Source organism: Amblyomma mixtum, chromosome 1 (genome assembly GCF_055824585.1).
Source record: "Amblyomma mixtum isolate Tamu chromosome 1, ASM5582458v1, whole genome shotgun sequence".
Classification (NCBI taxonomy): Eukaryota; Metazoa; Arthropoda; class Arachnida; order Ixodida; family Ixodidae; genus Amblyomma; species Amblyomma mixtum.
Genome location: NC_143012.1, coordinates 150,017,542 through 150,089,630, shown reverse-complemented (window position 1 = coordinate 150,089,630; position 72,089 = coordinate 150,017,542). Strand labels below are relative to the sequence as shown.

Here is a 72,089-nt window from a genome sequence, read left to right as displayed (position 1 = left end):
TCTCAAATACTAATAAACGCCTCAAACAAGAACTATTGAAAAAACTGACAAGTTCAGTTTTACACTCTTGTTTTTTCGGTCAACGCGCGAAGCAGTGACTTTTCTTCATTTACTTATTCTGGCAGTGTGTGTCAGATGCGAAAATAGAAATCCATTGATTGATTTCATTAAAAGAAATTGCCTCCAAGGCTTTTCTTCTTTCAACAGTTGGCACCTAAGTACCCTTAAGTAGGAAGTATTCGATGCAAACAAGCCTTGGACAGTCAGAGAAACAGTATCGTATGCACACTACTCACCATTCCTTGCCCTTTAGGTGATTCCGCGGTTAAGCGTAAGCAAATATCCGCAGTTTCAGGGATCAAACGTGTAATAGTCTGGTAGCCGTGCCTGCTTTACAGTCATCCGTTGTGGCCTCTTGATCCGGGAATTGCGTAACCCCCGAAATGGTCGCATAATCGGTTGGGCCGCCCGCCGCCTACGCGTCCGGAGCAAGGGCCGCCTACGATCTGCGCTGCGACGCTCAGGAGGCCAACCAGAATGACGAGGAGAAGCAGGAAGAGCTTCATGTTTGCGGATAACCGAAACGAGTTCTGCGCTCCCGGCAGACGGGGGGTATGACTGATCTGCGAGCAAGGGGCATCCTTATATAAGGGCACCTCTCTCTTATCTTGATACCCCGCCTTCAGTGCACGCTTGCTGCGTAGCGCAGGCGCAGTGATACAAGTAGCCTCAAATGAACCCGTAAAGGAAGACTTGCACAGCATTGCCCTTCTCTTGCAACGCGAGGTGACACATGGCAGACTTGGCTTCTCACACAACAACCTGGTTTTCCTGGTGTTACGTGCTACCGCTTGTTCTCGCTTTACCCAGTGAGTAAAAAAATGAAATTAAAGTGCAATGCGTTTGAAGCTCTATGTATGAAAATAAATTTAAGCTAGGGGGGCATAACGTCTTGAAGCAACACATGGGTTATAAGTAGCGCTGTTGTGGGGAGGCTCCTGATTAAATCACACCATCTGGAGCTCTTTAACGTGCGCTAACATCGAAGAGCTAGCGCAAGGACCCTCCTGCTTTCGTCTCCGTTGAAATACGGCAGCCACGGCCGAGATCGACCCCGCATCCGAACTCCAAAGGCACTGAGCCATTGCGTCTGGTTTTACGTATGAAAAGGAAAGTAGCGAAATGTAAAGGTAGGCGAGTCGAAAGCCGAGGTAAGCCGAGACGAAACCAGTATGTTTGTCGAAAGGTTTATATCGAAATGAACCGAGATGCACGACCTTCGCAAAACGGTCCCATGCATGCCGTAATCACCCCCCCCCCCCCACCGCCCCCCCCCCCCCAAAAAAAAAAAAAAGGCGAAATCCTGTTGTGCCGAGGGAGTGCGTTGTCGGTGGTTCTGGTCACCAAGATCAGGCCGCACCCCAGTCCTGGTTATGCAATTCCATTGACATGCGGAGTTTTTTTGTATTGTTTTGTTTTGCGCGGGACCGGGATTCCAACCGCTCTCCTCTTACACGCAACGCGGATGCTCTGCTTTACGCGATCGCTGCATCTCACAGTTATATAATGACGCACCTTTATTACAATAGCTCTGACCGCAGTTAGGTGGGTGAACGAGATTAGAGTTTACGGTCATGGTGTCGCAGCTACCACAGTCAATGGCGTCACTGGGGGCTGAGGGGAGGAGGGCGAATAGGCGTATGGGTGCAGCATAGGAGCGGGGAAAGGGGGGGGGGGACGCAATGCCTTTCTCAACTCTTAATGAGCTTAACAACTCACAGCCGTCTGTGACTTCTTGTCTCAGAGCACACGCTCCGTCGAAACCGTTGGCTATAGAGGCGCCTCGAAGCGGCATGCATTGACCTTGATGAGGCCATGCAGTGGTCAGTATCGGACTTCTTTACATTAATTCCTCAGAGGGTCAGCTTCACCTGACGCAGCTAACACACACAGATGCACCTGCTGCAGCTGACCCTAGTGACCACACTGGGCACAGGAGAAGCTTAATTGCAGAGATATGGAGAGGCCTTTGTCCTGCAGTGGGCGGCGTCAGGCTCGTGATAATTATGCAGTTCTCAGTGGCCTTTTAATACCGTAAATGACTGCGACATTGCAACTAGCGTGGAAACACAAGGACAGCGACACAAGAAACCGACGGGACAGCACGCTAGACTTCAACTGACGTTTTAATGCACACATAACAGATTTTCACACTTCTATTCGGCGCATGCTCAGGAGACTGTACCCCCGCCCCCTTCTCTTTATCACGAAGCAGGTTGTCAAGCAAACAGTAAACATTTAAACCAAATTGACGCGCAAGTTTTTTGACAGATAGATTAACTCTTTTCTCGTGAGGGCTACTGAGGGTGTGCTCACGCACTTGTCCCCTGCCTTATCAATGCAAAACGCTTCAAATATCTCCCTATTACCCTGCCTATGAAGTCGCCTCAGCACTCTCGTGTGGCTAAAGAGTGGAACGCATTCTTCTTCATTACCGCCTGTTGTTTTGACTTTGCATTTGCGGCAATGTGCGGCCAAATGGCCCCCCGCCATCAGAGCTGTGACTGTAGTCCGGTGTTTTCGTAGCCTTTCGTTCAGGCACTGGCCTGTTTGGCCAATGTAACATTTACCACAGGTCAGTGGGATAAGATACACCACACCGATGGTGCAGTTCACAAACCGCGTGGCGTGTTTTGTTGCGCAGGTTTTTGCCTGGTAAGCATTGTTGACCATACGGCACATCCTAGACAGCTTTTGTGGGGCAGTCAAAACGACAGGGATGCCGCACTTTCCCGCGGCCTTTTTGAGGCGATGGGACAAGTTGTGCATGTAGGGCACAGGCACCGGACATCGCCCCGGGCCGTCATTGCAGCAGCCTGCTGTCTTGCGTCCCTGTCGGAGCTCTTTAATAAGGCTCTCAGCGACAGACGCCAGTATGCTGTCAGGGAAGCCAGCGCTACGATTTAAGATCAAGATTTAATACCGTAGTGACATGGCTTCTCGCAACAACTGATGAAGAAAACAGCAAGATTCAAACAGCGAGATTCATTGTGCACAAGGTGTTTTGGCTAAATATGAGGCCGGGAGCGTGTGCGCCCATTTAAAACAAGGTAAACAGGGGCACCGCCGATGCAGGAAAAGGATGCGCCGTTTCTCATGCGCACGAGACCCATTTCGTGAAAAAAAAAATTGGCTGTGGCTTAGCTAAGGTTAAGCCTGGATAAGCGAAAAGCTCTCGCTGCTTTTCAGCCAACTACCAAGCTAACACTTCTGGATCGGTGTTTCTGCGCCGTCCGACTGCTGCTTCTTCTTCTCCTTCCATGGCGAGTGTCTGCGCCTGTTCTATGGGCAAGCGCGCATTTTATACCCCTCCTGTCAAATGCGCACTGCGCACGGCTGCGGCGAAAGGTCAAACGCTGAAAAGAGGGTCTTTCTCTTTGACTAAAAATGCCCTACATGACGCACACACCCTTCCCACGGTTTCACTCAACTAAACAGATGCTAAGCTCAATGTCTGCCGCATGGCATCACTTACCGGCTTAAGATCCCGCAAATGCCATAGTCTTTCACAACCCTCACACACGTAGCCGAACGGATTGTTCACAATGTCTGCCGTGAAGACCTTGGTCGCACTGGCACTTCTGCCTGTTTGTGCGCCGTCCGACTGTTGCTTCTTCATCTCCTTCCATGGCGAGTGTCTGCGCCGTGCATGACGTCACTCGGATTCGCGCATGCGCAGAAGTGTCAAATCTGTAGTGTGGCTCACGCGAAGCGCGGTATTGACTTGCCTAGAGAAGCTTTTCGCTTCAAAAAATGGGAGCGTTTACAATACTTTTCAGTGTGCGGAGAGAATCATAGGGGAGTGAAACAAGCAAGTGCATTGACGTGCAGCTAAGAGACCGAAAAGCATTTGAAGGAACCACCGTCATCAAACCATAAGGTTTCTTGTCATTAATTCTGGCGGCCGCCACATACCGCCGCCACTGTGGCAATCAGTAACGCAGCGTGGTACGCAAGCAGATCATTCAGGATTTTTCGCTCGCGGATTTTTTGCTACGCTCCACACCGACGGCACCGCTTTGTACGGAGAAAGAAAAGGTGGAATTGATAGGTAGGTTTTAAATGTCTTACACTTCAAATGCAGAAATCGGTTTTTCAGGGAAATTGTTGAGGTACACCAAATCGCCAAAGTCCTAGGACAAGTGTATCTTAGGACCTGCGGGTGTGTAATACGAAAAAGTGATAGCCTACTTCGATAAGCACTTCCTATTTCATGCTGCTTATTCATTTTGTTTTCGTTGTAGGTTTGTTCCACGCGCATTTCATCAGTTGCTACATCTGACGCAGCTCACGAATAAAATCGCTTTGTTAGTGCCCTATTTTCCTTTTTTTTGCCCGTTCCGTGGGGTATGTGGCGCTGGAAAATCACAGTGACCGACCACCAACAAGTTCAATTCTCAGTAATTTAAAAAAAAACATTTCTGCACGAAACACACTTATGAAGAGAAGCAGATGTATTGCTCAGAAGCTATTATACTGATCATCAACAATATTTATTTTATTCGTAAGGCTTACCTCAGCGGAGCAGCTCCGAATCTTTGTCGGCCTCTGCTCCTACTTTCGCCTCTTCGTTTTGAATTCCGCCTCTATCATCGCCCCTTGGACAAAGCTATTTGTCGGCATGTCCAACCTATCCGCTCTTATGCCCGCTTGCGATGGCGCGCCTTCCGCACATTGCGCCGCCTTTTGGTTTCGTCGTCCATCCGGCGCCTATTATCACTTATGATATTCCTGTCATTTATGGCTTCGGCCTGAAGCATACGGACGCGGACGCTCTTCCTCCCTCATCGGAAAGGGTCGAGGGAGGAAGACACCCCCCCACTAGTCCAAACCCTAGTTGTAAGCATGACTACCTACGGAATCCCCTGTTGAGAGATTAGAATCGTTGATAGAAATACCATTGATACCATCATAAGGGGAACGTAATTTAACAGTACTGCATATTGGGCGAGTTGGTTGACATACATCTTGCAAATTTTTAGCGCGAAAAACACGGACAGAAAGAGTAGACGACACGAGCGCTGTCGTGTCGTCTACTCTTTCGCGAGCGCTCGTGTCGTTTACACTTTCTGTCCGTGTTTTTCGCGCTAAAAATTTTGCAAAATGAGGGGAGCCTATAACACTGCCTTAAACATTCCTCTAACGACATCAACGGAACGTCTTTGGGCACTCGAAGTACACAACACCTCCGAGGAGCTCAGGAAGGTGATTTGGGGAGGGGGGGGGGGGGGGAACGCCTAACAAGAGGAGCGGGTAGGGATATCTTGTCGAGACTGGGGCTATGGTAGGCACAGCGAACTAGTGAGAGGAAGTCGCAAATTCCGATACTTGCAATAGAGAAGATGGATGTAAATCCCATACCAAGATATATGCACCACGAGTTACACAAGAGTAAAAGGAGAGCCTGAGTCAAAGCACTGGCAAAAAAAAATTATCAAAAGAACCAGAAGTGGTACACGTGGACATCTGGGCCTATGTCGAGCCAGGCAGGTTCGCGACTTCTGCTGTCGACAACTAGAACAGGCCAATCATTAGGGCTTTAATCTATGCTAGGATCCTGCCGAAGCGGAATCACTCCCAACAATACTGCACAGTCTACCTTGCTCGAAAACCTCGCGGAAGGGCGAGCACGCTATCAAGTACACTTTCACCGTCAGACGAAGGGTCTGGGAGAGCTTTTTAACCGAACTCTCAGTGATACATGAAAGCCGACCACTCCAACTGGGACCAGGTTCTTCCGTTCGCCACCAATGCAGGTAACACTGCGACGTCGTCCACTCCTAGATTCTCTATACGGGCGCGAACCAGCCTGCACGAAGGATGCTACCGCCCCGACATTTCTGAGTCAATGCCATTCTCCGAAGCCGCCACACACGTACGCCGAAGCATGCCGTCAGCTCGCTCGCTTGTTTACGGCACTCAGCCAGCAGCAGCAAAAACATCAGCGCGACACCTACGAGGCCTTTTCATCCTAGCTTCCAGACTTTCTTGTGTGGCTCTAAGTACCTCCCACAGCTCCTGCCCTTTCACGGAAGCTGCTTCTTCATTATCATAGTACCTAGCGGGTCATTAAGCAAACGTATCCTGTAAATTAAATTGTTGAGCCCATTGCGCCTCTGCGCACTACAGGAAAGCAATGAAGCCCTCGTGCGCATGGTCGCCCAACTAGAAGAATATTCGCAACTGAACTATCTGGAAATTAGAGGTGTCCCTGTGACTGAGGGCGAAGATTTCACCAAGATCGTTGAGGTTCTCGGCAGTGAGATTGACTGCCCCGTAAATTCAGAAGATATTGATACCGTGCACAGGGTTCCAACACGAAACAAGAATGAAAAAACATAATTTTGTTTCCTCTCGCGAAACAAGAAGGCGGAATTCCAGGCAAAAGCTAGGAAAACTCATCGTGCAATGACATGCCTGGGTTTCCCTCAAACGCAGGAGGATCCTGTTTATGTCGATGAGCATCTTTCACCTGACAACAAGGACCTCTTTTCGAAGGCTCACAAGCTTAAGAAGGAAAACAAATAGGCCTTCCTGTAGACATCGAACTGTGTTATTCTGGCTAGAAAGGAGCAGAACAGCACAGTCCTTCAGGTAAACAATGTAGACGACCTTGAAATTAGACGACCTTGAAATTTTCCGTGAATAGACATACTGTTGCTGACGTTCTACATCTGTCTAACCACAATAATGCCATCATTTTCACCGAAAGATGCTCGTTCAATCTTGTTCAAAGCTAAAGATCTGTCTCTCATCCACATCACTGCCCTTAGGCTACGGAAGAATTACGATAATATAACCGTTTTGCTTGCTTCCCTTCAGCATCAATTTTTCATCTCATTTCCTGAAACTTGGCAATCATTTCTTGATAAATATTTGCGTGCTTTTCCTGGCTATTGATGCGAATACGCGCACCGTGTTGGTAGCCCCAATGGCGGTTCGGCTATCTACATTTCAAAGCACACTGCTTAAAAAAGACGCCTTGATTTGTGTTGAAATGTGAATGAATGCGAATTGGTTTGGATAGAAATTGATTGCCGATCTACTGGTGACACACAGAAGGTTATATGCTGCGCTATTTATAGGTCCCCTTCAAATGATGTGTCTGAATTCTGCCTGGCTTTTGAACTAGCACTCCATAAACTATCACTCGAAAATAAAAATTTCTTCATTATGGGCGATTTTAATGTCAACATGCTAGACATGACTAATCCCATCTCCTTCGACTACACGACTTGTTTCTACAGCTATGGTTATGCAAATTTAATTAGCACCCCTACGCGTTGTACTGACAATGACTCGCATTCATTACTTGATCATATTCTCTCCAATTTTCCCACTGCTCGTCGGGTTGGTGTGATAGGGTATGATGTCACTGATTATTTTCCGGTATTTCTTTGCGCACTATCATGTCATTGTAGTAACTACACGTCTACAAAGAAGTCAGTTTTTTATAGCGGAAAATATATTGAAGTCATGTCTAATACTGATCTTTCTGACATTTTGGGTCTCTCGAACCCAGGACTGGCTATACATGAGCTGTCGAAAACAATTACATCAGCAATCAATGAATGCACATCGCTGCAATCATCCACGAGAAAATATGTTACCCCCATTTCCCCATGGATAACTACTGCCCTGTTAAACTCTCTTAGTAAAAAAGAAAACATGTATAAGAAAACTAAACACCAGTCTATCAATCTGCGTCTTAAATTGAGATATAAAAAGTATTCCAGTGTACTAACATCGCTTCTAAAGAAAGCTAAACGATGTTATTATGAAAACAAGTTATCCAGACATACTAACAATTCTAAACGAAAATGGCAGCTTCTTGACGAATTTCTGAACATTTGTAAGTCACCTAATGTTGTTAAATCTATTCTTCACTGTGGTGTTATTTTATCTGATCCCGAGTAAATGGTAAATACATTTAACAATTATTTTTTTTCAATTCATCTACTTATCCTTTCTCTTCGTTGTGCACATCTCCTCTTGAACGCTCCCCTCACTCCTTTTTTCTTACCCCCACGTGTCCAGACGAAGTTCTATCTGTAATTGCTAATTTAAAGACGACCGGCCCCGGCGTTGACAATATCCATGGAAAGCATGTGAAAAGTATCCGATCATTGCTTGCACCAGTCCTGAGCCACATCTGCAATCTCGTTTTGAAATCTATCAGTTATCCCAAGCAGCTAAAGATAGCGAAAATAATAGCGGTCTTCAAGAGCGGTGATTCAGCTCTGCCAAATAATTATCGACCGATTCCAATTCTTTCCTTTTTTGACAAAATTTTAGAAATACTAATTGTAATAAGGTTGTCAAGTTATATTGAAAAATTTAATGTACTGGCAGATGGTCAACACGGCTTCCGGCGCGGACTATCCACAGATACTGCAACAGCGTCTCTCATAGATTACGTTAGGCTGGCAATTGATGAAGGAATGTTCTCAGGAGCAGTATACATAGATTTTAGAAAAGCATTTGGTTCCATCAATCACTCCATCTTGATTCACAAACTGGAATTCTATGGTATCACTGGACCTCCCCTAATGCTCTTGAAGAGCTTTATCTGTGACCGAGAGCACATAGTCTGTATTAATAACCGCGCATCTAACGTAGCTTTAATTAAACACACTTTAACAAGTGTGTTCCACGAGGCTCGATTCTAGCCCCGTATTTTTTTACTCTTCATTAATGATTTACCGTCTTTTTTAAAGAATTGCAAAAGTATACTATACGCTGATGACATTACCATGATATCATCGCACGAAGCTATTAATCAGCTCATACGTAACCTACAAGATGACCTTAATTCTCTTGAGTGCTGGTGCCACATTAACCCCCTGTCCGTGAACGTCACTAAGACTTGTTTTCACATTTTGCATCCCCCTCAGAAGCCATTGCCCATTACACCACTACTATACCTCAATTCTGCTGCTATTTCGTCGCAAGACCGAGTTTCTTTTCGAGGTGTTAACATTGACCCTCACTTAAAATTCCATCATCAAGTAGCTGAAACGTGCAAGAAAATTTCTCATGGGTTACGCGCACTAATTGAAGCCCGAAGCCATTTCCCAGTCCAAACTTTATTATCTCTTTAGTACGCATTCACCTACAGCCACTTAAACTACGGCCTCTCGTCTTGGGGTAACGCCTATCATTTTCATCTCTGGCCTTTAATAAAACTCCAAAAGCAAGCCATGCGCATCATAACCAATACCACTCGATTGTCACTCCCACGCATTTTGTTCATAGGCTCAAACGTTCTCCCTATCTCGACTCTTTATTTTTACAACATTGGTATCCTATTCTTTAAGATTCTTCATCATCAGCTCCCGCTAAGCATATTTTCTCACGGCGCGATCATAAACAACATCGTCACACGTTTTGCGCTGCCTAATAACTTTTTACTGCCTAAGGTCAGAACTAACTACGGGAAAGAATGACTTCATTTTTCATCTATATCATTTTGGAACTCTTTGAACTTAGATATCAAACAAACTAATACGCTTTCTTTGTTCAAGGTCAAAATAAAGCTTTTCCTTCTTAATGTGTGATTTTTTTTTTATTGATCCTATGTATCGCGGCATCTGTGAGTGTTTTATTGTACATTCTCCTGCATTATATTGCTTGTATTTAAATATTTCCGTAACTCATATTACACTATGTACCTAAATTTATTCTCTGCGTCGCTAATTAATGTGTTGTGTATCTTCTATTTTGTTGCTTATTCAAATTTATTTTCATGGGAGGTCCCGCCACGGTCGTGTACCATGGGACCTCTCGCTATATACACGTGTAACTTTGTTTGAATTCCTTAATAAACTTTCAACTTCAAACAAAAATGTCAGCGAAAGCTTTAAGATAAGATCGACGGATTGTATAGATTTTCTGGAAATGTGATTATGCAGAGTGACTCCTGAGTAACCGGGAAAACAGAAGTTTCAATTACAATTGGTCGTTCAAGTACTGTGAAGTGATGAAACGGGCTGCGCGATATTGGATGGTTTCCAGTTGGGAGCTGACATATGTTTGAAATGAACTGAGAGGGGATTATGCAAATTCGAGTTTGGAGCAGGCTAATTTCTCGTGAGACAGTTTCGTTTTCTTTTCATTTTTATTCGTCACTGCGGGATGCGCTGGTTAGAGGTTGCGACGGCGATGATAAGCTAAGGTACGGGTGGCATCAGAGCTTATCGCTTGGACGCTGGTTACCCATGATAACGATGACGTCAAGTGCAATGCAATGCTTTTATACGATGATCCTGGACTTACTGAGACCGCGTTAAACCTGTGGCCAAGTTGCAAGAGAACGCCAACAGTTGGCATGTCTTGGCATATAGTTGGCATGTGTTGGCATAAGACGGCATATATCTATTGTGGAGATGAGGAAAGGAACGGTAGATGACACATTCGTCAGCAATTTATTATAGTTCAGCGTTTGTGTGAATTGGTAAGCCGTCCATATAAATAATGAATGGTAACGAGGATAAGCCCAGCCCCCTCGGACGCCTGAAGTAGCAGGCTAGATCTCTACCTTTCCGGCCGACCTCTTTGCTCTTCCTATCATTAAAATTATCTCCCTCTCTCTAAGAACGAATGATGGTTGGTTTATGGGGTTTAACGTCCCAAATCGACTAAGGCTATGAGAGACGCCGTAGTGGAGTGCTCCGGAAATTTCTACCACCTGGGGTTCTTTACCGTGCACTGACATCGCACAGTACACGGGCCTCTAGAATTTCTCCTCCAAAGAAATTCAACCGCCGCGGCCGGGATCGAACCCGCGTCTTTCGGGTCAGCAGCCGAGCACCATAACCACTGAGCTACCGCGGCGGCTCACTAAGAAGGAATGAGTGTAAGCATTGATCGAGATGGATTACACGCAGCATTGAGAAACTGGTCAATTCAGGTAATTTTATTATTATTAATAACTAGGGAGGGCAGTTGTGTGATCAGATCCGACTGTGGAACGCGGTCAAAGACCTCAGAAAAATCAAAGATGGCGTCGATTTGAACGCTGTCGTCCACGGAGTCATAGATTTCATGAGCAAATTCAGCTATTTGAGGTTCGCAGTGGTGTTTTCTTAACCCCTGTCGTTTATGGTTAAGTAAGTTACTTTAATCTACAGAGCTCATTAAATTGACCGATATACCGGGTGTTTTTTCTTAGCAAGTTCAAAATCTTCAAAATTAGGGTTTTTGAGTTGAAGAGAAGCTTTATGCGCTTGTGCATTACCAGGTTTGGCTGATGTCAAAAAACAGACGAATCAAGTTAACTTGTAAAGTGAATAAATGAATTCGAAAATTCAACTTAACTATTATCGCTGGGCACCTGATTGCAATTAGTGACTTGTAGCGGGTGATTAGTAATACCCATGTCAGTTTTTATAACTTTGAAAATGCAATTATTTGCACCATTTCTCTCGCTATTAAAAAAACCGCATGCTTTGGGAGGGCGCTAAGTGACGTCATCAAATCCTGACACTCCATGACGCACGTACCACTTCACAATCGCGGCCCCTCCCGTGCTAAAGTGTTCCCCGTTCCTCGCCACCTCACTGCTACAGTGCGGGCGGGGCAGAGAATGTTACCTTGTACGTGCGTCACGGAGCGCCGCGATTTGATTGATGTCTCTGCGGCAGCCCGCAATGCGTGCGGTTTACGCATAGCGCAAGAAATGGCCCAAATTAGTCGAGCCACACCGGCGAAGGTAGTCTCGCTTTCGGTGTTATGAAAACAGGTATGTCTATTACCAAGAGCCGGCTACAAACCTTAAATTGCAATCAGGTGCCTATCGGTAATAGTTAAAATGTTAACTATTTGATTTTAGTTAATTGCTTTTATACTTAGGACGATTCTCCTGATTTTGATGTCAGCCAACACAAAAAGCTTGTCTTTACTTCAAAATTTCTACTTTTAAAAATTTTGGACTTCCTAAAAAAACTTTGGTATAAGCTCAATTACTTTCTAAGGAAAGTTGGTCATCGAAATAGGACACAGAATCATTTATGCTATATTCGAGTCATCGGGAACCTCATCATCATCATCATCAGCCTGACCACGCCCACTGCAGGACAAAGGCCTCTCCCATGTCTCTCCAATTAACCCTGTCCTTCGCCAGTTGCGGCCACCGTATTCCCGCAAATTTCGTAATCTCATCCGCCCACCTAACTTTCTGCCGCTCCCTGCTACGCTTGCCTCCTCTTGGAATCCACTCCGTTACCCTTAAGGACCAGCGGTTATCTTGCCTTCGCATTACATGCCCTGCCCAAGCCCACTTGTTCCTTTTGATTTCAACCAGGATATCATTAACCCGCGTTTGTCCTCACACCCCCTCCGACCTCTTCCGATCTCTTAGCATTACATCTATCATTTTTCTTTCCATAGCTCGCTGCGTTGTCCTCAACTTAAGCTGAACCCTCTTTGTTAGCCTCCACGTTTCTGCCCCATAGGTGAGTACCGGTAAGATACAGCTGTTGTATACTTTTCTCTTGAGGGATTCTGGTAAACTGCCATTCATGATCTGAGATAACCTGCCATATAAGCTCCACCCCATTTTTATTCTTCTAGTTATTTCCCTCTCATGATCCGAATCAGCTGTCACTACCTGCCCTAAATAAACATATTCTCTTACTACTTCCACCACCTGGCTACCAATTGCGAAATGTTGTTCCCTTGGTAGGTTGTTGAACATTACTTTGGTTTTCTGAACGTTAATTTTTAGCCCCACCGTTCTTCTCTGCCTGTCTGATTCATTGACCATGCTTTGCAGTTCATGTCCTGAGTGACTTAGCAAAGCAATGTCATCAGCGAATCGCAGATTACTTAAGTATTCTCCATTAACTCTTATCCCCAACTGTTCCCATTTAATACCTCCTGTAAACAGGCAGTGAATAGCATAGGCGAGATCGTGTCTCCCTTCCTGACACCTTTCCTTATTGAAATTTTATTTCTGACTTTATGGAGGACTATGGTAGCTGTGCAATCGTTATAAATATCTTCCAATATTTTCACATAACACTCTTCTACGCCCTGATTCCGCAATGCCTGCATGACTGCTGAGGTTTCTACTGAGTCGAATGCTTTCTCGCAATCAATGAGCGCCATATATATAGGATGGTTATATTCTGCGCATTTCTATATCACCTGATTGATTGCTTGAATATGGTCTATTGTCGAGTATCCTTTACGAAAGCCTGCCTGGTCATTTGGTTGATTGAAGTCCAAGGTTGTCCTGACTCTATTAGCGATTACCTTGGTAAATACCTTGTAGGCAACAGACAGTAAGCTGGTCGGTCTGTAATTCTTCAAGTCCTTGACGTCTCAAAGCTATCCTGACTCTAAGGATTCGATAAATTTTAAAGTTCATATTGTAGCAATAATCTTAATAAACTTTAGCGAAAATCATCTTACCGTCCACAAGGCTTTGGTTAGAATGAATGCGCAAAATGGCTTTTTCTGAGTAAGTAAAGGGGTACATGCATAAAATTCAGAACGCAGACAAACGGCACGCTGTGTTCCATTCGCAGGCGTCGCGTGGAGCGTAATTTAATGTAAGTTTGAATGCTTCCGAGGAGCTGCTCCGCTTTTCCATCCGTATCGAGTGACGTCAAGTTGCACGTGCTCCAATGATCACCGAACCCTTTGGTTGCCCACCGGACCAGCCAGCGGTTGCCGATGACGTTGACGTCATCAGGAATGTGGTATTCCAGGTTGGCGGGTCGACCGTAACTGCAATGGGCATTCCAGCGCTGTCGCCGACCGACACGTAAAAATTGTTAACGCTGCAAACTGCCGTTTTCAGCTAATTTTGTGGTTACTAGACCTGTCCATCTCTTTCAGTAAAAATAAACGGACACCGAAAAATTTTGAGTCTGTATTACAGCATTTGATGCGGCGATAACGACTACACTTGCAGGTGTAGGGGAACCAAGTAGAGCACGCGAGTATTAAAAGTCGCGTAACTCAACTGAGCACTCAGTTTCAAAGATATGCTCTTCTCCGCATTCATATTTACATCTGAAAGCGCTGAGTAGCACTCCATTCCTACCGAATATAACAAGGAAAGGCTGGCTAGTTGGTTCGTACTTGAATGCATCTTGTAACTGCGTGAACGACAAGGGACGACCTGTCCTGCCTGTTTCCTTCTTCGCCCCCTTGTCTTTCGCGCGGCCGCAAGATGCATTGGTTCCTACCAGCCGCCGCGGTGGCTCAGTGGTTATGCTTCTCGGCTGCTGACCCGAAAGACGCGAGTTCGATCCCGGCCACGGCAGTTGAATTTCGACTGAGGCGGAATTCTAGAGGCCCGTGTGTTGTGCGATGTCGGTGCACGTTAAAGAACCCCAGGCGGTCGAAATTTCCGGAGCCCTCCACTACGGTGTCCCTCATAGCCTGAGTCGCTTTGGGACGTTAAACTCCCGTCAACCAAACCAAAGCAAGAATTCGTTCCTGCCGTTTGGCCTAAAACTGACATCCAAACTGATCGCACGTCTTCAAAACAGCGACTTGGCTCGACTACGACTTCCTTCGAATGGCCGCACCGGGCTCTCCTCGGAAATAGACCTGCGCAGTAAACTGACAACAACATATGACGCATTATTTTTGAACTGCTTTGGTATGTGCCGCCGAAGGATACTCTGATATTTCCTCAAAATAGCAGTAAATGTTTAAAAAAGTAGCGTATATAAACAACGCTCTTTGGCGGTAAAAGCGACGCAGAATCCAGTTTGAAACAATGTGCAAGTAAGGTTTGGAGACTTCGCACCAAAGGGAGTGCTTTTCTGAGTACTTTCGGAGCAATTTATTTCATATGGTGCGAAAGCTCTACTTCACGAGGTAAAGCCGACCCACCAGTTTGAGTCACGCTTGACTTTGAGGGTGGCCATGGGCAAACCGTAAAAATATAATTAAACTTAAAAATCTCGCGACTGGGATTCAAACCCGCGGCTGCATGTACAGATCAGCTTCACTGGCCACTGCACGAGATCACTAGGCCATCGACGCAGCCCATCACGACTCTCGTTAAACTGCGACAAACTCTCAAGTTGTGCACCGCGCCATCAACTATTAATGCTATGACACTATTATCCGCACTTTGATCGATGTTGCTGTAGTGACAGAGATATTTGCGCTGCTTGCTTTAGCAAGGAGATTGTTGTGCAGAAACACGGCACTGGAGGAATACGCGTTGGCATTGAAAACATTGGTACAGAAACGCGGCACCGGGGCATAGGTCGCCGGCGTACAGTTGGTAAGTTGGCATCCACGTTGAAAAAGTTGAAGATGGCATAAATAGCCCGCTGGGTCCATGGAAATCTCGATTGCGCTTTCAGGTACGTGGCGGCGGTGCCCACCTGCAGTAATGGTGCTTTCGCAAAATTTTCGTGCTTAGCAATGCTAAACCACCAAAGATGCTGGTTCAAGTCGTCATGTTTTCTTATTCACTAGGTATGGCTGTTTGAGTAAATATGCTCAAGATGTATGAACAAAAATTACATGCGATGTGTTATTAATTATCAGGCGCAAGTACTTAACACGACCGAGTAAACTTCTCTTGAGGACTTTTTTCTGTTCTGGCGCTTAAAAAAGTTATACAGTCCTTAAGAGCGGCGTAAGGATCTGTATTTTGTGTACAAATGGCGAATAAAAACCTTCCTGCAGCAAACAACACTGTTGTATAGAAAATACGGCTCTACTGCAGTTCCACTTTCAAGCGTATACTCTGCTGGAACATGACATGCCTCTGTTGCTTAGTCACTGCAGCTTTCAGAGGTTGAGCAGAATGCCGCGGGACCAATTCCTAGCCTCGGCGGTGGCATTTCGATAGAGGCGAAATGCGAAATATGCCGTATGCTTTGCAAGTGAGTGAAATGCAAGGGGGCAAAGATTAATCGGGAAGCCCTCGCCATGGTCTGCCACAGTCCACATGCAGCCTCCAAGAATTAAACACCATAAACCACAACTACCGCCAATATCGAAATAAGAGGCAAAATACACCATCATAAAACATGACAGAAGCCAACAGCCACAGAAACCAATTCCACAGAAACCAGAAACCACAGAAACATGTTCAATGTGGTTTATTCACAAGGTTCAGCGTCGTGAAGGATATTTCCATGTCCGTTTAGAATGCCGTAGTCAGAGCGTTTGTCTTTTCCGAGGTCAGTGACGAGATGCTCTGCAAGTTGAAAGAAAAAACTTAACGTCACAAGAGAGCTTCATTAGAAGTCTGAAATGTCGGGCGTGTCGTATGGTTCCACTCATTTAAATCTACTTCGTTTATAGGCATGACACTACCAGATAACTTCAGTTCAAATGTTTCGAACAAGATCCCTTTATGCCAATATGTAGAAAAATGTGTGGCGATGAGTGTCGCCGCTCTGGTCAAGACAGGTTCCACAAAGTTCGCCGTATGAAGCGCTCCACCTGAGTTATCCCATTATTTGCCAAAAACTGTACACATACCATGGTAAGGAAAAGCAGCTGACAGGATGCGCACTGCCAAATCCTAAATTTCCGGCTAGTTCTTCCCCGATATTCGTATACTCCACTGCAGCCAGCCGAAAACAAGTGCTGGAAAACAAACGTCCCACGCCTACCTTACAGGCAGCTCTCTCAGCGAAAGTTAAACATGGTATTCCTTGCTTGTACTTTCTGGAGCGCTGCAACCCAGATGGTCAGCGACAATGAGGGTGGTACCTAGCGGCCCATGTGTTGCATTTGCACCAAAACGTCAGCTAATTCTTTAGGTTTCCCAATTCCTTCGATGTTATGCTATTCCGAACAGCACACGACGAAGGACCTCATTAGACAGACATGAACTTCTGAATGAACTAATTCAGCTGCCTCCGCCAGAAGAGTGGCCACCCTTCAAATTTTCCTTTCAGCATTCAGAATATTCGCCTTTTTTACGCAGACAGAAAACAGCAGCTTTCTTTATGTCTTCTTGAGGAGAGGTAGCGTACGTGGGGCAAATCATAATGGGCAGGACTCCGAAGCTGCATCGTTGATTTCTATGCCTTAGTTACTTTACGACGCCACTCGCTAATTAGTTCCAACGTCTACGCAAAGCAGCCACAAGAAGAACGGAGAAATAGAACTTTCAACCATATTCCATTCAAAACGTGAAATTTCACCTTTTTGCTGTACAATTGAAGGCTCTGAGTCATGCGGTAATAACACAGCAGCTACGTAAACCGAGCAGCTCAGGGGTCATGGCCTGCCGCCAGGCGAAGATCCAGAGTTCATCTTTGTTTGCACACTCACCTGCGGTCACCCGTAGAATCCTCCACGACCGAAGCCGCGTCCGCGTCCGAAGCCACCTCCATAACCACGGCCGAAACCACCTCCGTACCCGCGCCCGAAACCTCCTCCTCTGTAGCCACGTCCTCCTCCGAAGCCGCGGCCAAACTGCGCCTGGACGCACAGCAGGCCCACCACAAGGATGGCGATGAGTAGGAAGAACTTCATGGTGACTGTCTTCGCCTCTGGTCCCGTTGGTCAGCGATCGGTATTCGCAGCCCAACTGTCGTCGGCCACTTTTATATGCGAGCGGCTCTTGGCCGCGTGCCCTGTCGATGGCGTCTTCCCCGTCCAAGGTCTGGCAAGGGGGGCACCTCCGTGACACACGGGTCTTTCCGTGATGAAGCAGAAGTTAAGTGTCCCTTCCTTAAGCTGTCAATGCTTGTCGTTTATTGATTTCATTTGAAGGAGTGGTGCTTCGTGTGTTGCAAAATCTTCCCCTCCTTCACAGAAGCCTCTTTTCTCCCGCTGTACATGGCATGTTGCGATTGAGGCTGACTAGCTGTGATACTACTGGTCTAAAACTGTGTGTCTTCATATATTTCTTCTTGCCTGGTGTGCGACTCAAACAATCCGCTCGAAGGCTCCTAGAATAATACAGCTGTAAGAAAGAGAGTTGGGGTTTGCTGCCTCAGCGCCTAGCGCTGCCGAAGGAGAGGAAGAAGACAGAAGACGAAGCTGACGAAGCTCGGGTGCGCGCTTGCGAACGCCGGCCTGCTAAGCAGAACCGCTGGGACAAGGACTGTGGCCGTCCACACTAACTGTGTGATTTTCCACATTACACAGCCTATAATTCTGCTAACTGTCCTAGGTGCTGTGAGAGCGCAGGCGGAATAAAAAGTCAACTTGCAGGATTTAACTCCGCCTAATATTGCTGAGGGATGACTCCGAGCTTTCGGTTTACTTCCGGCGCGTCTTAAAGCTCCCAAGAAGTACTAGAGGGCCTATCCAATGCTTTCTTCCTTCTATGCTTTCTATGCGGCATGTGGTTTTTTCTAGCAGAGGAAAAAAACAACCACATGCCGTCAGTGGGACCCGAACCCACGACCTCTGATGAACACTCTCAAAGTTAGGTTATTTATAAAAACATAAATACCCCCGAAAGCAGAAGATTTGACAGCCGTCGCCGTAGCTCAGAGGTAGAGCCCCGGACGCGAAATTCGGAGGTCATGGGTTCGGATCCCACCGGCGGCATGTGGTTGTTTTTTCTTCTGCTTTTCTAATCAATTAGCTTTAAGCGATAACATATTAAGTAATATTCTAAATTGATCAACACCACAAAATAAATAAATTAATTAAAAATCCTCTGTGGCCCTTGGTTTCTGTGGCTGTTGGCTTATTTCATATTTATAACGAGCCCCTCATGCCCCTTCCCTTGTTTATTTAATTATATATTGCCACTTACAAGCCAAGACAAAGGAGTAGAAGTGTGAACGTGGTGGAAGTTCGGTCGGTTGGACGCTATCGCGAACTGACTTGGTACGCCTGGTGCGTCTGGCGTTAACCGACCTTGAGCAAAGGTGTTGAGGCGGTAACAACTTGATGGAGGTGCTGGGTACGCTTTAACCAGCAACAGCTCCGCGTCGGGACAAAATTACAGTCAAACTGTTAGCCAACCTCCCCGACCCGGCATACCCGTCTTTATTGAATTACATTAACTCAATCTGGCTTGAGCCGCCGCGGTGGCTCAGTGGTTATGGTGCTCGGCCGCTGACCCGAAAGACGCGGGTTCGATCCCGGCCGCGGCGGTTGAATTTCTTTGGAGGAGAAATTCCAGAGGCTCGTTTATTATGCGATGTCAGTGCACGTTAAAGAACTCCAGGTGGTCGAAATTTCCGGAGCCCTCCACTACGGCGTCTCTCATAGCCTTAGTTGCTTTGGGACGTTAAACCCCATAAACCAAATCAAACCAAACCAATCTGGCTTGGGGAAGTGCCACTCCCCATCGACTGGAAGACCGCCCTGGTCACCTTCATTGCTAAAGCTGTCGAGGCCATCAACACGGACAAGCACCGCCTCATCTGTCTGACTTCCTCTGTGGGCAAACTCATGGAGACGATGGTACGCGACGATGGTACGCGATGGTACGCGATGGTACGCGATTCCGAGTTCATGGAATCCAAACACCTTTTCGCAGATACCATGTTCGGGTTTCGCTCACACAGATCTGCACAGGATGTCCTACTACAACTCAATCGGGCTGTCCTCGACCCCGTCGAATGCTCTCACAATGACAAGGTCGTACTCGCCTTGGATTTGAAGGGTGCATTCGACAACGTTACCCACCAGATCATTCTCACCATCCCTCTCAAACTAACTGCTGCAGAAGCGCCTTTCAACACATTCGGAAATCTTTAACCGACAGACAATCTTACATTCGAATCCAGGATAAAGACCATGGCCCTTTTCATTTAGGATCCAGCGGTACACCCCACGGCGCGGTGGTCTCTCCCCAGTTATTCAATTTGGCTATGATGCGCCTACCTGCCAAGCTGGGCGCTGCCGCCGATGTGCAGCATGCGCTGTACGCCGATGACATCATCCTGTGGGCCACACAGGGTTCCCTTGCAGTCATTGAGGCCACCCTGCAGGAGGCGGCGACCATAGTGGACCGTTATGCTCGCCGCTGCGGCCTCCAATGCTCCACCCAAAAGTCTGAATTTGTGCACATACGCCCCTCACCAAAGTGCACAGCCAAAATTTCATTGTCTCTTGAGACAGGTCCAATCCCTGAAAATATCGAAGTCCAGCCACTGGGGCTCTTTATACATCAAGACAGACGGTTTGAAACAACATTGCCCAAACTCCGTCAGGCGGGGGACCAGGTGGGCCGCTTGGTCCGCCGGGTTTCTAACAAGCGCGGGGGGTTACATTGCAAGGACGCTTTGCGGCTGGCGCATGCATTTGTAACCAGTCGAATTCCATATTCGACTCCATACTTCCACCTGTGGAAGCAGGCCGAGGATTCACTCGGAGTCATCCTCCGCAAAATTATTAAGCAGGCTCTGGACCTCCCCGCAAACACCTCCAACAAGCGCCTCCTGGGGCTGGGCGTATAGAACACATTTCGGGAGCTCCGGGAAGCCCACTCCTTGCCCGACCACACATCCAACACACCACTCTTATTGAAGAGCGCGCCCGTATTCCATCCCAGTGGAGATGCGCCCTCCACGTGCGCCCTCTTCCCGTGAACATGAACCGTGAGGACCATAATGGCCGCCGCCTGGCGCGGGCGGAAGCCCTGGCCCACCACTATGGATCGAAACCCGGCGTATTCTACGTGGATGCCTCCGGCCCCCACCATGGGGGATGGTACACGGCAGCAGCCGTCCACCAATCCAAAACAGCGAACGGCCTTACTTTCATAGCCCGTGACATAACACACGCGGAGGAGGTCGCCATTGCGCTCGCTGCATCTGATCCCGATTCAAAAGCAATTATTTCCGACTCGTGAGGGGCCTGTCGGAACGTCGTGCAGGGCTGGGTACCGTATCTAGCCTACCGCATTCTCCAAAACAGCGTCTACACCGGGGACCCCGCTCACTGGCGTATCGTTTGCGCTCCTGCTCACTTAGGCCTGGTTTGCGCTCCTGCTCACTTAGCTGACGCCGCCGCCCGCGCGCTCTCTCACCGGACATTCGCCTCCTACCCCGACGATCAGGAACTCGAATTCACTCCCGCTTAATCCTTCAAAAGCATTGTTTTACTTTATCAATCAGGCCACGGCCTTTATCCCCGCCCGTGTAAAGGTCTCTCAAAGGCGGAGGAGCGGCTTCTGCTTCGTCTGTATACTAATACTTTCCTTGCCCGGCAGCTCTCAAACACTTCGACCCTTCCTCGGGCAGCTGTCCGCACTGTGCGGAGAAGTTTTCGGACATCTACCACATGCTGTGGGCCTGCCCCTCCAACCCTGCTATCCCCCCTCACCCCAACCCAACCCGGGGGGACTGGGAGGCGACCCTGCTCGGCTGCTCTGACTTGCAGGCCCAACGGGCATTGGCCGCGCGAGCCCGGGCGGCGGCCGACGCCACTGGGATCCCGAACTATTTTCGGAATTTTCGGAGACTTCAGCTTGGAGAACAGGTGAGCAGGAGATGTTTTTGAAGCCGCAGTGGGCGAAGAAAACAAGCGAGTAGGAGAAAGCGGTGCCATTTTTGCATACTCGGAAACCGAAAGACGAAAGCAGACGACATCGCCGGCCGGCCTAGCTGCGAAAACCTGATACAGGAGGAGCCGAAAAAAAACCAGAAAACTAAGGCACTCTGTTTTGAAGAACATTAAAGAAAAAGCAATCTTTTTGCACAATAAAACACCATTATCATTATACTGCAATATCAACCAACATTTACTTTAATTTTGAGTTCATTACTCTTTTCACTTTCGACGCACTACATTACGATGCGGACGAGGAGCGCGAACAGGCGCCGCAGCCTTGGCTGCGTTGACAGCTATGTCTGAAACGGAGTATAGGGACCTCCACCTAGTACTTGTAAGGGCTTGCCCCCTCTGGGTCAGCTCATGGATAACCTCCTGAAGTGTATCTCTGTATAAATGTTGTCCACCACCAACTAACCAACAACAGAGCATCCGCCCAGGCCTCGCCGGTGTCGATGTCTTGCCGGCCTACCAACTCCCGCGCTCTAGATGTCCCTAGATGGAGGAGCCACCCCCAGGCCTGCACTCAGCAGCTCCTGGCCGCATTACCGTGAACCCCGTACCTTCGCGGGCGCAGCCGGTGATGGCGTGGGCCAGAGGCTCACGCATTACACACTAGTGAGTCGCTATAATAAGTTCGATACAAATGACCAGCTAACGAACGTCGTTTTCTCGCTCATGGTATGAAAATCATGAAAATCATGGTACGAAAATATATAGAGACGTCCCTCAAATTTAGGTTATGCGTAGACATAATACTGCCGCTGCTGTAGCTCAGTCGGTAGAGCACCGGACGTGTAGTTCGGAGGTCATGGGTTGGGAACCCACCGAAGACTTGTGGTTGTTTTTTCTTCTGCTTTTATTAATCTCCCACTGATGGAAACTACAAAAAATAACATCCTCCATGCTCCTTTGTTTTTTTGGCTGCTGGCTTCCTTCATTTGTGTAACTAGCTCCTCATTTACGTTCCCTTGTATGCTTAAAAGCTTAACAAGAGCATCGCTTCGGCTGCCTTGGTGCCTCAGGAAGCATAAGACGGTTCTCGCACAGCTTCAACCTTCACCGTTCGATGACGTTCCACGTCCTACCAGCGTTAATGCAGGTCGTACGACGTCCGCCGCAATGGGCGAGGGTGGCACTGGTAAACACTCCCAAGGTTGGGTTACAAGTAAATCCCCGTCTGTTGCGGCCCTTGTGAACACTGGTGAACTGGAGCTGGAGCTAGCGTCCAACAGTCTTGACGATCATTGAGTGAAACTCTGTTCAAGCAGGCGCTTTCGAGACTTCTTGGGGGCACTCTAGAAGCATAGTTTTTCAATAGCTCTAACGTTTTCGATGTTAAAAATGAAACGGCAGTCGTAGCCTATTGGTGCAGGATTCATATCTCTATAACAAGGGGTTGTCAGTAAATATAACTGCGAGATCTAAAAATTTTGGGGTACCGCCATTCAGAAGTTCTTGCTTCAGGTACAGGTTATTAAGACACCGAAAAAAAATGGACAGCGTTTTAAAAACATTATCAGAAAGAGCAGAGCTGATGATGTGCTGGACATATTAACCCCCTCCCCCCCCCCCCCCCCCCTAAGAAGTCATTTCTGCAATTTCCACCGGCACAATCCAAACTAGTCAAGATAGCCATTGTCAAATCGTCGTTCCAGAACGGCTTGAACAGATCGGGCGAACACCAACTTGACCATTTCCACTTAACAATTGTCGCCACTGTCATTTGCTTGCTACCCTAACCACCTGCAGCTATCTGCTGCGCACTGTTTGCTCAAATAGGTGCAGAAGTGGGAACGTAGCCCTAACGGCTGCTGACCCGAAAGACGCGGGTTCGATCACGGCCGCGGCTGTCGAATTGCTATGAAGATGAAATTCTGGAGGCTCGTGTACTATGCGATGTCAGTGCATGTTAAAGAACCCCAGGTGGTTGAAACTTCCGGAGACCTTCACTACGGCATCCTTCATAGCCTGAGTCGCTTTGGGACGTTAAACCACTCTAAACCCATAAACCCAAGCAGCAAAAGATAGTAACCATTCCCTAAACACAAATAATCCCACCACGTAAAAAAGGTGCTTAAACCTGTAAACGTTCGAATAGCTTTCTCCACTCTACGCACACTTTTCCAATTTTACCAACACCTGTGGTTGCACTAGTTGGTCTTGGATACTTTGAAGAACCAGCGCAAAATGATGAAACCGACGAGGCAAAGGAAGACGGCATTGACGGAAGCGCTGAACGGTCATTTTTTTCTCTAAGCTGCCGAAGTTAAGCCTTACAAGCAGTCGTACGACAAACCGCAAGGATGCCTTCAAGACGGAACACCAAAAACATATTAGTTGATGGCACTGAAAATGCCTGGCTTCTAGACTTCCGTTATGACTACAAACATATGGGGGACAAGCGGGCGTTGCCTTAGCGATAAATTAACGAAACAGAAAAATGACATACTCAGTTCCAAACACCGAAACCTAGCCCTTCATTCATTTGAATGAATAAAAAAGGGAAAACCATTGTTCCATAATTTACAATTCACACAAGAAGCGAGACCATTTCGCGTGAAAAATTTTCGAAGCCCAAGCATCATCGCACTCGGTTGTCTGCGCTTCAGCACCCCTTCCCTTTCATATCGCAGAAGGAACAAGCGTATTTGGTAGGGCATGCGAAATGCCATTAATGTCTTCTTTAGTGCGAAAAGCACTACTTCAATAGCGAAGCTTAGAAACCCGGGGTATGTTTTACCTTTGATGGAGCGCCAGGGATGGAGGCCTCGCGCAGCCGCTCTGTCAATGGTCTTCAAAGCTCTGCTGCCGAAGCAGTACCCTACAGCCAGTGTATAAATCAACACCTAGCAACAGACTTGTCTGCTTCGAGAAATGTAAATGGCCAGTAAACCAAATAAAATCAAATCAGATTTATTGGAATACACATCAAGCAAGACAAAAATACATATTGTCACAAGGAAAGGTGGCCCGTTCTTCGAGGATTATGCGAGGTGCTTAAACTTACTGATGTATATAAAAATACAGTTGCAACAACACGTCCCGCAGTTATACGAAGGAATGTTAAAACAGTTACTTTGCAACAAATGAACTAAACAACGCTGAGCAGAAAAACATAGGGAGACCTCTAGCAACAACTTGATGTATACGCCCACCGATACATGCTTGAGGCGACAAGCTACTTCTTCATCAATTATTCGCAGCTTGTAAAACTGGCTTCGTCTCCATCAACGTTGTCCTTTTCACCTGAAACCTCAACATGCGTCCCACTCCATACTCCGACAGGTGCTGCGGTATTTATTGCATATATCGGTTTCAAAAATTTTAACGAGCGCACGAGAATGAAACAAGGACAGAAAGAAGACACACACCACAAAGCGCCGTACTACAACTGATTTATTTTGCATGCGAAGCGCCCAAATTTATGCAATGCATCACTGGCACTCGTGGAAAAAGAACAAACATAAAACAAACATCACGGTTATACGTCTGGCTACTCCTTGATAGCGGTGAAGACCGTCGAGCCGAAACGGTTTTCTTGTTTATGACGTGGCCTGGTTTCGGCTCGACGGTCTTCACCGCTATCAAGGAGTAGCGAGACGTATCACCGTGATGTTTGTTTTATGTTTGTTCTTTTTCCACGAGTGCCAGTGATGCATTGCATAAATTTGGGCGCTTCGCATGCAAAATAAATCAGTTGCAGTACGGCGCTTTGTGGTGTGTGTCTTCTTTCTGTCCTTGTTTCATTCTCGTGCGCTCGTTAAAATTTTTGAGATGTGTAACCAACAAGCCCGCCAGTTCGTCCTGAGCAAATTCATATATCTGTTTGTACGACTATCTGTTCATTCGTTTGAATTTAGCAGAAAAATTCTGTATGACTTTTTATATGTTATGTTGAAACGCGCTGTCTATTCGCGGAGAGGCTCCTCAGACGGGTCTTGCCTCGACTTAGTTCAGTTTCGTTACTCAGCATCGCTTATTTGCATGCGCGCGAAGCATATCTGTTAATTCAGTATTCCCCCACTGTACAAATGCAAATTTCTAGACACATATTCGGTGGTTTCTTGGCACGAAATAGTTGAGCAAAGCCCAAAAATATCTCCACATCATAGAGCGTCTCAAACAAGCGACGTGAAGGCGCTAAACTATATAGGTTCGGAGCAGCCGCAGAGCAGGACTGCAATGCAGAGAAGCCTTAGTTTAGGTTCGGGCTCATGCCGTACATTCAGCCCGATTGGGAACGCGGAACGCGGTTTGCCCGTATAGTCTTCAAGATGCAGCCGTTACGGTGCTCTAAATAAACGTAGACTGAACCGTCTTCCACATATGCCATTTTTGCAGTATGTGAAACGATGCTTTCTGCACTTCTTACGTCCCATATATTTTTGCGCAATATTTGTGCAGCACAGTTCTACGTAAACAAATGAATCTTCTTTGAAAAAGTTCCTCTTAAGTTCCAGATACTGTCGACAATCTACGTGTAAACCACTTAAGAGCTCAGCGTGCAAGATTTTTCTGCTTCTGTACCTCAGTTAAGACGCTTTTGAGCAGCACGAACGGAACGTGCCGTAATTTCAAAAATCGTGCATCCATAAAACATGCACTTGTTTGCAGCTGCACACTTCTAGCTTTTGCACGGAAACGATGAGCAACTCTGTGGCATAAAGCTTCATCTTATCCCTAACAGCATTGGCCAATGCCGTGAATGCAAGCTTCATCAAGCTTAGCGGAACATTGGCTGCGTTTCCTGTGTCTTATCCTTTCGAGCATAAGGTTCTATCTCGAACACGTTTCCAAACAAATTTACTCCTCCTCGAGGACAGGTGGTTTAACCGGCCACAACACGTGGTATGTTCCGTCGCTTAAAAGAGAACCGGCGCCGGCGTCTACCACTATAGAACATGTGGTGCGCCACTTAATGAGAGCTGAATGGGAACGGTTCTAGCCACTCTACCGTCGCGGGGCGTCGGTGGCCTCTTTGTACAAGGCGTATTCGGACACCATGTAAACTCTCAAGTGCCTCAAATTGGCGGTCGTTCTTAAGCTCTAATTTCCATGCCATCCCCTAGCACATAACCGTAACGCAGTGCAATCCGTGCAATGTTTCGTTTCTTTCTGCAGTACGTGCATGTTACTAGTTCTCTCAGATCATGAATGGCAGTTTACCAATATCGCTTATGAGAAAAGTGCACAACAGATGTTTCTTTCCGGTACTCACCTAGGGGGGCAGAAACATGGCGGCTAACGAAAAGGGTTAAGCTTAAGTAAAGGGCAGCACCGCGAGCTATGGAAGGGAAAATGTTAGGTTTACCGTTAAGAGGCAGAAAAAGGGCAGAGTGGGTGAGAAAACAAACGCGAGTTAATAACATCCTAGTCGAAATAAAGAGGAAGAAATGGACTTGGGCATGGCTTGAAATGCGGAGGCAAGATAACTGCTGGTTTTTAAGGGTAACGGAGTGGATTCCAAGAGGAGGCAAGCGTAGCAGGGGGCGGAAGGTAGTTAGGTGGGCGGATGAGATTAAGAAGCTTGCGGGGGAGGGTGGCCGCAGATGACACTGGAAAGGATTGATTAAAAAAATATGAGAGAGGTCTTTTTCCTGCAGTGAGGGTAGTCAAGTTGATGATGGTGGCAGTTTGAATCCTGGGTCCCTTCTAGACTCGTGATTGATGGTGGTTTCCTCTACGGCGACACGTTTACATCGAATGAACTTTTCAGCAAAAGTCTTTGTAAGTTCGGCGCCTTGTTGGTGTTCTGCTCCACCTACCGGCACTTTTCTGCCGTTATCTAAGCTAAGAACTGCCGTTACACAGGTTATGCGAACTGCTAATATTTTCGCTAACACTAAAAGATAAAATTCTTGCGATCAGGACATTTTATGCGCACAACTAGAAATTTCTGGCGCAGTGCGCACTGATAGAGCAGATATCACAAGAGAAAGACGCAATGGAGGGCAGTGAAGGGCCACGTCGAGTGTTTAGCGTCGATAATTGGTCGGATTATCATGGCCGCATTAGTCGCAATAAAGCACTAATTAGAGATAATTGATTTCTGGTTACGGAAGGTTTAATGAGCCGAATCTGCGCGTGGGCAACGGAGCCACCGTAGTGAAGCACCAGATTGGGCTCTTTAACGTCCATTTACATCGCACAAAAAGGAGGGGGGCTTTTGCATTTATCCTCCATCTAAGTGCGGCAGCTCCTGCTAAGATTTGGTCCCGTGACCCTGGGTTGAGCAGCCTTTCATTGTCTTTTAATTCCCTTTATTCCAAGCAGTGTTCATAGCGCATGTTTCTGGCGATGCGATATAAAGGCCACACGTAGCAACCGGACGGTATTCAAACCTCCCGACATGCACAGCCACTGTGCCACTGCTTCGGGTCGAGGTGATTGAGGACGGCCGTTTTCCTCTAGCGAATTCAACTTGGCCGATAAAAAAATTCCCTGTTCTGGAGTATGAGCGCTTGTTACGAATGCTTCAGTAGAAGTTCAAGCTCGACGGACCGTTGGTATTTCCTCCCGTACCCTCCGTAAGCTGTTTTCCTCTTGTGTCATTATGAACTGCCAGGCATTCAAAGAACTACTACATGTGATTCGGCTCTTTCGGAAACCACAGCAGGAGCTACAGAGTTCTAGCCGGCGCCCCGAAGTTAATGTTGTCAGCACTAACTGCTCTAGTTATAATTTTACTTCCGCTAACTCCCTTAAACCAAGCCATCTTCTGCGGACTTTCTTCAATTTGGTTTTTATGACACCACTTAAATTGCTGTTGCATTTGTTTTGTTGTGTATTATGTACATTACATGTCATGCTTATAGGTGTCACAGGGAGATGGTTAAACCGGCCTTGAATCGAGAAAATCAGGTTTCACAGCAATGCGCAAAAAAGAGAAGGCACAGAGAATTCAAGAGGAGGATATGCTTATGCGTCGCGGTGAAACCTACTTGTCTCGCGTTAAGAGCCGCAGTCTATCAATATCTTGTGTCTTCTCTAACTATGACACATATTATGCAATATTTTTTTCTTTTCAGGCGTTACTTAACTGTGATCGGTTTTCTGTTGTTGAGTTACATATGTGAAACTAAATGTTCGTACTTCGGACCAAGAAGCCTCTGACTGCCAATGGCGGTTTTTTTTCCTCCACCATTCAATATACTATTTACATAGAAGCCAGTGAGCCAATACAAATCAAGAATGATGTTAAGTTACGTTTTCCATGTCATCATCATCATGAGCCTGACTACACCTACTGCAGGGCAAAAGCCTGTCCAATAAACTATGTCCTTTGGCAGCTGCGACCAGCGTATCCCCACAAACTGCTTAATCTCATACACCCACCTGACTTTCTCTTGGACTCCACTCCGTTACCCTTAAGGACCAGCGGTTATCTTTCCTTCTCATTACATGTCCTGCCGAAGCCCATTTATTCCTCTTTATTTCGACTAAGATGTCATTAACCCGCGTTTGTTCCCTGACCCACTCTACCCGCTTCCGGTCTCTTAACGTTACAGCTATCATTTTTCTATCCATAGTTCGCTGCGTTGTCCTTAACTTAAGCTGAACCCTCCTTGTTAGCCTCCATGTTTCTGTCCCCTAGGGGAGCACCGGTAAGATACAGCTGTTGTATACTTTGTATATATTGGACACACACCTCGCAGGCGCTCACTTGGCGACGAGCGTGAGGTAGAATAAGCCCTTAATCCAGCGTACAGTTATGTCCAATTGTTCTCCTGATGAATGAAAATCGTCGGAAAGCGAGTTGAATGGCACAAAGCTTCCTTGACAATCTGAATACTATGGAGCCATCAATAAATTTCTCATTGGAAGAGGAAACGAATGCTAAGATTGTTTCTAGATGGTCTTGCATCGCTTATTCTTCGTCGTCTTCCGAAAGTCAACTCGTTCTGGAAGCTATTTGAATTCGAATCCACTCACCCTATTGCCCACAAGCAATCACTGGCTGTGTCACTAGTCAACCGTGCAAGAAATATCTGCTCCGATCGTGCAAGTCTCAGTGACAAAGCAAAAGCGGCGAAAATGGATCTGGAGAGAAACGACTGCCTGAGGAATTCGTCACCAATCGTGCAAAGAGCCTCGAACGCATGCGATCCCCCCCCCCCCCCCCCACAAAAAAAAAAGCAAAAAATTTGGAGCGTGATGCGATTATCGATGCGCCAAAAACCAGCGAAGCCTTGTCCCGAATCCTCCGAAAGGACGTGATGTACGTCGCACAGGTGCCAACTAGTAAGTTCCGAGCCGAACTCGTCAAGGTGAAAGACTCCCTGCTTCGCGCCAAGTTCCCTGGTGCGATTTACAGAACTCCATGCAACGACTGCTCCATCGTCTATTTCGGACAAACCGAAAACTTTCAGTGACGCATAAAGTAACATCAGAACGACTTTAGAAATTTGAGCAATACTTGTTGTTGTTCTCCTGTCCGTCGTGTTCCGCCTTTTTCTTGTCCGTTGTGTTTTTTTGCGCTGGTTCCTTCAGAAGACTTAAGAAATGACCGTGCAACAAAAATGCAATTGAGGGTCATGTGCAAGGCAGGTCATGAGATAGCCTCGGATCAGGCGGAGATCGTGACAACAGATAGGAACGCTCTGGCAACAATATATCCAAAGTCTTCATCCAAGTAACGCCTGACACACTGAACAAAAATCAAGGCATACTTGGTCGTATCTATGGAAAACGATAATAAGGGATAAGGAAGACTACGTAAGCCGCTTTTCTTGCAGAGCAATCTTCTGGTGATCAAAGGTTCTGTATCAGATCTGACGCACAAATTTGTTTCCTTCCAACTTAGACAGTGATTCAACAGACTCTGCTGCGTCGAACGTTATACAAAGGTGAGCATTCGTTCGCAATTGCACTCGGAAAGCTTGCTTCTGCTAGAGGAGTAAGACTTGTATATTCGATCACTCAGATTATTTTAGGCGCAAACACTACCACTCGGGTCTTCTAAAATGACTAATCCGCAGCCAATTTTCCTGTTCCACGCGAGCAAGCATAGATAGCCAGATTCCGTTATGAAACCTGTGGTTCTGAGCGATCTTCAAGTAATAATGTTTAGATAAAGCGCAACGGATGTTTAAACATGGCCACTTGTGACAGTCATTGTCGTAATGAACGAAGACTTCGCGTGACCTACCTCGCTTACACTACAGTAATCTACACCTTTGCCGCCATCCATTTTCCAATTACACATCCAGTTGCTTGCACCACTGGCGATGTTGAAGAAGCATCATCCCCACGTTGAATCACCACAACCTTTCACCCTGTTCCACCGAACCACAGTCGAGCCATTCCTCAGAGCAGGCTTCGAGCTCAGCTGTGGCTTTCGTGTCCGGCCGACGGAGAGCCGTGCTTGTGACCGCACCCTTTGTTCCTCTAGACCGAAATGGCGCTCCGAATGGCTAGTTACATGCGTTCACCACTGTGGACAGGGGCGCAAGGATCGCCTCGTGTGTCTCGGGCCAATGGCGATGCCACCCACTCCTATCGACACGCATTCTCCCGGCGTGCGAGTCTCAAGGACCGAAGGAACGCCCATCGCACTGGCGGCGCTGCTTACCGCGTATACTACGCGAGCAGCTCATTTTCCTTCTGCTGCTGTTGCTGCGCTCAGCTTTTGCACGCCTGCATCCGAGGCCTGCAGATCGTTGTACGGCTCGTCTGTCCTGCCGTTACAAAGGGGCCACGGTGGCCATCCTTCAGCCGTTGATTTTCGAACACCGCACCGCACACAAATCTGGAAAATGCTGCAGCCGTTTAACACTTCTCGATACATGCAAAGCCCTCATATTTTACGTTTTGCATGTACTTCTTCGCTCCTTGCTTCTACTTTTTTATTTCTTGCATTGCAGAGGATATAAACTTTTCCGCAAAGCCATCGCTTGTATACCTATGCATATTAATGCATGCTCAGTAAAAGTAGAAGTGATGCATACATTATTAGAGTTCCAAGTTGGTTGCCACCAGCCAGTGCCCTCGTACCACTTGGGGCCCCGAGCCGCTTTTGAAGCGAAAGCTTCACTACGAGACCTCGTGCTTCGGTCTCCGGGTGCCTAGTTTTGACCTTAAGCTGAGCTGGAGGCAAAACCATGAAAAAGAGCGAAAGAAACTGAATCATTATCCATGACAGGGTGTCTAACCTGCGGCTGTGCGAAGAGATCTCCTTTAAGGGCCGCTCAGTGAGACCACTAGGCTATCGCAGCAGCCAACACGCCTCGTGTTAAACTGCGCCACACTCTCGCGCTGCGCATTGAAGAGCGTCGTCGTCGTCATCAAAATCCGTCTGCTCCGCGCCGCGGCGCTGCCTGCTCACCGTCATCTGCCACGTAGCAGCAAAATCCGTGCTTTCACTCCGATTCGAATGAAGTAAACATTCTCTGTAGTTTTTTGGGGTTTAAATGGCTCCTGCTTTATCCTGTAAGCTGCATGCTGGTGGAGTACCGCTGGGATTACGCTTCCCGGCTTGCGCATGCCTTCCGGCATTCAACATGGATCTCGAATTGGTCCACCAGTTACCTAGTCACCACCTCCGCGGAGAGTCGCCTCAAATCGGGCCCAAGCGGTCCGAGTGCGCGAGCGGGAGGCAACCTACTTCGACCTTGCTAAATTCCACCTGTAGCATACAACAACTAAACTCAACTCAACTCAACCTCTGCTAATACATGATAACTTCCCCTTCACTAAGAATGCATAAACATGTCGGTTTTCCTTCAAGGCTCGAAGGAAAGCGGCTAAGTAAAATAAACTTCAAATACCTTCTAGGTGCTCGAATAATTCGATTTTCAACTGAGCGCCGATGGTAACTATTTTGCTTTTTCGTCGTAGCACATATTCAAGCCCAGAGGAATTCCCATATTTCGCTTCTTGAACACGTAGTTTGCACAACATATTGCAGTTCTGGCTCAAAGGGCAGACTGTTCTGCCTTGGAATCGTTTTGTACGTTCTACACTCAGGTATGTAATGTTTTGTATCAGCACTTCTTTTTTTTCACACACTCACATCATCGTTGTTCTCTGTGTCAACCTTTTTTTAGTGGAATGAACTCCTGTCATTCACGTATTCTATCACCTGCAGGAAAAAATGCGAGAGTATTCGTGCGAATGTTCCTTTTCCTAACTTAATGAGACTCCGAAAACTGTAGTATCATTTTGATAGCGCCGTCTGCCTTCTCTTTTCAGTGTCTATCACATCAGTAGCGGCGGCATAAGATTTTTGCACATAGAAACAGTTGCTTGATGAATAAGGGTGCAGTGAGCCGTGCAGCTCACTCAGCCCACGCGCTGAGGACAGAACGGCGCTTAGCAGCGAACGGTGGCTGAAAAAAGCGTCGTCCTAGGGCCCTCTGGGCGGTGAAGCCTTGCAAGCGACTCGTGTGTCTGTGTGGCGGGAAGAACGTGACAGACACCTGGCGGCGAAGGAGTGGCGTCGCCGGCATGTGTGAGCCGCAGTTTCAAGAGATTGAACTACTGCGTAAAGGCAAAGATGTAATGACACCTCTAGAAGCACATTGCACCCACAAGAGAGGCTCTGCTTCTAGTTCGATCTATAAGATCGTACTGTGTGGTAATATGATTGCTCTTTTTTGCAGCAGCATGTTCAAACTGGCTGCATTTATACGTTCCAGCCCAGGAATAAATATATTCCTAGCGATGCAACTACGGATGCTAGTTTGTTGAAGGGGATTCAAGGGCACGGGTTGTATTAGGGGAACACGATCAAAAGATAATGTGACTGTTTTATTACATTGTAATGTATGTGCCACTCTGTGTGCCCATTCAAACACGCGTAGCCTTCCGGGATTGTCCTTGACATACAGTGCAAAGCCCACACAGATGACGTCACTGCGCGTTATTTTCATTAAAAACAGTGTGGCTAGTCAGTAGAGTCTGTTTCTTATCTAACAGAGGAGAAAACCGGTGTTACGGAAATCTGTGCAATTTTTCCCCGTTTGTTTACTTTTTTGTGTATCGAACGTAAGATGCAACATCGCTGCAGTTTAGCAGTCGTCATGTAAACTGCAAGTAGAACTGATCCATGATCCTTTCGCCCATTCATCCCGTGGACACGGGAAAGCTCATACGCACAAGTTAAAACCAACAACGAAAGGGTAAAAAGTGGAGCTGCTTTTATTGCGAAGTCAAATATCGCCGTGGTAGGAATAATGCTTGAGGGAACATGAGGGACTTTGCACCTGAAACAAAATCATATGCAAGGATAAGCATAGACGACAATGTGCACATCCAAGAAATACTCTTCGAAAGCAGCTGATATACATCTTATTAGGCTTTGGTCAATAACATCATAAGCTGCCTTGAATAAGTGGGTTGTGACAGGTAAAGAATTCCGGTAGCTTTGTTTGACATAAGGCTCGAGCCACCTGTTATCGCCGAATGAAAGCCTGGAAACGCTGAAGTTGCATATCGGCACGATTGCCGTTAACACAGGATTTAATAAGAAAGTAAGCGACGCCGTCCGGCTCTTTTCCGCTGAGTCCTTGTTCTGAACACTGGGTTTTATGTTAACTGTTGGCTAAGAAATTACGTTGTTAATGAATGCAGCCACAAAACGAGTACCTCATACACAATGTTGAGACCCATATTCCGATCCTGATGATAAACTAAACATGTCAGCAACGCCATGCTCTAAAACAGCGATTTATAGTTTACCATTCTTGCGTTCCTTCGGCTGAGAAGGCCAATAAACATCATTGACGCGTTCTTTCTTCTTGGAGAAGACAATGAAGAAGCAAACTCTTGTGCAAATGTTTCCGATATTCCACTGAAAGGCTAACAACAACATATACCTCTCTTTTACCGGCGAGCGCGAGCCTCAGTCGCATAAACTAAGTTCAATCTCTGGGTGTCCGAAAGAAAAAAAGAAACACACTTCCCGCGTTTCATACTTCCTCCGGTGATGGAACGTTATGTTCTTGCATTCTTCAATTATCAACCAGCATCGTTTTTTTTTCTTCAAGCAACAAGTTATCAAGCATACTATTTCATCTTACAAGTTGTTTCGTATTTCTCGAGCATGAATTAACGCTTTTGTGAAGCGAACATGAATAATATTATCATCATTCTTCTGAAATTACACAACTTTCCTGTTCTGAACTTACAATCTCATGCGAGTATTTGATTTTTTTCTTGAATACCCTTTTAAATTACTTTATAAATTTATGACCAAACGAGCTTACGGTATACGTTTTCTTTTCCTGGCAAGCATTAAATAATAGCTTTCAATCAGCCTAATGACCATGGAAGCATTGTTTTCCATATGTTCCCCGATGGACCACACGCGTATCTATTAACAGTTGTTGCGTGTGATGAAGATGGATCCTATTGGCGCAAAGGCATACTGGCCGAAGAGCACCGAGGCACAAGGTATTTTTCATTCACACAAGGTGGAATCAAAAACCCACAATCTCCAAGAATTTCACCCCAAAGGAGTCGCGCACCAGGCCAGGGGAAACCTCGTACCTATTATGAACCTGGTGGATACCCAGCGGAACTAGAGATTGAACCCTGCACCTGCCGTGTACGAAGCGGATCTTGAAACCGCTCGAGGCCACTGCTGCGGTAACACTTCACAACTGTTGCTCGAATCGACCCGTGCTCTCGGCGACGGCTTCAAAACGGCAGAGGAACGATCCCCGCGCGGTCAGTTTCCTCGGGGAACGGTAGCACACTCTGAGTGAGCAAGTCAACATTTCAGGCTGTTTCTAAAAAAATCTCCGGGAACCCTTGACTGACGTGCAAATTCACACAAGTTTTTAATTGAAAAATGTGTAGACAACTCACAGGACCGAGGAAGCTTTGTTACTCAGCCGTAGAATCCCCTGCCGTAGCCAAAGCCCCGCCCGTATCCTCCGTATCCTCCGTAAAATCCACGGCCTCCATAAAAGCCACGGCCTCCGTAGAATCCACGACCTCCATAGAATCCACGACCTCCATAAAATCCACGGCCGAAGCCAAACTGGGCCGAAGCAATGCAGAAGACCGCTGCCAGCAGAAGGGCAGCGATGAGGACGTTCTTCAGCATGTCTGCTTTCAAGTGGGTGCTGAAAAAAAGGGGCAACACATGATTTTATGTTTTTTTTTAATGGCACACTCGTCTTCATGCATCGGGGAAGAAATTCGCATTCTCCGTGTCAAAATAAAGCGTTATCCACCTCCCTGCTAAAATGTGTTGCTGCTACGACCAGCAACACATTTGGCGCTCAGGGTAAGCATACTCAGGACAAGCGACCGAACACACTGACACCGCCTTTGTTTGTTTTTGCTCTCTGCGCTCTGCGCATAATTTTTTTCTCTCCTTCTACCCAGTCTTGATTTCTAACAGTGTACACCTCTTCAGCACCATTAAACTCGAATTAATATGACGGTCGACAGTGACTGTTCAAACGCTCTTAACAGAACGTATGCATCTGCGTTGCGATCCGCTTTTCTGCTTTGACCACTGGGGAGAGTTGTGATCACGTGATTGATTGATGGCTCGCCCTTCTATTGGTGCACGCCCTGTCCGCAGACGAAGCCACTATGTATGTAAACTTGTGTTACTCAATTATAATTATGTGTGGCGGCAAAAATAGATAATACATAACAAAAATAGACATAGAGCGACCTTTTGGATCATTCTAGCGCTAAATGACGTGCATGCATAACTGCTCAGCGGGCCTGGCGTAGCTGCTCTTACTCTGACTATGCCTACATGAGTAACACAAAGCTGCGGAGCAGTTCCGAAAGGAATGCAGTTTCGAAAAACCATATTAGCAGAGCAGTTTGTCAAAGGAAACATCGTCGCATAATGCTGGTTACCCAACTTATTTGCGGCCCAGTGCACGCAGCATCAAAGCATCGTTGACTATGCGCAGAAGTTTTCTAAGCCTAAAGCGTGGCCTTTGTTTTCGTTGGGATTTTCCTGATCTTCGGTGCCCTTACGGAAAAAGTCATGCGCACATTTGATAACGAAGTGTCAACACAAGAGCGTTAAAAGGCAGCTGATAACGCTGGCAACCGTCCTTTGCTCTATAACACCTTTATTTTTATCTTCTTCATCAAGGTCCCTAGTAGCAAGGCGTAATCATACGGTTAGTCATTTCCCGTTTAAAACTCAGACGTTGCGAGCAAATGTATTAGAAATGTGATGGCAGCTGCGTGTTCCTCAATAAGACCCAAGCGAAGCTTCGTACACAGAATCTGCCTGGGGGCATGTCATCATCTCAAGTTACTATCGTGCAACCGCCGTCTATTAGAATAATTGCTCCGCCTCGAAAGTCTGGCGCTACACCAACTCCGCACGTGTCTTTCTTATCAGCCGAAGAATCTCGCGATTACTCTCCCAGGGTCGCTCGGGGTCTCCTGCCGAGGCTGCCAAGCGATGCGGGTCACCACCGCCGCGGCTCGGTCCCGGAGCTGCGCGGTGTTTGCGCTCACAGCACAAGATGCTTACCTGCGAAACGGAAGGAAGTCTGTTCCGGCAACGGCTCGGTGGGAGTTTGCCACCCCAGCACTTATATAACATGCCACTCGCACTCGCCCCGCTTATGTCAGCACGGCTGCTACCCAATGTGGCACCGCTGCGGCAGAAGGTCAAGTGGGGGAGTTGGGGGGAGTGCGGGTTGCAGGAAGGTCAGGCGACCACAAAATTAGGCGCCGGGATTTTCCCAGGTCTACGGCCTGCACTCACGATGCACCACCACCGACACGCGCCAATGCCTCCTCGCCCGTTTTGTCTTTCGCTTTGGCAGCGGACGACCGCTTCGCGCCTCAAGGCCGCAGCCGTCGTCTACTGCGTGATTTGTTGTCCGCTCCTCACTTTTCAGCCCCCTCGTTCGCTCCTGCGGTCAAGGCCTCCAACGTCCTCCACCTCGGAGTGGGTTTACTTTGTCAGAGCGAATATAAATACGGCAGCGCCGCAGGCGGCTCGCTCGCCTCGCGCGCACACCACCCATCATTTTGGTTGCCGGCAACGAGCTGGATGGCGCGAACGACCCTGTTTTGTTTTTCGCTGAGTGGCACGCTCTTCTGCGCTCCCCTGACAGACAATATCGCCGTAAGCGCGATTGCTTCGACGCTCTCCGGTTTCAACCTCCTTTCCAGCACCCGCTGATCCCTCGCGGGCTTATGGCTCGCGGTACGGGTGCTGACGGGCTGACTTCTTTTAATAGTCCGTATATTCAATAAAACCCGCGCTTTTTCCTCACCGCACAAAGCCACTAGGATAGACAAGCGGGGTTGACACAATGAGCAACGGTGTGGAGCGACGCGTGCCCAGCCTCGCTCGACCTTCCTTCGCGTGTATTTCCCGCTACGCCACCTCCGGTTGCGTGCTCGGGGTGAAACACGTGTAATGTTTCCTCCGATGCGACCCCTTCGCCACTGCGGTCGGGGTAGGCTCGGGCCCCGGAAAGGCGACTACGTTTTGACATCGTCAACATGCGGCCCACGCGCAGGAGGAGGAGGGCCCTGGTAGGAGGACACTAGCATTGAAGACGAGTGACGGGTAACACACAAACGAACAACGCGGGAACTAACGGTAGCGGAAGAAATAGCGCTGAAGCAGAAAAAGCTCGCATGAAGCATTCTTCCCGAATCCTGCCCCAGTATCTCAGGACTTCCCTTCACAAGTTGCTATGATCATGGCAATCCCGTAAAAGCGACAGGAATACCCACCTACTGCCATAAGTGTTTGCGCAAACGTTGGTGAGGGCCTAAATGAGCGCAAGCACGTATGTTGATTGCCGCCTGCTGTCCTCGCGCATAGCTTATCGCATTGCTTTTTGTTTTTATATTGCAGTAATATTCCTTACTGCAGACCAATCGCGGATGGATATCGAAAGTCGCCGCCTTGCGTGGCCAATGAAAACCAAGGAAATAAGAATGGGCTGCTAATCCTACAGCCTTAAGGAGCTGGTATCGCAGAAAATCTGGCGTTCTCGTTGGCGTTGATGACCGTGAGCGAAAAATCCACGAAAAATCCCCAGAGAAGCAACCTAAGAGGCTGGCGGCCACCTATAGGTCACGTGACCTTAAGGCGTCACCAAACATGCCCATCGGATAGTGAGCAAACTGCGCACCGAGGCTGGTGGCAGTTTAATTACAGATTCATGGCTAGAGGTAGCTCGGCAAGAGCAAACTTGGTCGCACAAGCCCCATCGCTGGGCAGTGGCGCATTTGCTTAACCGCCGCACCACTGCGCCAGGAGTGGTATGAGGACTCCCAGAGAGCTTGATTAGTAGAGAATGACCAATTCTGCATCTATTGCCGTGCTGAAAAAAGTTGTATGATGCAATAAACTCACGCAGTTTGTCATACAAATATCATAGAATTATCATACAATTAATAGAAAATTATCATCCAAATGTCATACATTTCTGCAAAATCATACAGTCATCATAGAGATATGTGATAGAATACCCTACATATTGTATGATATTCTTTGACAAATTATATGATATTCTATGATGAAGGCTCTATGAGGTTATTGCATCATGGAACTTTTTGCAGCCGGGTGGCATTTATCTATTAAGCTATCGCTTCATACCCTTAAGGCGGAACTTACGTGCACCCTCCAATTTTTTTCCTGGAATGACATAAAACGCCGAAACCTCCCAAACAGGCGGATGCCTGCTCTACCGGCCCGCATTATGGAGAGTGCAGCGTAAAATTCGCCAGACCCGTTATCGGGTCTGGCGAATTTTACGCCAGCTCTTCATTAATTATCTCGCACAGGAAGCCTGCAGGGAAGCCGGTCCTCGAGAACTCACGCATAGCGACTGTCGACTAAATTTCTTAGAAACGATAAAAGATTATAATGAATATATTCGAGTATTCCAATCAAGTGTACGTTTAATATAGAGTGGCAGCGGACGCATGCTATCCGGTGTGGTAGCGAACGCCGATTCGCCGTCCCGCGCCGGCCAGCGCGACACGGTGGTGAGGCTCGCGACAGGTTTCATTATGCACTCATTCATGCATTACTTTTTTTTATTTATGCAGTGAACCTTTACTGGGACCCCATGCCGAAGGGCCACGTAACTAAGGAAGAGGAGGAAAATTTATTTTCAACGCCAGCAGTATGGCTCAGTGGAAAAGACCGCTTGCTTTGCTAAGACCCATTGATCGTATGCCGAGCCAGAATGAAGCCAAGCACTCCAGGAAGGAGGGGGGCGGTAAGAGAAAGAAGGAAAGGTAATGGCAGTGTTAAATAAACACAGAATATGTTCTGTGTCTGCCCTCATCTTCCCACAGCTGGTACAGAGAGCTGTGTCTCGTCATCTGCAGTTGCAGAGTATTATTTAGGTGGAAAAATGCATTTGAAATTTGCGAAGGACGAGCACCTACTTGTTTTGTGTTGAGTGAAATATGAGGCTGGGATAAAATAGTGCGGTTTCCCTTAGTCATCATCGTCATCAGCCTGATTACGCTCATTGCAGGGCAAAGGCCTCTTCCATGTCTCTCCAACTAACCCTGTCCTGTGCCAGCTGCGGCCTCCGTATCCCCGCAAAGTTCTTAATCTCATCCGCCCACCTAACTTTCTGCCGCCCCCTGCTACGTTTGCCTTGTCTTGGAATCCACTCTGTTACCGTTAAGATCCAGCGGACATGCCCTGCCCAAGGCCATTTCTTCCTCTTGATTTCGACTACAATGTCATTAACCTGCGTTTGTTCCCTCACCCGTTTTTTCTCTTTCTCTCTGTTAACGCTGTACTTATCTTTTAGCTTCATAGCTCGTTGCGTTGTTCTTAACTTAAGCTGAACCCTCTTTGTTAGCCTCCACGTTTCTGCCCCATAGGTGAGTACCGGTAAGATACAGCTGTTGCATACTTTTCTGTTTAGGGATACTGGTAAACTGCCATTAGAGAACCTGCCATATGCGCTCTTATTCTTCTAGTTATTTCCTTCTCGTGATTCCAATCGGCTGTCACTACGTATAACTTAAGTAGACATATTCTCTTACTACTCCCAGCACCTCGCTACCAATTGCGAACTGCTGTCCCTTGCTAAACTGTTGAACAATACTTTCGTTTTCTGCATGTTAATTTTTAGGTCCACCGTTCTGATCTGCCTGCCTAACACATTGATCATGCTTTGCAGTTCATCTCCTGAGTGAGTCAGCAAGCCAAAGTCGTCAGCGAAGCCAAGCACAGCCAAGAGAGAGAATAAGGTGCAGAGAAAAGGCGGCAGAAAAAGAGAAAGGAAGAAGTCCCTGAGAATAAGACAGAAGCCAAGATGGAAAGCAAGAAGAGAAGAAAGACGAAAACATGAGCCAAGTGAACCCAAGAGAAAGAATAAGTGAGAGAAGCAGAAGAAGAAAAGACGATAACAGAATAGTTTCTTTTCTATGTGTTATTTTTTGTCAATAAATTATTCCTTCTTTTATTCTCTCTCTCTCTTTTTCATCCAAACCCTTATTCCTTTTCAGTCCATGCCCTAGTTGAGGTAGAATCCACCGGTGTTTCTCACCGGCGTGCTTTACATTTGCCATTTTTGCGTGCACGTGAATTGCAACCTCGTCCCCCTCATTCTTGGCCGATCCCCCAGTGTGGGTATGCGCCGTATTTTTAAAGGCTAGCAGCAACAAAAAATAATTGGAGAAGGGAGAGGAAATCGAGGAACATGACGGCTCTCGACAACTGCTTTATCTAATCCGTAGTAAAGTTTGGCCATAGTTTTTTTCTTTGTTTGCTTGCCTCTTTGCATAAACGGACGAACTACGACACTGAGGTGCTCCCAGAAGCAGGGCAATTTCGATCAATATATTTACACAAGCGAAAGGGAGCTTAGAGTTTAATATAATCAATAAAGAAACAAAACATGCTTAGCACCAAGATGCTTAGCGCCAAGCGAGTCAGTACCACATTGTCAAAAAAGAGAAGAAACGACAAAAAGAAAGAACACTGGACGCCCGCTGACTCCAAACTGATTTACGTTCAATAAAACAGTAGCTTTTGCATAAAAGTTTATCCCTGAACTAAAAAGAACAAAAAATTCTCAACAGAAATTTTCTTAGCTATAAGCGCCACAGATTGCACACTTGCCTTCATAATTTTTGTTGTGACCGGCTTCACAGATCTGCCGTGTGCCCTAGTTAGCATGCTTGAACATAATGCTTTTATCAAACTCGGAAGAGCAGCCATTACTTACTTCGAACGAATTAAACATGTTAATGACTGGTGCGTTAGCAGGTGTGGTATGGCGCTTGGCGGCCGCCTTTGCCCAATCAGCACAGAAAGTTAGTTTGGAATTCTGGCTGTTCTGATCTGCCGACAGGAGAGCGTACGCCGCATACTGTGAAGGTGGCTAAGAATACGGTTACTCCTGAGAGGCGCTATCAGACCCTTGACCTAGGTCCCAAGTTTTGCTTTCAATCGGAACTGAGCAAACAAGAAAAGCAATGCTGCAATGGTGGCTAGTTTGATTTTCATCTTTATGGCGCTGGTTTAAGTACAGCGCGCCAAAACCTTAAAGGGCCACTGACCAGGGTCCGCACATTTTTGAAAAACAAGCCCACTGCATAGATGAGGCATCGAAGATAACCTCTGCAAAATACTAGAGCCATGCGCGCCCCGAAAAGCTGCGAAAATTCAAATCAAAGCCCGTTCGTTCTTTCCTTCCTTCAAAAACGGGCCCGGCCCACTTCTCTGCACCCCGCTGACGTCAGGGGGGGCTACTTTCGCTAAAGGCACTCCATTGGTGCATCGTTCTGACTGACGGGAGAAGGTTGGGCGTAGCCTTGGCGTCGCGTCGTCTGCACAACGCTTTCCGCAGCGCCTTCTGTTCTGGCTCATGCCTACAAACCCGCATGAAGGAACAAAAAAAAAAAAACTGCGGAGGGAGCGTGCGGCGACAGCCTTGAACCCTAGCCATAAAAAGTAAAAAAACAGTAAAACTGAGGGAGTTGGCTCGCCCCCCCCCCTCCCCCCCCCCCCCCCCCCCCCGCCGTGATCCCGTCACGAGACGCTCTGCGTGCGCGCTCCCTTCTCAGTTTCTTTTCTTCTATGCGAGCCCCCCAAAACAAGGTTTTAATTAGTAGTGCAGCAGAGCCTTTCCCTCGCTCGCCCACTTTACCGCTCCGCACACATACCGCTTATCTTTCGTGCATCTTGCGTACGCCTTGACTCCAATGAATGACATATGCTTTGGAGCGGAGAAAAGACACAAACACACAGAACACAAACACGCATGGAGAAAAGCAAACGGGCGGTTGCCGGGTCCGCGCTTCGCCGTGTGTTTCGAACACAACCGACTTCCGCCCCTCCGCTCGTGAAACGGTGGGGAGGCCTAAAAGAAAATGAAAAGGTGGCTCGTTAACTGGGAATGACAAACAGATGTATGAAAGGATGCGCTCGCTAACAAGTCTAGGTGGTCGAGCCGATCGCGCCTCTCGATCGTTCAGTGTGCGGAGAAAATGCAAAAACCAAGAAAAGAATTCTATTGAAGGCGGGGCCATGACGTCGCCCTGTGACGCACTCCACAGACACCACGCCTCCGGCTTACACCGGAGAAGGAAGGGGTGATTTTGCCTTGCCGAGCCTACTCGACGAGGAGCGGGAGAGAAAAATTTCGAGGAGGGAGTGGAAGGAGAGGAGGCTCGCTGAAAGAGAGGTAGAGAGTGTCTGCTGAGCTGGGGTGGTCCGTGGCCCTTTAAATATGAAACAAGCAAAGCTTACCTTTTCCAAGTGGGTTTCTCGGCTCGTGCAGAAAGAAAACTGGCAAAGATTAGTGGCTGAGTGAGCGTCTGATATAACGACGTAGTGTTGATTGATGGCACCCAAAGTGGGCTATGCTTCCTTTGTGAAATTCTAGTGTTCGAAAAGACCAAGAGCTCTTTTTTCGCATAAAGAGAGCTGGTTTGTCATTTGTAGGAAACTCTCTTTTCCGGAAAAGCGTTAGTGGCCGCGTGGAAGTAATTCAGGTTTGTTAAGGTTGTTGCAGCGAAGGTTAAGCTATGAGAAATGCGCCTTTCCGTGAAATTCAATCTGAGCACGTGACGACATTTTTAAGAAGGTGAAAGGACGATACCAAAAATGAATTTTTTGACCAATATGCTTGAAGAATGAGTTCGAAGCGAGAAGCCAACGTGCCAGTGGGAAAAAACAGTGTCTGCAGAAGCCCATTTGCTAGATTAATTAGTTTCTTCACAGAAGATTGTGGCCAAGCAGGGTGGCCAAATCCTGCTCTGGTGAGGGAGTGCGTTCTGATCACTGAGATCAGGCCGCACCTGTAGGCAGTTTCAGCGAACACGCAGTTTCTTTTTTCAAACCTCTGGAGAATTTCGCGGCATCATGATTCGAACCCCAATCCTTTTGAACGCGAAGTGGATGCTCTAACTCTATGCCATCGTTGCAGATTGCCAGCACAGCTAGCAAGCGGCAAACTAAACCCACACTGACAGCTTAACAGAACAGTGATGTCAACTACAGTCGAAAAATTTTTATAATTTGCATCATAAAGCAATTTCCCCAGTCCTGTTACTGCACAGGGCTTAATTCTTACACCTGGAACAAATTTATCTTAAAACTACAATGATTTCAGTAAGCTGCACAGCTTTCTTTTGTAGCAGTCTAGCTGGACTGTTGATTGCAATTATGCTCTCGCCAAAAATCATATCTACTATAGGCTTTATATAGTTTTATAGGAAAGCAGAAAGTTAGGTGGATGGATGAGATTAAGAAGTTTGTGAGGATATGGTGGCCGCGGCTGGCAAAGGACAAAGTTAAGTGGAGAGACATGGACGAGGCCATTGCCCTGAAGTGAGCGTCATCAAGCTGTTGATGATGATGGTGGTTATTTGGTAGATGGCATGGTAAGGTGTGGTGTGGTATGGTATGACATGGCATGGTGTTGTATGGTGTAGTATGGTGCAGTATGGCACTGCATGGCATGCTATGCTATTCCATGCTATGCTATGCTATGCTATGCTATGCTATGCTATGCTATGCTATGATATGCTATGCTATGGTATGGTATGGTATGGTATGGTATGGTATGGTATGGTATGGTATGGTATGGTATGGTATGGTATGGTATGGTATTTCATTTCATTTCATTTATTGAACCCTCAAGGCCAAAGGTATTAAAGAGGGGAGTGGTTACAAAACATGAAGATATATAAACAGATGCAATACATGATACAAAACAAAGATTATATTCCTGTTATACAATGTTAGCTAGTGCAGAACGAAAATGCTGGTTATCACTTATGTCGACGATATCTGCGGGAAGGCGGTTCCATTCGCGTGATGTACGAGGCAAGAAAGAGTGAAATGAAGTTACAGTGTTACACGTTTCAATGCCAACTTTGTGACGATGATCAATGCGGTTTGACACGTATCTGGGGGAGGAAATGAGGGCATCATGTAGCATGGGATGATGGTATAGTTTATGAAAGAGGCTCAAACGAATTGTCTGCCGGCGGGATGCTAAAAGAGGCAAAGAAAGGTTAGCTTTCATGCTTGTTACACTTGCGGTACGGTTAAAGTTGGACAGGATAAAGCGTGCAGCGTTATTTTGAACTAGCTCAAGCAAAGTTATCAGTTTATCATGATGGGGATCCCATATGGCGGCGGTGTATTCCAGTTTAGGACGTATTAGTGTTTTATAAAGCAATAATTTTAAGGAAGACGGAGTTCTGGAAAAGTTACGGCGGACATAGCCCAACATGCGGTTAGCTTTGTTAGCAATGTACTCAATATGGCGCTTCCAGTTAAGGTCAGCAGAAATATGAACACCCAGGTATTTATATGAAGTAACCGCTTCTAAGGGAACGTTATTTAGGTAGTACACAGGCGGAGCGTTGGCACTTCTTGATATTCGCATAATTTTGCACTTATTAGTGTTAAGTTCCATAAGCCATTCATTACACCAAAGAGAAATATTAGAGAGATCACGCTGAAGAAAGTTAGCATCGTCGGGGGATTTTATTTCGCGGAAAACAACACAGTCGTCAGCAAACAAAAGAATGTTAGATGATACAATGGAAGGGAGGTCGTTGATGTAAATAAGAAATAAAAGGGGTCCGAGCACGGATCCTTGTGGCCCGCCCGAGTAAACTTCGCTGAAAGGTGAGTTAAAATTATTAGCGGAAACGAACTGCGATCGGTTAAGAAGAAAATATTCAATCCATTTCAGAGCGTTGTAGTCGATATTCAATTGGTTTAGCTTTAAAAATAATAAGCGGTGACATACCTTGTCGAATGCCTTAGAATAATCAAGGAAAATGCAGTCAGCTTCTTATGCGCGATCTAAAATATGATGAAGTTTGATAGTGAAGCTGGCAAGTTGGGTTTCGCAAGAAAATGACTTCCGAAAGCCGTGCTGTGCGGGTGTAAAAAAGGAATTAGACTCGAGAAAGTTCACAAGGTTAGTGAAAATGACGTGTTCTAATAGTTTGCAACAAGTACTAGTAAGCGAGATGGGGCGATAATTTGTAGGGGAGGTTCGATTTCCTGATTTGAATAATGGAACCACCTTCCCGACTTTCCATTGTGTTGGCAGAATGGAATTATCGAGAGTGTGCTGAAAAATCTTTGTTAGTATTAAGGAGCTAGAGGCAATTGTATTTTTTAAAAATTTAGCATGAATGCAGTCAAAACCGGGCGATGAATGAAGTTTTAGGGCATCAAAAGTTTAGCAACACCAGATGTATCGATGAAAATTTGAGGCATAGCAGGGTAATTATACCGGAGTGGAACGGGATGTGTGCTGTTTGATGTGCGCGAGAAGTTCTGAATAAAGGTTTTGTTAAGTTCTGATGCGCATAAATGAGCCGGAATAGGGTCCCCTGACACGTCAGTTAAGTTAATAGATTCTTCGGTATGTGGGTTGATGACGCGCCAAAATTTTTTAATGTTAGTAGATAGCATGGATGGTAACGTGTTGGAAAGGAAGTTATCTTTTGCATGCTTAAGTGCAGTAGTATAGGCATCAGCGGCAGTCTTGTATGCGTCCCAGTGTGTGTTACACGGTGATAGCCTAGCTATGCGATATCGGCGCTTTTTTCTGTTAGATAGGCGTCTTATATGGGCGGTGTACCATGGGGCTTGAGGATTAGAAGTGATGGTGCGTCTTGGAATATATTTCTGAGTTAGTTCGTGAACTTTGGCCGTAAACATATCCCAGTTAGTTTGCACAGAGCGATCGTCAAAGTTTTTCAGGAAGTTTTCAGAAAACACTGATAATTCAGTGTTAATGGCATCGAAGTCTGCTCTAATATAATCTAGTATGGTCTTTTTCTTTCTTGCAGGTTTAGGACAGGCAGCATTAATGCTGAAAACAAGCAAAGAGTGATCACTTATATTAGGTAAATAGGTGATGGCGGAAGCAAAGTCGGCTCGATTGGTTAGGATCAAATCTAAAGTGTTGGCAGTGTTGACAGAGATTCTGGTAGCATTAGTGACTAATTGGGTAAATGAAAAAACGGAGCATAAATCTAGAAAATCACTGGCATCGGATGAAAATTGAGAAAGGGTGGGAGGCTGGGTATACCAAGAAATATTGGGAAAGTTAAAATCACCTAGCAAGAACAAGGAAGCCGATGGAAATCTAGTGTGTATTATGTTAAGCTCGTCGTGAAGCTCGTTAATAAACGAGCGCAAAGAAGAAGGAGGGCGATAGCATACGCCGAATATTATTTCCTGATGGTGTAAAGTAACTGATGCCCATACAGTTTCCAAGACGCTATTAGTGTAGATGCATGATGACGGTATGTCTTTCGAAATAGCAAGGAGTACGCCGCCTCCTCGCTGAATAGTTCGGTCATTGCGATATATTTTGAAGAGGTGCGTTGTGAAAGATTTCGTTATCGTGGATTTGATGTGATAGCCAAGTTTCAGTAAGTGCGATTATATGTGCAGAACAGGTGTCGATAGCAGATAAAAGAGGTGTTTTCTTGTTCAAGATACTTCTGATGTTAGTGTACAGAATCGTAACATCAGATAGTGATGAATGACCACTGCCCCTCTCGCGCCCCTAGGACGCAACAAGTGGCGAAGCGTGTGATCCTTGGGGCGCGTGTTCAGATGACAGCTCGATTTCATCAACTGAGTCGTTGGATGGATTGTACATGAAGCATTTGCCGCGTATGAGTAGCTTGTTGTAGCGAAGGCGAAATTTGGGTGATCCCGGATAGCCGATTCCAAATTCGGTTAGTTTCCGTCTCGCAGTTCGAGTAGCGGGTGAGAAATCTTCGCTTATTGATATTTTGTGTTCCTTGAAATCATTACGATGAGATAGGATTAACTCTTTCACTTTGTAGTTAGTAAATTTGGCAATGATGGGTCTGCATTTGTTAGCGGAAAAGATGCCTAAACGATGAACACGCTGGAATGGGTCGTTTGGTAACGAGTCAAGTACCTTCGTTAGTGCATTGGTCAGTGTGCTTTCTGTTTCTTGCCAAGTTTCCGATGAATCTGTTAGTCCATGAAAAATCAAATTATCTCGGCGCGATCTGTCCTCCATATCATCTAGGCGTTTTTGTAAGAAGAGATTTTGTGAAGTTAAGCTTTCGATAGATTCTTGCATGCCTGCAAACTCATGGCTGAAGATGTCAAGAACTTTCCCTTTCTCTTCCAGTTCATCTAAACGCTTCTGAACATTAGTTATTTTTGTTTCGATGCTTTTCTGCCCAGCCTTAATGGATTTAATATCTGCTGTTAGCTCGGTTTGCGCCTTCGAACTTTGTAATGAGCGGGCGTGAACATCTTTGAGCAGTTGAAAAATTACGGTCATCTGTTCTGCAGGGTCTTCAGGGAGCGATTCAATATCTGATAGGGTATCTGATGGTATGGTATGGTATGGTACGGTACGGTACGGTACGGTATGGTATGGTATGGTTTGGTTTGGTATGGTATGGTATGGTATGGTATGGTATGGTATGGTATGGTATGGTATGGTATGGTATGGTATGGTATGGTATGGTATGGTATGGTATGGTATGGTATGGTATGGTATGGTATGGTATGGTATGGTATGGAACGATGTGGTATGGCGTGGCATGGTATGGTATGTAGGGTTTAATGTCTCCAAGCTGCGTATGGATAAATAAGAGACCCCCTAAAGTAGGGCTCCAGATTGATTTCTACCGCCTGGGGTTCTTACCGTGCCCTGACATTTCGTGTTCGAAGGTTTATGACTGTTTTGGAGCCCCGAGTTGTAGTTAACTTGCGGAATTTGTGTGCAGTGCAGCCCTCGGTCTCAGTATGCTCAGTCCTGATGTCATTTATCTTCCACAGCACTGTACGCCGCTGTTAATTTAGAGGCGCGACAAATTCAAATCTCAAGTGATGAGTTGCCATTTCTTGGCTTTCGTCGGCTATGTAGAAGTCCTGCTTTCATGAGGTCGCTATTAATTTCCACGACCAGATTAGAAGAATGAACAAGATGTTTTCCCTGCTGTCTGTACGACTACCATGCAGCAAGATACTTAATATATTCAGGTCTTGCGGTTACGATTACTCGGGCACAATTGCGTAGGAACGCATAGTGATGAAAACGCAGAACCTCTCTGTTAGCCCGTACGTACACCGGCTCTCACGTGGTTTAAAGAATGCTGACAAAGGGATGACCTGCGTCTTCGTTGCTTAGTTTATAAAAAAAAAACTAAACAAACTTTACATTATATAGTTCGCAGTGGTTGGACAGTCGAGTAAAATGAACAGTGCCTCGTGAACCATGCTACACAGATTATGCCCCGCTCGGATGCATTTGAGTCCAAGCTGTGGGTACTACGCGGCCTTTATAGAAAGGTCAAATAGAGCTATGGATCAGCACAGGCTTAGGAAACCTCAAATTCTCTGTGGTCGTGCTCGTATGCGTAAATCGCTTCCGATCACATAGGTTGTAGCATTCTCCTGAATTCAATAAAACCGATATCATCTGCGAGCATGCTAACTACAAATCTCGGTAGGTTAATGAAGCCGATTGCATGAAAACGGGTAAACTACAATGTGCGAGCGGTGCTTCAGTGACGCTGATTGCTATGGAAATTGCTTCTTTCAATGCCTTTTGCTTTGTAAGTTTTGTTGAATTTAGTTTTGCGTCTGGGGTTGACCGAGATTTTTTTCTCCTAAAGAAGCTGACCTTTCTCGTACAAAAATCAGTAGGCCGCTAGCACATCTCTTTTGTCTTGTGCATGTTACCTCACCAATAAGGACTTCTTTCAGCGCATACTTGATCTGCTATTATGCGGTTTCACGCATTCAGGCAAACTCTTGATGGGTTTCATAAATGAAAATGAGGTGGTTGATTTTCGTGAGCCATTAAAGCATCGGAACATTCTTGTGCCGCCGTAGTGGTCCTTGTGGCTCCTGTTGTGTACTTGGCTCTGAAGGTAAGCTCGCGTCACTTGCACTGGCCCTTTCTGTTATGTGCGGTCAATTGCCGAATACTAGGTAGGAAGACAGCGCAAAAACGACAACCACAGGGGAGGGCAAGACACAAAAGAACGCTTAAATAAATCCTCAACACCGACAGAGAAGGCATATCTCATGTTGTGGCGATCCCGGAGAAACCCTAAAACTTCTTCAGACTTCTTCGTTAAGAACGGATCAATCACATTTACCAACCTAAGCTTGTTCAACAGAAACCGGCTGACACATTGCTGCCACGAGCCATTCTCACTGAAAATCGTTCTGAAAGGAATGCTGGGTTTGTGCGTTTTGGAAGTGAAAAACACTTCCAGACAATTTCCTCGGAAACTGGAAATATCACTTGCTAATTTCGTCAAGTTTAAATCCTTACAAAAGTTCATAAATTTCATTTTAACGCGGAAATCACCTTTCCTTAAGCGGACCTGTCCTCCCCTCTCATTGTCGTTTTTGCGCTGTCTTCCTACCTAGTATGAATAACCAACTAGCCCAGCACCATGTTTTATTGAAATTGCCGAATACTTGTTGAGTGTTCTCGTGGCACTACTTCCTAATCCTTTGCCTCTTCTGTTTTTCCTCCCCCCCCCCCCCCCTCCCCAGAGACCGCAGAATTATAGGAGACGAACAATTTCTGCACCAATTTTAAGACTATATTGTAATCTCACTCTTTATCACAGAGGCATAAAATTTGCCACGTATAAATTCAGCTTGGTGAAGAACGTGCTCCCGTCTTATTTGAAGATAAAATTTTTCAAGCTGAAAATATCCCGGTTTTTGGAAAGTCATTTCGGCAAAGTCCGTTCATGTCCAACCTGTTGCAATAGTGCTAACAATGTTTTCAAACCACTTTTTGAAAAGATCCCTATGATAAAGCCTATTCAGAACGCACATACAAAATAGCTCGCTCTGTAATTCTTTATTTAGCAGTCTATCAGCACGCGGCTGAGGCATCTCTAAGTCACCTTAGCAGCTTTGTTTTCTTGTATCGACCGAAGATGAACCGGTGCGTCTTAATTGCTTCATATGTTGATGTATATAGCAATACTTGTGTTTTCTGTTTTAGTTTCATACTTTTGCATTTAACCGTGAAACGCTTTTCGGTCCAATTCTCTGCCAGTGAATTCATCCCAATACCATCGCGAAGCCAGCCTCAAAACTTAAATCAAAACTCAGCTCCAGACTATAGAAAATTCTCTAAATTTTTCGCCCAAATGGTATCACGCAGAAACTTTTCCGTAACGGCGCTCCTTATGGGATTAGAACAAAAGTCGACTCGAATAAAGCTTTGCTTAGCGACGCCTCACATCACTTGGTCATTACAACTGTGTCTTGCGCTATGTGTTCTAATTAGTATATAGCAATTTCTGGTGTCCCAGTTGTCGTCCTCGCAGTGCCATCCTTCATCTATTCGTTGTGCACTTGATGAAGACAGGTGAGTCAAGCCGTACAAGGCCCCCGTCGCTAGCGGCAGCTTTATGTCGTTGCCCACTGAGGTAAAAAGGCAGCCAAGACGGCCGTCGCTAAGGATGAAGAGAGAATTGGTCAAGCGCTACGGCGCGTCCAGCAGCGAAGGCGGGCGAGGAAAGCTGAACGGGCTACCCAGCACAGGAAAGGGGACCAGCTTAACGCTGCGAAAAGCAAAGCGCCAAAAGCGATGAGCGATGCCAAGCCCACTGATGGAAAACAAAAAAATTATATATCTAAATTTACCGGCTTAAAGGTACTGTGAAGAGGAATCTGAACTCGTCTTTTTGCCGCGGGAACTAAATCTACACGTTCCGAGCATTCTTAGAAATGTCGACTTATTGCCCTGTGTGGCCAATTCCCCTAATTAAATCGAGTTAACGTTCGGCTCCCGCCTTTATTTTTTTAATTCTCCCCGTACGGTGGGCGGAGCCGACCAACGCTTGGAGTGCTTTCCACCCAGTCCCGTGGCGGCTTGCTGCTCTGCCATCGGCGGAGTAATACGCAGTAATCCGTAGAAGCAAATAGTCCGCGAGTATTTTTATTTCTGTGGGCTTATTTCGCGGCTATAATATCTGCGAATGAAACTATTTATTCACGGAAACCTATAAAACAAAATAAAGCGAAAGCAAAGCCTCCACGGAGCTGGCTGCAAGGCACTCCCCACGTTGGTCGACTCCAGCCATCGTACGGGGAGAATTAAAAAAATAAAGGCGGGAGCCGGACGTTAATTCTATTTAATTAGAGATATCGGCAGCACAGGGCAATAAGTCGAAGTTTCTAAGACTGCTAGGAACGTGTAGATCGAGTTCCCGCGGCAAAAAGACGAGTTCATATTCCTCTTCAGTGCACCTTGAACGCATTAATCTGCGAAAGCTGACTGGCATTAGCGGCCGATATGTCTGGAGTGGCAAGTTTATTTTGACGTTCCGCAGGTCACTGCCCGGTTGGGCATCTCACAGGCCCATTTTAGAGTATATACGCCCACGTGCGTACTCGGTCTTTCTCCGCTTGAGCACAATCCCTGGACTCCAGAGCCCGCTTGGACGAAGCAAACAATCTAGTTCCCAGTGTTTTCTTATTCTCAGATTAAACCCTCCGTTAGTTTTGAGGAAAGCAAGGCAATGGATCCGTGGGTCAGTGGGCAGCTGTGCCGCGCTTTGAGGCAAGTGGCGGTTATGATGACGCCATAAAGCCACGCGACCAATCTTGACCAATCATGGTGGCGTATCAAGGCAGGTTTATGATGTCACGACATCACGTCATTTCTCTCGACCAATGATGTAATTTCGTGACAGAAAAGCGGGAAAGTTTTTGTCGCGCTATAACTTAAATGCTGTCGCATTAATATCCGCTTTGCCTGGGCAAAACACCTTTGAGGCTCACTTCCGCCGGAGTGGCGCAGTAATGCTTGCCTGTTTTGTGAAACAACAGGCAACATCTCAAGGACCCACAGTTTTCCTTGTTGCGGCCCTGCCACTTCATCTAGCCCGCCCGGAGCTCGCGTCGCCAGCAGCCAGGATGCGTAATCCTTTGTGGGCGGTACGAGTATGCTTGCAGCGGCGGCAGGCAATGTTCCTAGGCAAGCCTGTTCTTTTTCTCACTCTGCATCCTGCACTCTATCGCTGGATTACGATACGCCTTCAACCGCGCCTGGCATTCGTCGATGCGTAATAAGTTGCACTATATTCTACGCCAAAGTAGTAGAAGAGTAATCAGGTTCTCCAAACATTATCCATAAATAACCAAGCCTTTTCGCCAGCAGTGAAAACGAGTGTGCGTTGGTAAAAGTCTGCAGAAGCGGAAATGGCTGCTGGTTCAGAGCGCACAACCTGTCCGCTAATTCTTCGAAAACATAGGACGAAAAAAGGACACGGACGACAGAGAAGCTCCTATATATTAGACGTGGTGGCATTTCGAAAATAAAGTTGCAAGTTAGCGCCTGTCCTGTCCACTTCTGTCTCGTCCGTGTCCTTTTTTTTTTTTGCGCTATGTTTTCGAAGAACTGTTTCCAACTAGCCCAAACCAAGCTACTGTTGCTGTCTGCTAACGCCTCGAGGAGACGGATGTCACAAGTCTGCAAATACCCACTGTGTGTCGACGCCGCAGGACATCCTAGCTGAGATAAGCTGCGCGCCACGAGGTTTCTTACTGTTATGGGCCTAACGCTATCCTGCTGCAACTCAGAGGCGTTCTTGTCTGGCCAGAGGTTAAAAATTGCTTCAGTCCCTTTAAACAGGGTCGCGGTGTACAGTGAGCATTGATCTCCACTGGCAGGCTAAATGGCGCATCGGGCGTCAGAAAATGAAGCCAGCGGAAGTATGTGGCCTTGTACTGCAAGTCAATATTTGACACTGCACGAAATCGGACGCCAACATGAATTCCCAGTTCTCGACTCTATTCCCCTTTGGCATTTTGTCTTTTTCCATGGCAGTGCCTACCTGTTGCGCCGTAAACTGCATCAGTAGACCACCAAAGCCTTCTCAAAAAGCGTTTAAAAATCAAAGGCCCTTTGTATCTGTATTTATTTATTTATTTATTTATTTATTTATTTATTTGTGATACCCTCAGGGTACAGAGTACATTTCAGAGGGGAAGGGCAGTTCATAACAAGAAAAATAAACAACGCACAATTCATACAAAACTATAGACCAACTGAGGCAGGATAAAAAGAAGTGAGCAAAATTAACACGGAACAGATTAATAAAATAGTTTAAGAACCGAAGCGTGGCCTTGTGGTAGAGCATCCGCCTCGCATTCGGGAGGTGCTGGGTTCGATCCCCAGTGCCGCCGGGTACCCACCGGTTTCTTTAATGGGTACAAGATTTCCCCTGGCCTGGTGCTCGGCTCTTCTAGGGTGAAATGCTTGGGAAAAGGGTCTTAGACCAAACAGTCATGCATGGGCCCGAAAAGGGCCTGCAGTATGTTCAAATAAATAAATAAATAAATAAGAACAATACTAGTACGTGGAGAACACAACACTACAATAAAATACAAAAGCGATCATTATGTAAACAGAGTGGTAAGTATTCTTCTAAATTGAGTTGAATCAGTGATGCTAGTTAATGATGCGGGTAGGGAATTCCATTCTTTAGAGGTTGGCGGAAAACATGATTGCGCACATGTCACTGTGTTACAATGAGGCACTGTGACCTTGTGTTGATGATCACGACGGTGAGAAATGAACGGTACTGGTTGAATCGATCGAGAGCGAAGTTGAAAATTGGAGTAGAAAATCTTATGGAATAAGCAGATGCGGAAGTGCTTACGGCGGGTAGCTAGGGGCAGGGGGTTTAAAGACCTTTTCATTTGGGTGACGCTAGATGTACGATGGTATTGCCTAAAATGAATCTAGTTGCATGATTCTGGACAGTTTCCAGAACCTGTGTCAGTGAGACCTGTCCAGGGTCCCTTATGGATGAAGCGTATTCCATTTGCGGTCGTACGTAGGTCGTGTATAATAATTATTTTAACGAAGATGGAGCAAGTGTAAAATTTCTTCGAAGATAACCCAGCGTTTTGTTTGCTTTAGATGCTATATGTTCTATATGAAGTTTCCAGGACAGGGTGTTAGTTATATGTATGCCAAGATACCGGTACGATCCTACGCTTTCAAGGGGATGACTGTGAAGAAAATAAGGAGGACAAGTAGTATATGAACGTGAAACTCTCATAGATTTACATTTTTTAATATTTAGTTCCATTTTACAATTATGACACCAGTCTAGTATGCTATTAAGATCGACCTGGAGAGAGCGAATATCGGAATCGTTAGTTATTTTACGGTAAATCACGCAGTCGTCGGCAAACAAACAAATCCTAGAGTTAACAGTAGCTGGCAGATCATTAATATAAATCAGGAACAGTAAAGGGCCAAGGACAGATCATTGAGGAACCCCAGAACCAACTGGCACGGTAGAAGAATTAGTGTCATTAGCATGCACAGACTGAAGGCGAGAAAAAAGAAACGCGCGAATCCAGTTCAGAACAGAAGGGTCAATAAATAGAATGCTGAGTTTATATAGAAGTAACGAATGGTTAACTTTATCGAATGCCTTAGCGAAGTCGAGAAATATGCATTCTGTGGAAAACGCGGAGTCTAAGTAGAAGTGCAGATCATTAGTAAAGGAAAGTAATTGAGTTTCACAGGAGAAACCTTTCCGAAAGCCATGCTGAGTCATAGAAAAGAAGCTATTATCTTCAAGCAAATTAACAAGGTGAGTGAAAATTATATGTTCCATTATTTTGCACGGTATTGATGTGAGAGAGATGGGTCGATACTTAGACGGGTTCTGTTTGTCACCGGCTTTATGTACAGGTATGACCTTACCAGTTTTCCAGTCCTCGGGTAGTACGCCATCATGGTACGACTGTGAGAATATGCTTTCCAAAATGATAGAGGTATAGGTACAATACTAGCAGGAAGTCGCTTCACACAACTCATACGGAACCTTGCCTGTTCTGCGCTGTGACCTCGGGTAGCGCTGGCGTCGCCAGCGTGACCCGACCCTGCTCTCTAAGCGTGTTATACCACCAGTGGGGGATACATTTAAGAAGGAATATGTGAAGATTTTCTCCAGGAAACCGACTTATACCCCTGCCACACGGCAAATTTAATGTCATTCCCATCGAATGTCATTCGTTCGACCTAATGTCATTAGTTTTTGCACGCTGCTACACAGCCAAACTAATGTCATTTTCAATTGATGGCAATTGCGATGGGAAAACACTGGCGCAGAGAAAATGTTTTAGTATATGTTTCATTATGTTGCGAAAGTTGAGCAACAAACAGGTTTAATATCCTTCCTGCGCTTTTCAATGCCTTTTTATGCACATTTGCATTTGCACTGACTTGTCAATCATGACTAGCCATCACGCGTTCCATCCAAGCCAAAACAAGGCCAGTACTCGGACATGCAAATGGCGGACCGCGCGATGGACAGCGCACCTGCTGTGGGTGTTAACTCGTTAACTTGCGACGGCGGCAGCAGATTAATGCTGCTCTTCTGTGCTTGCGAGCACAGCGCCGCGCCAGGCTAGCGCAGTGCTGAAGCAAGCTAGCGCAGCTAAGGTCGGCCATACGCTCCTAAGAGGCTGCTACAAGCGACTTCGAGCAGCAACTCCGTGCAAACGCCGCCGCGATTTGTGCTGCGATTGCCGAAAGCTTGCCAGCTGTGCAAAGAGAGTGATGAGCCTTCCAGCGCAACGAAAGATGGTTTGAGGAGACGTTACCGAGCCTGGGCGAGTTTCATTTTCGCCAGTCGTTCCGCGTCACGCCTGCCACATTCCGCTATGTTGTCGACGCGCTGCGGTGTGTGCTTGAGCGTACAACCACGAACATGCGGGAGGCCATTCCGGTGGAAAAACGTGTGGCGATTGGCCTTTACCGGCTACGGTCGAGCGTCGAGGACCCAACAATCGCTAATCTGTTCGGTGTGGGGCGTTCCACTGTGAACATCATTGGCAAGCAGTTGTTTGCTGCAGTTATTGAAGTATTAGAGGCACGATGGATCCGCATGGTTAGTGATGAAGAAATGGCAGAACATATCCGCGAGTTTTACGCCCTGAGCGGCTTCCCGCAGGCAATAGGTGCCTTGGATGGATGCCACATCCCAATCTCGCCGCCACAAGATCACGCTGCTGACTATTACAGCTATAAAAGATGGCAAGTGTCTTCCGGCTGTTGTTAATTTCAAACTTCATCTAAACGGGAAACATCCATCCCGCCGCTGTGGCTGAGTGGTTATGGCGCTCGGCTGCTGACCCGAAAGACTCGGGTTCGACCCCGGCCGCGGTGGTCGAGTATCTATGAAGGCGAAACTCTAGACGCCGATGTAATGTGCGATGTCAGTGCACGTTGAAGAACCCCAGGTGATCAAAATTTCCGGAACCCTTCACTACCGCGTCCCTCGTAGCCAGAGTGGCTTTGGGACAAGCCCTCATATACAATGAACAGTTTCCCTGAGCACAGCTGACATCCTGATTTTTCAATTTTAAAAGCACAAAGTTTTTCAGTGCTCAAACGGACATGTAGAGATCACCTTGTTTCATTAAAGTGTAAATAACTTTGGTAATTACCGCTGTCTAAGCATTGAAATGCATAACGTTTGACTTTTTTTTCTTTGTCATGCAGGCACAGCAGCACACTCCTGGCCATCGTAGACCATCGATACCTCTTCAGGTATATAAGCTTCGGGAGCCCGGGAAGACGTCACAACCCCTTTGTGTATGGTCGGTCTCGATGTGTTTTTTTTTAACACATCGAGAGCGACAGCTTCCAGTCACCGGTGGCGGTGATCGAGGGAATGAAAGCGCCGCCGGTGGTTCTTTGTGACCAAGCGTTCCCATTGTCGGCTAACTTGTTGAAGCCATATGCAAACGCCTCGGGGCCCCATCAAGCGGCGTTCAACTACAACTTATCAAAAACAAGGAGGATTGTGGAGAACGCATTCGGCCGACTGAAAGCCTGCTTCAGATATACAATGAAGCGCATGGAATGCAAACTGCCAGCAGCGAAGCGGGAAATCAGAGCCGCGTGTGTTCTCCACAACATTTGCGAGGCTCTGAATGACCCCGTGGAGCAGCAGTGGGTGCAAGAGGCACATCAGTTTTATGCGCTGTACGCACAACCTGTGCATAGCACTGATGCAGCCAGTGGCCACGGACATGAAAAAAGTGCAGCTCTTGCCACCTATTTCACGAAGAGGAGCCAGCATGCTCAGTGAAGGTCGCACAAGCAGCAGAAGTGAAGTGTGTGCGGTGTGGTGTATGTGCAAGAATACTGTTTAAGGGTTGGTTGGTTGGTTTATTGGGGTTTAAGAGAGAGAGAGAGAGACTCTTTAATGAAAAACAGAGAATTTAGCCGGCGTTTCAATATCGCTGGCATGCTACTCTGCGTAGAGAGGGGAATTTGGGAGATAAATACTGAAGGAGAGCAGCGTGGAAGAGGTGGAAGAAAAAAATGGCTGAGGCTTAACTTGGTTAAGCCTGGAGAATGCGAAGCATCATCGTGTCGCGTAATTTGGAGGCGCACAACCACAGCGACGGCGCGAGGTGGGCCCCCGTTTCTCCACTGTCGTGACGTCATCGTGTCACGTGGTGTGACGTCATGTATCACGTGATTTGCAGGCGCACAACCACAGCGACGGCGCGAGGAGGGCCCCCGTTTCTGCACTGTCGTGACGTCATCGTGTCACGTGGTGTGACGTCATGTATCACGTGATTTGGAGGCGCACAACCACAGCGACGGCGCGAGGTGGGCCCCCGTTTCTCCACTGCCGTGACGTCATCGTGTGACGTGGTGTGACGTCATGTATCACGTGATTTGGAGGCGCATAACCACGGGGAAGGGCTGAAGTGGTAGCTAAAGTAGTATGCTTCGCATAAAAAAAAACAGTCCGCATTGTGACAACTGTGCCTCGATAGAAACTGTGACACATATCCTGCTTGAGTGCCCTGCGTATGCTAACGAGCGTGCGTACTATGAACATTGCATGCAGAAGCTTTGCCCCTAACAATGGAAAAAGTTTTAGGTCCCTTAGCCTGCATCAGGCAACAGAGACTTGCAATGAACTTTATTTTTACATATTTGAAAGACATTGGACATCTCGATAAGCTCTAAATTCACTTACACATTACCTTCATGCATTCTTCATGCAGTGTACTTCGTCAGCCCATTTGTCGGACTATGCACTCCATCATTCCATAGGTCACATCAATACTCGCCATTGCATCCTTAGTACCCATTTCATGGCCGCATTTTATTGGGGTTTAACGTCCCAAAGCGACTCAGGCTATGAGAGACGCCGTAGTGAAGGGCTCCGGAAATTTCGACCACCTGGGGTTCTTTAACGTGCACTGACATTGCACAGTACACGGGCCTCTAGAATTTCACCTCCATCGAAATTCGGCCGCCGCAGCCGGGATCAAACCCGCGTCTTTAGGGTCAGCAGCTGAGCACCGTAACCACTGAGCCACCGCGGCGGGGCACTCATTAAGGAACTCTCCAGTTGTTACTGTTGCTACCTTGGACTATGAACAGCTGGACGCCCTTCCAGCTGTACTCTGCTTCGTGTCGAGCGCGTGTTTGTCCTGCGTTCTGCCAGACCTTCACACGCGTGCGACCTGTATATATTTGTTATGTTAATATGTAAATAGATTTATTGCCCAGTGTACCTCTCCCCCAGCCCTTTCTACTATCCCCTCACCTCTTTCATTTCACTTCTATGCACTGCCTGCTATCCTTTATTTCCGCTGCCCCAGCTCACGTCCTTCCATACGCGATGGCAGATGCCGGGGCCAGCAACAATTTTCTCCCTTCCATATACAACGTTCCATAAAACCACTACTACTAGTACTTGTGACTGTATATATGAAACCATCACGCAACATGAAAATAAACAAGGCACTGCACAGTTTTTTTGTTTTTACATAGTTCGGCAAGCACAGAAATGAGGCGTTCTTCCCTTTCAGCAGCTTTCTCCTCTCTTGCGTTGGCTGCCTCTTGCACCTTAATTTCTCGCTCTCTGAGCTCAAACTCTTTCTGCTTGGATGTCTCGTACGGTATGCGTAACTTTCTTTGTTCCTCAATTAGTTGGCCAAGAAAAATATCTTGAGGCCTTCTTGTCCGTGCATTTCGAGGCTGCTGGCAACGTGGAGAGGGACTGCCTTTGGGACTCGGTGCGGGTGGCCTTGACGACGAACTCGCCGTGTCAGTTTCAGACACAAGGCTCCCAGAGCCATACAGCTGCAGCTGTGATGGGCTGCTCGACTCTGGCTCGTCATCCAAGGCTTCTTGGCAGCCGTGCACCATACTATAAAAAAATAAAAAAGCTTGAACAATAACACAAGCATCAAACATCAGTATGCGCAGTATAAAGTAGTATGTGCGAGCCGAGACGCACGATGCTAAGTGTACATGCTACCCCTGTACTGTACACATCATGTAAAAGACAACATGACCGTAACAGTATGAGGACAGTCTTGCTTGCCAGGCCTATATCTAGTAACCTGTGCAACATATTGTGATGAACTATGTATAATGATGCAACACAATTACAATGAAAGCAGACAGTATTGATGTTTATTGAGCATGAAGTGTAATCGCTTCCTCTGCATTAAGTGATCTTAACTGAATGTGTGGCATCCTCAAATAAAACGACAAGCAAAGAAAGACATAGCTTCATAAGTATGCTCATCCAGGGAACAGATATATAGTCTGCACTAGCTTTCTTTGCACACAAAACAAATATGTTGCCATCCGCAGCACCAGTACCATCTCAATTGCATGAACACATGGTAACAATTCACAATATCCCTTGCAAATGCAACGGTGTTTTTCTTACTACGTCAGCAGTGGCCTCCTGACGACAGCCTGTTTCTTCTGCCAGTGTGACGTCGTTAGCAGGCAGCTTTCCCAGGAACTTATGCTAATCCCAGTAATATTTCCAGGCTATTCCGCCCTGCGCTGTCGTCTTCTTGCTCAGCTCCCTGGAAGAAAAGAAAGTTTTCAAGCTTTCTAAAACAGCACTGCCTAGACGGTTTCTTAAAAAAGTTAGCGCAACACAAAAACAATCGCGCTGTTTTGTTTTTGTGTCGCGCTAACGTTTTTAAAAAACTATGCGCCAACTCGACCAGCATCAAGTCGCGAGTCCCTAAAAGGTTACTATGCTCCGCATGCTGATTTTTTTTACGAGGAAGTCGATAGCAAACTAGCTTAGAATGGTATAATTTTGAAGGAATAAGCAGCGCGCCCTAAAAGCATAAGCTGCTCTGACAAACGAAAAACATAAGTTGCTCACAGCCGCGTGAGTAAACGCACGAAAAAGGCAGTGTGACTGCGGTTACACAAGTTTGACATTTCGCATTTCAACTCGTCTGCCGACGCCTTGAGGCGAAAACCTATATTTGATATTTTAATTTTAACGTCCCAAACCAACATGGCCTATGAGGGTCACCGTAGTCAAGGGCTCCTGTTTATTTTTTGGCCTCCAGGGGTTCTTTAACAGGCACTGATATCGCACAGCGGGCGCCTTGCGTTTCGCCTACATCGAAACGTGCCTGCCGCGGCCGGGATCAAACCCGCGTCCTCAGGCTCAGCAGTCCAGCACCCAAATCACTTAACCACCGTGGCGGGGCGGACTGGCGCCATAAAGGCGGCGCTGTCGGTTACGACGACAAAAAATGCTGGTTCAGTGCACGTCCACAACGAGATGATTGTGATAAAAAGTTCGAGGCTTGCGCGCAGCAGTACCTGCCAAAATACATCGAAAAAGAGAGAATGCTCACCTGTATTTGTTGCCCAGATTTTCTATTTTTGTTTTGATGGCCTTCAGCGGCTTGTCGATGCCTTCAGCACAGAGGGCTTCTTGCATGGCCGCATAAACTTTGGCATTGCGCTTTGTGCGGCGCAGGTCGCACAGGTGATCCTGCGATACTCTTATGAGTGCAAACGTCTCGGACTCCGTCCACTGTGCCCTATTCCTGACTTCGGCTTCGGCCAACGCCCCAGTTAAAACAAAACAGACAAGTTCGCGGACAGCTGCTGGGCCCCGTTTTGAACTGTCGCGGCAGCACGCATGCGCAAATAGCCACAGCGACTACCAAAATAACAAACATGGCCGCCCGACAACTTGGCTGGTTGTTAGCGAGAGTAGTAGTTTTATTTTTGCAAAGCTATTCGGAATGTTCACACAAATCAATAAATAACTACAAAGTTGTGCGAGAAAAATATTGTTAAGAAGCTTCAGGAACTTCTGTAAGTAATTTTGAGTCGATATCGTCATCGAGTCTCTGGTTCGAGATAATACATTTGCTCGGAGGTCACAGGTGAATGTCTTCAGTGAACTCATTCAATACCTAATGTCGTTTTCATCGAATGACATATTTTCTCATGTGGCAGCAAACTGATGTCATTTTGAACGATTGTCATTCGATGGGAATGACATTAAATTTGCCGTGTGGCAGCGATTGCAGTCGCCACTTTACCGAGTTGCATTCCTATCAAAATGGAGCGAGGGCGTGGCTGCTACATGATGGGATGCCGACGAAGTTCTTGTTCACATGAGCGCTTTCAAAATATATGGTACTCGTTCTCCAACGGAGTGTATCAAGTATTACTTCGTATTGTGCCAAATTATGCCTGATTGCGCTTTATTCTTAATGCTTGCTGCAGCTCACTTCTAACCGCGCTTGTCCTCCATTCTTCTTTTCGTCATCTATTTCTCACGTTCTGCACAGAAAAACAGGTCCGCGCTGCACCATTCGTCGTTCTCTCGTTCTCGTCAGTCCTTCTGGTCTCGTTCTGCATATTCACACAACCTTCCGTCAACATGATTAGATTTAATTCGTGGGTCCGTAGTACCTTCCAGTTCGTACACTTACTTGTGGTAACTGCCACGGCCTTGTTACGTTGAAGAATTCATCGGTTTTTCCTGATATATCTTCACTCATTAATCCTGCACCTGGTTCTCGCCTCTCTAGTAAATCGCGATAGCGGAATACGCGCCCGCCCTAGAATTGCAATGCGGAGTGAATTCCAAGAGAAGGCAAGCTTAGCAGGGGGCGGCAGAAATTTAAGTGAGCGCATGAGACTAAGAAGTTTAAAGGAATGTGGTGGCCGCAGTTAGCAAAGGACAAGGTTAATTGCACAGACATTAGAGACCCGATTGCCCTGCAGTGGGTGTAGTCAGGCTGATGATGATTATGATTCATTAGTCCGACAGCTCCTCGAGCGGCACTGCTAGGCTAGCTCAACTAGGTAAGGTCATTGCCCTAAAACTTGCCAGATTAAGTTTCGAAGGCGTCCTGTCAGGATCCAGTGGTTCTTAGTAGCGTCGACCCGCGGCGTCAAAGGTCTGACCGTCGCCTCGGTCAGTTGTTCCGCACCCGCTGGGGACTGAGGGCCGAGTTCTAGTTGGTGTGTTCATGTAGCGGGTGTTAGCTAAGTACTACACCAGGGTGGCCAACAGTGTTCTTGTGAGTCCGCATGTTTTCCCTTTTTCGCTCGCTTAGCCTTTCTACCGTGGTTGAATATTGTCTAGCGAAGCCTAACTGAAGCTCTGGTTTTTGTTTGTTTCTAACTTTGGAGAATTTAGCGTACAGTAAAGCAAGCAGCGGTGGGAGCAAAGGAGGGTTTAGGTTGTATTTGTCGACGCAGCGCACAACAGCGCTTAGTTGCGAAGCGTATGACGGCCGCAGGTGACCTCCACCGCTTCGTGCGAAGCGATGCGTGAGTACGGGGCCGCGATGCGCGTAGATTACGCTGCACGCCGAGGTTGTTTTCGTCCGCACAGCAATTTTCCTCGACACCCAAGCGCAACCAGCCAAACATCCTTCTCCATGTGTAAGGCTTAACTCGCCCGCTTGGGGGTCAGTTCTGCTATCTGTTTTTTTTTCCCCTGCCCCATTGAATCGCCAACATGCAAATAGAAGCACTGGCATACAAGTACTTGACGACGGAAACAGCTGTGTTGGATGCAAAAAAAAATAAAGAAATAAGGGACTTGTAAAGTCATATTTCTGTTCGCCGATCACGCAGTTGACTTCCATGCGCGACGAAAAAAGACAAGCACGGCGATTCCGAAACTGAAAACAGTTCCACGCCCGCTCCCCATATCGCCGTTGTCACAGTCTTATGTTCTGATTGATACTGAGTATGGGACGTGCCGTTACATGAAGTGAGACAACTCGGACATGAGTTTGTAGATATGAGCAAACATGCCAGTGAAATATTGCTTTCTGTAAAAAAAACGATGCATCTAATGCTTGTATGAAGAGCGAGAGTTAATAAGGATTCGTAGTGAATGCGGTGTAGCCGTTTTAACGGCGCACAATTAGACAAGTCTCTAGAGTTTACCGATGCGCTAAATGGTTGAGCATCGCAACGAGTCGGTGCTGGAAGAGGGAACAGCAAGCAAAGAAGGGCAAAATAACGAGCAACAAGCATGAACTTCTTGAAATGACGAAATGTGTTCTTGGCCTGCACATCCACGTTTCCACGATCGTGTCTGGCATCTGAGATGGTTCACTGACTCAAACTGTAACATGGCAGAGCAAATCATTCAGGGAATTGAGAGCACTTTCCGACTGACTCCTCCGACTGAAGCGATGTACCGGGGTGTCAAGCGGTACAGGTCTAGCGCGACTGCTGCCTGGAGGGGTCTCTTGCATGGGATCACGGGTACCCCGCACCTCCACCAGACTGTAACGTACTTATTGACGAAGGGGGCTTTAATAACAAGTGCGAAGACAGACAAGGCCACGCAAGCTGGGGCAGCAAAGGCGACGGATTCCCCACGGCGCGAGCCCTACTTCGTCGTCGTCAGTTATGCGCCACCTGGCAATGCTAGGTGGCGTTATGTTTCTGCCCCTCCTCGGTACGTGCCGGTGTAGCAGTCACCAAGCCCGCTTTTATCAACCGGCCTTAGCGGAAATTTCAAGACAAATGCATATACTTGAGCTGTAAACATAGTAGTTGCATGTTCCCAAGAAAAAGGAATTTCCGCATGTTACGTCTAAACACCGATATTCTGGCCTCAACGCTGGGGTGGACACCAGATTCTCGGATGGGACGTTTTGTGTCTTTATTCTGATACCGTACCACATCAAAACCCTTTTTTGCCGTGCACCGATAACATATTGTCGATAGGATGCCGCTTTTAGGCCAGCCAGTCTGTTGCCCAAATGAGCGCCTAAGTGACCACAACAGGAATGTTAAGAGACGAAGGGTCAGAAAATTTCGATCGATGCTGCGGGTGCACCCAGCAAGGAAAATGTAAGCGAACTTCCATTGCATGGAAGTTTGCTTTCGCTCAGTTAACCCTTTCGCAGAGTTAACACCTTATTTCAGTATGAATTAACTAGCTCGGCAAATCATGGATACTTATGTCATTTGGTTTGTAGGGCTTTGTGAAAGTGACGGACCCAACCATCTCAAAACCATTTTAACTCAAGCGCTCCTGGTATGTTTTACATTTGTTTTTCAGCATGTTCATGAATGACTTTACATTTACATTGACTTAGCAACGCGCCGCAGTGTACTCTTCACCCGCTTAAGTGATTCGCTTTTCCCCGAGTGCCCGATACATCCTTCCTTCAGCAGCAAAACTGCCTCCCGCCTAGGTGGTGCTATCGGCCATAATGCGTGGCAGTGGCTTTCGGTTGATGCGAAACTCCGGAATGGAGCAGTCGCGTATGCTTGCAAAGGGAGAGTTTTGACGTAATACCGCGGAGTCTACGGCTCAGTTTCATTTTCGATCTTCCCTCGGACCTTCATGTGATATCTAGTTAAAGCAGTTTTCGCTTTTCGAGGACAGCGCCAAATGCCTCGACGCCCGCAATGAGCGTAAATTTTCGCTGAAAGTGACGTGATAGGCGCCTGCGCAGAGGAGGCCCCGTTTCACAAAGCGACGGAAACTACACGGCGTGCTGCCGCCCTCTTAAGTGCTTCGGGTTCATTATCGTGCTTTAGTGCCGGGCGTCTTTCCTCGGCTTTCTTTCTTCCGCCTTCGCCGCGCAGCCGGCTTGCTCGGGCGGCGTGGGACGCAGGTTCTTCCGGGCGAGGCGAAGGCGATTCCGGCCGAGCAGCTGATTTCAGATAAGAGCCTCTCGCCATTAAGTTCACGCGGCGGGAATTCAGCACTGTAACCATCTTAGGGCGCCCCTGCGTTTTAACGTATGCATTTAATTTGTCGCAGAGCTAGGAGCGGTGGTTGCGAGAAAGAGAGCAGGTAACCCTGACCTGTCGCTAGAACGAGCCGAACACTGCGATACGAAACGGTAAAGGATCTCGGTTGCTGCACTCCACTGACTTTTCGCGCACCGTTGCGGAAACGAGCTGGCCGATTGCCTCGGTGGGTCCGTCGCCTTGACTGCGCGCGATTTTCGACGCCGTGATAACGCGGTCGCCTATGCTGACAAAGTCGTCGAGGGCTATGTACTCTCGACCACTTAACGCGACCTCTTTCCAAGCTCTTCCCGGCGAATAAAATGTTTTACAATCAATAATATGCGGGGCGCAGTATCAGGTGTTGCGGAAAGCAGACAAAGCGTAGCAGATGGAACTGGGTATGGTGGGCAGCCTCAGATTTTGCGTCTGCGGAGGCGATTCGTCTAGCAAATGAAAAAGATGCAAATTCTGCTGCGAGAAACGGCGTATCTGGTTGAGATCGGCCGCTGAATCCCGCTCGCTATCGCAGAGAACGGCTGAGAAATAGGCAGTGATCAAGAATGCGGCAAGGCGTTTTCATTTCCTGTTATTACCAGCACAGCGAGCGCCTTGCGGCCCTCTATCGTATCGCCGTATTTCACTGCATCTTAGTGACTTGAGGCAGTGAAAGAACTGATAGTTTTATACGGAGCGCAGTCCCGTTTGAGGAGAAGTCTGTAGGTAATCATATTTTCCTTGTTATTCGTACCATTCCGTTCAAGTTCGGCTTTTGGAATGCACAATGACGGAATCATTGTCCGTACAGCGGCACGTGCGATTCAGCTTCCCAAGAGGTCTCACATGAAAGACCGGACCCCTAAATGACAATTTCGTAAAAAGAGTTCTTTACGGTATTGGATTACAGTGACTTCCTAGCTGCCTTTTCAGGAGCTGACGCCTGTTTTTTTCAGTTGATTGCAACATGCAGCCGCACTTGCCGAGTGCTCTGCTCTGGTCGCATCAGCTCACAAAAACTTTCAGATCAACGCCATCTGATTTTTAAACTCTGCATTTGATTTCGTCTAAGAGCGCGATAATTCATCATATGAACTGAACGGCAACAATGTCTTCCATCCTTTGACGGTATTCGCGGCAGGCGCGTTCCGCGGGTAATTTTTAACCGCTGAAGCTAATTATATTTTATTGGGAAAGCACAGTTCCGATGGGAAAATCCCGAGCAAGATCTTGCGATGTTTGTATGCTTGCTGTGTTTGTGGGTCTTGTCAAGTGGAAAAAGAATAAATAATATGAATATCCGTACATGGGTTTTGTACAGGCGGCGAAGCGAACAGGTCAGCTTCGCTCGCCACTAGGCTATCACTGCTTTTTTTCTTGCACATGGTATTTATTACAATGATGCGGTCTTTTACGTACATGAGCGGTCTACAAACATTTAGAAAACAGCGGCACATCAGCAAGGAAGCACGAGAAAAGAGTCAATTCGGGGCTAATACACCACAGCACGACACATCTAAGCAACAAAGAACTAGAAAAAAGGCAATGAACAACACAGCGCTAAGAGTGAGTGCCACTCCGGTTCAAACTCGTTCTGGGCATACATATCTTTTAGGAGTGCAATCATCCTAAATAAATGGTCTTTAGCAGAAACAACAGATTTACAATGTCGGTCCATCATGCGTTTTTTACACAGGCCGTATGATCCAATCAAAAATAACATAACTAAGCATTCATCAAAAAATGGTAGCGCAGTGAGAAATCGTGCGGAATGCGGTGTCAAATTGAGTCTTTTTTTTTTCAATATCCATTGCATGATGTGCAAGAAGAGTATTGCATCTTTACAATTAATGAAATAATGCTCAATCGTTTCAGGAGCATCACAAAGGCGACAGTTCACCGCAGACACGAAAATACCTTCTTCCTCTAGCCGCGTTTCAACTGCTGATTTCTCTCGGTGCGTAGCTCAAGCAAAAATGTTTTTGTACGTGGCGAGAGGAATATTTTACCTTCTCTCTTGAGTACGTCACTTCTCGGTAAACCAAAATAACCAAAATACACAGAGCGATGCATTGACGGAGGGAAGAGCAGAAGAATTAAGTCCTTGTATGACCGTTTTCTCGACACCAAAAAAGGTACTCAGGGGAAAAACCAGCAAGTAGGAAACGAACAAATACACCGCATGCATGAATCCCCAGAAACAAGGACGATCAGAAACATTACGAGACAGAATGATGCTCGGTAAAACATGAACTTGATTTACTTGCAGGAATGCATGCACTATTGGGTGTGTAGCGTCCCGGAAAAACATGAAATGTGAAACCATCTCTCAGACATACAGCGGGATTAAACCGAGGCCGCCAGCACTTACAGGCCGGAAAAGGTTATCACGCCTCATTGATTCAAAAGACGAATCCCACACAAAAGCGTCGAAAACTCTGCGGAACCGCTGTATATAAACCCTTGTGCAATCAGTAGTTTTCAGTATATAATAAATTTTAGTGGCGAGAAATATTGCATGCCTTCGCCCTGCCAAAAATCGCGAGACCATGGGGGAATAAAAATCTGAGCATAGCGCCTAAGAGTTGGCACGTGGTCTTTCCAGTAATGTCCACTGTGCTCATAGGCACTCATAGGAACGCCAGGGAACTTCGAGCGCGTACGTGTCCATTGTATACCAGCATATTCGGCAGTTGTCGTTCCCCACATACAAGACCAGAGACCGCAACTCTTAGAACGATTAATTTGCGCTCCTCACACTGAGCTGAAATATTCCGTTAAACGAATAACCAAGTCAATACATGGCTTATAAGAGCAGAAAAACGCGATGTCATCCGCATAGGCTAATAGCTTCATTCGTGACCCATGATAGGAAAATTATTGACACTTGGAAAAAGCGGCTCCAAGTATAATGTGAACAAAAGCGGGGGACAGCGGGCAACCGTGCTTCACAGAGGACTGAATTCGAACTGGTTGTGAGAGACAGCCATTAACAATGAAGCGCGTTGAACAGTTTTTGTAAGAAAGACGTATCCCAGTAGAAAGAATTGAACCAAGGTTGACGTGATTTAGAAGAGAAAAAAAGAAATGAATGGGACACCCGATCGAATGTATTGGCTAGGTCAGTTTCCAGCAGTGCTAATTTTTTATGACCGTCACCTCAATACTTCAGCACCGTGCGAGCTATATTAGACTATTGACTGACCCCTCAAGGCGCTTGTTTGATAAGGTTCAAAGTATCTACTGCAAGCTGTAGCCCATTTGAGAGGATTTTGCGAAAATCTTATAATCAACATTACAAACTGTGATAGGTCTGTAGCCATCTACAAATCGCAGTTTTTCCTTGTCGTCAGTTTTCGGTATTAACACCATATACTTTTGATAAATGACTGTGGCAAGGAAGGAAAGGAAGGAAAAACTTTATTTTACTCTAGTCCTTTTTCCTGCGGTTTGGGGGCATCTTCAGAGACGTTTTCTCCTTGATTCTACCCCCAGGAGTCTTCTCTGTCGAAGTCGTCCGCCTCTAATCAGTGGTCGGTTGCCCTCAGTCCAGGGCTCCGCTGGCCACTGCCGCCCGTTGAGCTCGCTGTACCAGACCTTCTTGGTCTTCACAGCGGTCGCTGGACAGCAGAGTCTCCCACTGCTCCGCACTCGGGTTTTGTATTTTGGGGACCACGTCTATGTTTTGGCAGACCCATGTGATGTGATAGAGAGTAGGTTTTCCGTCGCACCAGGGAGATTTGTCCGCGTATAGGGTAGGGCGCATTTTGTTTAGTATATGTAGGTTTGGGAAAGAGCCTGTTTGTAATTGTCTCCAAGTGACAGCTTCCTCTCTGCTGAGAGATTTGTGCGGTGGGGGATATCGCAATCTTCTGCCTCTGTAGTTTTGTAGTATGGCCGAGTAATCCCTGGGTGCTGGCGCGAGTTCCGCGGGCTCGTCGGATGCTCGGAAAGTAATGTATCCTCGAGCTATCCTGTCGGCCTCTTTGTTCCCTGCCACTCCCGTGTGCCCCGGTACCCACACAATTTTGTGTGGGATCTTGTCGCTTTGTTCTTCCTGGTTTTTAATTCTGTCGCTCGCTGCGAGGAGTATACGGAGCGCGTGACGACCTATCCTGCCATTCATGTAATTTCGGCAGGCTGTTTGAGAGTCGGTGAGTATTGTTAGAGACCGCCCGGTTCTATAGCCCTCCGCCCCCGCTAGAGCAACGGCTACTTCCTCGGACTCTGCAGCTGTGCAGCCTCGGAGAGACGCGCTGGATGGAAGGATGGAAACAGCTTTATTACACCAAAAAAATAAAAAATCTTCCAGGGTGGTCCCCTACTGGTCCAGGAGTCCACGGGCTTGCGCTTCACGTAAAGCCCGATCCACTAGCCATTTCTGGCCGGCGGGCTGAGCGGTCCGTAAAGCAGCCTCCCAGGAAGAATGAGTGGGATTGGGGATGGGGAGTACTGCCTTTGGGGAAGGACATTCCCAAAGGTAGTGGAAAAGTGTAGATCTGGGCACGCCACAGGTGGTACAATCAGGAGGAAAGGTGGGGTGAAAGCATGAGAGACGGAGGGGGGAAATAAAACAGCCTGTCTGTAATTGCCGCCATGTGGCGCTGAATGAGGACGACAAGGTACTGTGGGGTGGTGGCAGTGTCATGCGGCTGAGTTTGTAGAATGTTGTAATTTGATGATATGTATACAGGACCGATGTAGCCTCGTTCGCAGGGTTGGGTGCCTGATCATCCGGGGTCCGGGAGGAGAGTTCTCGGGCCAGCGCATGAACGCGCTCATTACCGGGGATCGAGGCATGCCCAGGGACCCACGACAGAGTAACCGTTCGGTCGAGAGAGGTGACTGTGGCAATAATACGATGTGTTGCCGGCGTCGCCACGCCCTTTAGGTAGTGGCGGTACGTGGCCTGGGAATCTGTGCAAATTTCGGTTACGTTTTTGTCAATGGTGGAGTGGGCCAAAGCAAGTGCGATGGAGGCTCCTTCCGCTTCTGCAGGCGAATTAGTCCGGATAGTGGCGGCGGTAGAGATGTGAAGGCCTGAAAAAAACACTGCAATTTTCGAAAAAAAAACGTTTTTTTTGTTTTTTTCACACGAGGAAAAATAGAAAGAAACATCGAAAATTTCACAATGCAATTTCAAGGTTTTATGACAGCTTGCTTTTAGTTTAGATTTTTGTTTTTGCTTTGAAAACCATTATAGCGTGCATCGTTGAGCGATTGGAGAGCAGTCGTCATCGCCGGTGCCAGGTAGTACTTTTAATACGTTCGTGCTGCGAGTGCGCGGGTTGAAGGCCAGGTCAGATATAAGATCCAGTCTTGACTTAAAAACACACTAATACTTGAATTCACGGCTGAAGTAGAACAAAATGGCTGCAAGTTCTACAGTGCTACGCACATGGCATAAATAACATAGGCTGCTGTGCACGTAAGCGGTTTTAGCCAAATACAAGCCTAGCTTCTTGATTTCCAACCTAGCAGACTACAGGACATCCGCAGGAATTTGGTCCAGGACAGGGGTCTTCAGCGAAGCACGTGGCCCCATCTACCTGGTGGCAAGGCCTTTGCACCAACCAGCGGCTAACTCGTCTGGCTTGCCGACTGCTGCAGATACCACCATCATCCGCCAGCTGCGAACGAAACTGGTCACGTTTCGGACACGTTTATACAAAGATTCGCAACAGGCTTTCAGGGTGAACGGATTCGAAAGCTTGTGTATGTGCAGTCAAACGCAGCTGTGGACACAGCTTCAATCCATGCTCCTGCGCGTAGTGCCGCATCCAGTGACACAGTTCGATATGGAGTGACTTGTAGATCAGTTTTCATGTTCCCTTTCTCGGTGCAATAGAACAAGAAGTTCGTTCCGCAAATATGATATATCTCCATATTCGCCTGAAGTGGAAATCATTATTTATCTTCTCGGTGCAATAGAACAACAAGTTCGTTTCACAATATGTCATCTATAACTGCATATTCGACTGAACTTCGGAGCATTATTATTGATCGTTGTGCTGTTGCAAATAAATCTGTTTCTGTCTCGTTTTGCAAAATTTCCAATTTTTCATG

General features: G+C 46.8%; 1 long non-coding RNA gene and 1 pseudogene across 1 annotated transcript; one reads left to right on the top strand and one right to left on the bottom strand.

Annotated features, from left to right (window-relative positions):
• Nucleotides 1–33,639: 33,639 nt before the first annotated feature.
• LOC149367944 (uncharacterized) lies at nucleotides 33,640–35,590 on the bottom strand. Its single transcript, XR_016288208.1, has 2 exons — nucleotides 35,329–35,590; nucleotides 33,640–33,722 (listed from the first exon to the last, which is right to left on the bottom strand). It is a non-coding gene; the product is annotated as an uncharacterized LOC149367944 (long non-coding RNA).
• Nucleotides 35,591–56,700: 21,110 nt separating this feature from the next.
• LOC149367943 (uncharacterized) lies at nucleotides 56,701–58,086 on the top strand (annotated as a pseudogene).
• Nucleotides 58,087–72,089: the final 14,003 nt, after the last annotated feature.